Here is a 72,089-nt window from a genome sequence, read left to right as displayed (position 1 = left end):
ATTTCTCTTATCAAATTTTATGTTCATTGTGCCCCCCTACTGTTAGCTGAGATTTACGCCCATGGTTGTCAGAGCATAATCCAGTCCGACTACGGGTGTTAATTTGTCCAAAATCTGCAGCGCTGCTGCGGCTCTACTCCCCCAAGTTTAGCAGCGCTCCGCCAGCCAGCAGAATTTCAGTCGCCTTCTCCACACAACGCTCTGAAGCCGGTGACGTACAGGCAATCTCAACGCTGATAAGCCATCGTGACTCAGCGTCATGCGACTTTCTTGCTTGACTTGAAAGTATTCAACTTTGTATGTAAACACACCGCTTTCAAATGTATTTGTGCAAAAATAATTTGGCATTTTACTCAACTGAATGCTTCCCTTAGTATGATGCATATCTAATGAAGTACAAAACAAACAAAGGTATGAAGGTAATGAAGTACTCTATTGGTATTGGTCCTGGTATTTGTACTGGTATCATAAATTAAGATACCCAGCCCTTATGTTCGCAGATTTTATGTGTATTCATGTGCAGTCGGGGTGTAATGGCATACATGGATATGGGCAAGTGATAAAATGTATGTCACAAGGACCCTGATGGCTATGCACTCGCAAAAAGTATAATTATAATAATGTAATATATGTGGCCAGACCAGGAATGATGAGGCCAAACATAAATTTAAATGGGTTTTTTATGGGTTTTTATTCCCCGACTGGACTCAAATGAGAACATCATTAATGATGTAAAGTCAAGGGTTTAAGGGTTAAACTTTCTTACTCGTCCTTTGCTTATTGCATCTGATCTCAACTATGTGATTTAACCGTAAACCTTAACCATACCACAATATGTTAATAGCTGCCATAAACTAGTTTACACTCACTCTTGTAGACTTCAGTTACTGCTAACAGGAACACTAAACATTAAATTCTTGATAATAAAATCTATAAAACAGTCTAGACAGTAGTGGCCTTTTCTAAATAGAGAAAATAAAAAACAAATATATATAAATGCATTCATTTAGCCACACAATGCAGAAACATAAACTCAAGGTGAAATATTTGAATTTACCATAAAACAGAAACAGAAACTCAGAATTAACATTTTATGAATGAAATCAGCAACTCACTGTTCTAATGTACAATTCTGCACGTGTATCTCCCCTCTAAGTCAGCGGAACAGTATGAAGTAAACATTGTTTATTTACAGCGTCAGTATAAACTAATATAATGTGATTTTATTTGTTAATACACTTTGTTGTCACTCACACTGTCGCCGCTGGTCAGAGTCTCTTCCCCTGGTGGCGAAGTTACACACACACACACACACACACACACACACACACACACACACACACACACACACACACACACACACACTCGGTATCAATCGTCAGGAATCAGCTGGGACACCCAGGTTTTCAGGCATCTTCCTTGGTCCACTAGTTATTTCACTGTTCCGTCTGCCGATCTCAAGGATTATTACTGTACTTTACCATGGGTTATGGAGATATCCTCCGTATCCATAACCCAAAAGTACATCCTGTGCCGTTTCACTACACCGCGGGGCCCGACACTTCCGTTTTTCCCCTTGTCCCGTCGGAAACTCTACCCTCTCCGTCCCATGCAGTACTCTTAAAGTGACAGTGCCGTTAAATAGAGAGGAACATTATCGCTGCTGTAATCCCACTAGTAATTACATAACATTATAACCCAAATAACACTATTGAACTCTGTACCCCTGGTTCACCTGGCTACATATAAATATAATGTAATAATATCATTTGAGCTTTAGTTGCACACTTCATTTCAGGCTCTTGTGGATACAAACAGAAACTAATGGACGTAAATGTAAATGTTCGTGGGTCAGCCTGCCTTGGTGGCCAGTAGAAAACATGGCCACCCACCTTGATGAAGAGCAGAAAGAAGAACAGTCTGTGCACAGTGAGACCTGACACAGATGTGAGCTACAAGTCCTCACTGTTAAATGTTATCTCAGGACCCTCCCGTGTTGTGACAGTGGATAGTGTCTGTCTCCCTAACCTCTGCAGGTATGGGACTTACCACTGCACCCAGAGCGGGGGTGTTTTCACAGAGAGGTCAAGCAAGCTTTTGTGATTGGCGAGCACTCTTGTTTATCTTGTAAATCCGTCTGGTTAATTGTTTCTGAGGAGGTTGTTGTCAGGTTGTGAAAACAGGAATTTTTAGGAGCACACACCAGCTGCTGATGAGGTAATATGATGGGACAAAGTAGTATATTCAGGAGGACTGAGGCTTTTGTTAGGTCTTCTGTTTTAGACACAATTATTTTGCCTCTTGCTGGCTAAGTGTTAAACCAGAGGTCTATTTGTGCTGTGAAACGGAAGTCTAACCTCTAATTTCTTGTCTTTCTTTCTTCTGTGTGTGTGTGTGTGTGTGTGTGTGTGTGTATCAGGATTGTCTCATGATGAATGCTCCCCTTATCCTGATCAGTCTTCCCCCCCTGGACAGCAGATTGATGCCTTCTCTATCGATCCGCTCCTTCTCGTTTGCTTGTCCTCTTTTACACACAAACGCCTCCTTCTTGCATCATCTGTCACCTGTTCCCACTTTCCCACTCTTTCTCACAATTTCTGTTTGTCTTTATCTTCCACTTTTTATCCTTCTTCATTTTATGATTTTCTGCTTTGGCTGTATTTTCCATTATACCCTCTATCACTCCTTTCTTGCCTTCTTTATTCCTTCATGTCTTTGTCTCACTTTATCTTATTCTCACTTACTCTTTCTGCCCATTTTAGTTTTCTCAGTGCAGCCCAAAGTCAGAGAGTTGATGATCTTGCAGGAAAAAATCCATTGCCAACACTGAGGAAATCAATATTGTGACTTAATGCCAGTTAATGTAAGTGGAGGCAGCATTGTATGCAACAGTGCCTTATGCTTAAGATGAAGATACCATCTTCATTTGGGGTTACCTTGTTTTACTATCTCATCAGTTCCTATAATGGTGTAGCTTTATGTGAATTACATTATGAAACAACAGCAGCAGGTTTACACCATGAGCATTAAATGCAATAGCTCTAAAACCCTAATGTTTTACAGCCTTGGCAAAGCTCGGCCTGTTTTAAAGTTGACAATCCATCATTAGTGAAGTCTTTCACAGTTGTCATGAATGAGTGATCATCAGCTGTGTGGCATTAAAAACTGTGGGCACTCCAACTGATAAGTTAACTGAAAGACCAAGGAAGCTGCTTTAAAGTTACATTTTTCAAACTTAACATTTCAGAGTATGGGCCCTTTTCACAATAAGTTATGTTACTCGGTTACAGGTTGAAATAAGACCAACCATGTTGTAACAACATAATGGAAACTGTCCATATTGCTGGGCAATATAAAACCGTGATTAGACCATGTACTACCCCGAGGGTACAAATGGTTTTCCATTGAACAGCACAGCACAGGATTTTACAAGGATTAGTGACCGCAACATGCTTCATTAAAGACCTACAAATAGAATTAATTGTAATATAGCTAGCTTTTGTTGGTTAGGGGCGGCAGTAGCTCAGTCCATAAGGATTAGGCTGGGAACTGGAGGGTTGTGGACTGGTAGCTGGAGAGGTGCCAGTTCACCTCCAGGTGGCCTTGAACCCCCCTGAACCCCCAACTGCTCGGGCGCCGCACTGAGTGGCAGCCCCCTGTGTGTTGCTATGGGTGCATGTGTGTCTTTCGGACCTGTGTGTAAATACTAACATAATAATAACAGAGTGAAAACATAGAGTTTCCCCTCGCGGGATTAATAAAGTGTCTCTACTTCTTAATTGTGAGTTTATGGATACAAACATGACATTTCAAGGAGACCATGAATACAACCATCCAATAAATAAATAAACACACAACGCTACATTTGTTATTTAAAATTTCTTGTTGTAAGATATTTTTCCGAAAACTTTCAAAAAATGCTCTCTAAAAGTTGTAGGTGCATGTCCCCAGCATGACCCTACCTCCCTGCTTGCTTCCTACAGGTTGAGCTACTCCACGCTTCACCTCCACTATCCTCCTGCTCTCTCTGTCCTTCTGCTTCGCTGTCTCACACATCCTCCTCTGCCTGGCAGTGGCCACAGCTCTCCTTTACTCCTTCAAGTGCCTCTGACTGTACAATGTCGGGTACTGCAGCTGATGTTAAAACTACTGCAGCCCCGGTAGCAAACATATCGGTTATTCTGGCACATTTGGTGGCAGACATCTCAAGATAGATATCTAGTGTAGAAATTTTTGCCTAATGGCATGCGGTCCAGTGATGTGAAATCAAAAGTTATTAAATAGTAGTCAGATAAAAAGTGATTCTGTGGGAACTAAACTTGACAAAAACTCAAATTCAGAGTATGGTCCAGGGGCTCGGTACACCATAACAAATAAAATGGGCTGCAAAATTTTCCAGGTTGGGTGTGAGAGACTAAGAACAAGGCTTTCAAATGAATTATAATTAAGTTTAGGTTTACAGCTGATTAGTAGGCTTGAGTCGAAGATAGCTGCAACTCCACCTCCTCGACCGGTGCCTCGAGGAATCTGAGTGTTAATGTGACTGGGGGGAGTGGATTTCATTCAGGCTAACAGAATTGCATGGTGGACAAGTGGATAGCACTGTGGCCTCACATCAAGAAGGTCCTGGGTTCGACAAATACCACACCTGGCAACTGTCATTAAGGAGTTGATGGTGCAGTGGATAAGCTGCATACCTTGGGAGTGAGAGACCTGGGTTCAACTCCCCACTATGACACACCCCTAGTTGATTCAGAGGTGTGTGACCTCTGATATATATAGCAATTGTAAGTCGCTTTGGATAAACGTGTCGGCTAAAAATGTAATGTAACTGCCTCCAGCTAGGTTTTTTCAGAAGATTAGCTGGCATTTCAACATCTTTAGTTTGTTTTATTTGGGTCACTTAACATTTCTGCTCCGCGATGGACTGGCGACCTGTCCAGGGTGTACCCCGCCTTTCGGCCGATGTCAGCTGGGATAGGCTCCAGGCTCCAGGCTGGGATAGGCTTCATTTTAATGCATTATATATATTTTACTTATAAGAAATTTAGCAAAGTACAATACTTTAGATGTACTTAGGTACAAAGAAAATTACAGATTTTAAAAAAATATTCAAATGTACACAAAAATGACTTTGTTAGAGTCCTTGTGCCCGTCTGATAAAAATTTTATTGTAACGCTGCCGTGGGAGTTTACCTCAGTTTCCAGCATTTTGTGTGATGCTGTTAGTTTGAGCATGCACATGAGCATCTACTTGGAAAGGTAGTGGTTGCAATCTGAAACTTCATTGCTAGAGGCCGCTGAAAATTACACATGGCCATTGTTTGACAATGTCCTATGTAATCACACTGAATTGCCATTTTGTTTTCACTTCAGTATTTAGTCTGATATTGCATACTACAGCCATTTGTTGTCTGGGAGGAGTTATTTTTCCTTAACCATTCAGTATATATCACATTTCTGTCCTGCGAATGTTATTTTAATCAACACGATAGCGGCATAAGCGTAGCCAGGCGCAAGGGCAACTTAAATATATCAGTCTAAAAAAAGCCTAGACCTAGTTCTATTCTGTCAAATAAAATAGAGCATAAACATTTAAACATATCTGAGCTATTTTATAGCATATAAATGGTTTATACAAGTTGGACTGTGACGGATTGTATCGCGCAACAGACTGTAAAAAGTAAGTAAATTTTACTTAAATCACTCAGAGAATTGTTCTTTTTGTGACAAGTCAGAAAATCAGTAATAGGATACAGAATAGTAGACTTCATAAACAGAAACAGCAGAACAGCACAAGCCTTAGACAGCTGTATTAACTCATTTACAGCCAGCCAATGGCTATTGACCTAATGGACAGTAAGACCTTTCATTGCAAAATACAGAAATAGATGTCTTGCCATATCAATTACTGACCTAGTAGGAGGGAATGATTTCAGATTGTGCTGACAGGTGGTCTCATTTACCGACAACAGTTCACCTCTAAGATTTGTTCGGCTTTTAGAATGTTCCTTACTTTCTTCTTTCTTCTGAGCTTTGTTTGGGCATGGGGAGTTGGGGAGGAATCAGATTATTTTGCCATCTTACAAAAGTTTGCTAGCTTAACCACCGTCAATTATCTTCGATAGGTTTGACATCATGAGCATTGTTGTTGCTCATTAAGTGCCCTCTACTGGTGCCCTCTCCGCTAACTTCATTTTATTCATATGTTTTATTAAATGGGTGGCACGGGCCCGCCTATCGCTACTGAATGCTCGTAGCAGTTAACTTGACATTTTTCAGGAGTTGTTATTCCTGTAAGTGGACTTCCACAATTCATATAGCTTTGTAACACTTTTCATTCCTACCTCTGACTGGCTCAGTTTATTTCCAACAGTGGAGACAGTTGTCACTGAGCACAACACTAAACCTAGTTCAATCATCATTCAATATGAAAAAGACAGAGATGTGGACAGCAATTGGAATCAGCGAACAGGTCAGATATTTGTGATCCCACGCTAGGTTACAATCTGACTAAAGGCAGTAAATGTAGAGTGTGAGGAACTGAGAAAACTTCCCTGACCTATAAAAATATTTCGCACTAAAGCAAGTTTAAGGGAATATGTTTTGAGATGGTTCTAAAATGATATTGACTCTGACCTCATGCTGACTACATCATCAAAAAATAGTATTTTCCTCTTCAACTTGAAGTCATTGGCTTTTCCCTTTGCAGGGTAGAGACTGTCTCTTTATATCCTGACTCATCTCATCCACTGTGCACAAGGCAGGAGATGAAGCCAAACAAGTCATCGTAAGCAGGTTTCTAACTGTTATCAGGCAATCCTGTCAGAGTGTTAATGAAAGAGTGCTTGTTATCTCCTAATTTAACACCTGTGGAATGTGCCATCTGGGTCAGATAGGGCCTTATCTGCTGTAGGATGTGAGAGTACTGGGAGGTGGACATTCTCCAGAGGCTGAGCAGCTAAGGCAAGTATTATACTTTACGCGTCTGCGAAGGTCCGTGAAGGTCGGCTAGGGTCCGCGTGACGAAAAAGTCATCATCTGAGGGCATACGCTTAGGGTCTGGGTCTGTGGGACGTCCATGTGCCTCCCATTTTTTGTGCGCGGCACCAACTGATCTACTGTGCATGTGTGGAACGTGTCCGCCAAGCTGACTGCAGAAAGTAATATTAACAAAAGCAGTCCGTGTCCCGAGTATTTTCGAGGCTTAAACTGGGACATGAAAGTGGCTGAAGGGGCTAGTGTTGCCCCTAGAGAGCTGCATTGGGATTGGGATCTCGAACACAAATCACACGGGAGCGGGCGGTTTTTACTCTGCTGCGGGCGGTTAAAAAATATACAGGGGGTCCCACAGTAGCGCTGATAAGATGGAGTCAACAAACGTTGGAAAGAAGAGTAACGTGAGTGCATACGGCTGCTCCCGAGAACGTACTGCACGGGCCTGACTCGAAGTGGCAACCTCAGGTACGGGAGACGGACACGGTGACAAGGAGCTAAACCCTGTGGCCACTGGCGTCGGTCGCCAGCACGTCTTTTAAAGTGTCGGGAGTGAGGTTTATAGTCTCGCTGGCTTCCATCACACAGGCTTATACAATACAAGACCACAGCAAGGCAAGTCTGAAATTTGGAACAATTCTCACTTCTTACTGACAAAAAGGAATGCAATGATTTATGTAATTTATTCTGAATGTTTAGCATACCCCAAACATATGTGCGCTTTTTTTACTCTGCATGTCAGAATGTTTGAATATTGCCCAATCAATGCAACATGAATGTGTGTGGATCGCCTTACAGTAGGAAAAGGCTACAACTTGGGAGGGCCCAGCGGGCAAAACAGAGGAAGACGATAGGAGGAAGAGTATACATCATTTGCAGTGGTGAGAAGTCAACAGCAAAGATGGCAGAACAGTCACTTTCTTCACTGTTGGAAATAAAAGAACTTCTCGATGACTTGCTGATTATGAGGCATGGTACAGGAGGGAAAGGAGAGACAGAGACAGCTGCCTGAAGCCTGGCATGCTGTTACCACCTAGCAAGAAGCTATCTCAGGTCACAGAGAAAAGAGAGTGACACAGTCACACACATTCCAGATGGTGAAAGGGTATTTACAGTAGCACCGCCTGGCATTCTGTGTGCCTGTAGAGGTTTGGCTCACTAATTAGATAACTCTGAGCTTGTGTTTGCCAAGAGTATACAACGAGAAGCGGCCAAAGTGGCATGATTGATCAAAGGCAAGGTGCTATATCTGATTTAGGCCCCATCCACACTACTACGTTTTCGTTTCAAATTGGAGACCTGCGTTTGCTCCTCCTGTTCAAACTAAAATGGTGAAAACCAAGACTTAATTTCAAAATGCTACTGACGCCGTTTTGTTTTAAAACTCTGAGTATTGTTTTAGTGTGGATGGGCAAAAAAGGATGACACAGACGCTCAAGTTTGGGTCTGATTGGGTCTTATAAGTCATGCAAAGCTGAAACATGATGCTACTGACAGTTTTTGATTTGGTATTTTTTATTAAAATATTTTGTACCATGAAAATAAACTTATATACTTGTACTGTGTATATCGCCGTTTACTTTGCAATGACTTCCAGTTTGTTTTCAAGCCGCCACAGTCGCTTTTAACTAGCTCGTTATTGGTCCATTCAGTGTACCTGAACGGCCACTAGATTTGCATTTTCAGTTGTTTTAATGTAGACGGAGATCTGCGGCTAAAACGTTGGTGTAGACGGAGATCGTATTCGTTTTAAAACTCTGGAGTATTGTAGATGGGGCCTCGGTCCTAAAGTGATAAATGGCCATATTTGTTGTGGAGTCAATCGGCATTTTTCAAAATTATGTGTTTGTGATTTTCTTAAGGAAAAATCTTATCTAATCTAATCAGATTTTCTGTCACTTCCTCCAAAAACCTTACTAGATAACATTTTGGAGACCGGTGTCCACAACAAATGGATTGATTACCATCTTTATGACCTTATTGGAAACTTCACAGCATCTCAAGATCTATTGGTGAAGCAGCAGTGTGAAACTGACTTTGACTATGTGTTTTGGGAGTGTGACGAGGTCCTGGATAGAATGCACTCCTCCTCCATCTGCGCACGCCATCATCTTAGTCATCTTAAGCACATTCATCCAACATAAAGGACCAAGGCAAGCTCCAGCCACACTTACACAAGTTTTGGCTCTTGCTCAACTTCTGGAAGCCAATTTTTGACTAAATTTCCAAAACATTGAAAACAACCATTGATCCTTCCACTCTCATCGCTCTTCTTGGCCTTCCACCCAAGAATAATCCCCTCTCTAACTCCCAGAAAGACCCTCTGATCTTCTCCACCGTAATTATCAAACAGCTTATTCTCATCAGCTGGAAGTCTACTCAACCACCTTTTTATATTCATTGGATGAGAAACTTGATGAACTGCTTACACCTTGAAAGATTAGAGGGGATTGTTATGTCAAATCTTTGTCAAGTACTGTTATCTTTTGTCTTGTTATTTTCATGAAAACAATAAAAACAAAATTTAAATGTTTGACTGTCAAGAGAAGATTGAACAGTGTGAATGAACCATATATAGAGTTTAGTTGGAGGTTTGGTGATCATTTATTTCTGTGCAAGTGTGTGTGTTTGAGTGCTTATTTAGTGGGATGACAGCACTAAATAGCTCAGAGTCACCCAGGTCATTTCACTGGGTGTCATTAGGCCACTGGGTGTGCCCAAATGAGGCTTGCACACATAAAGAGCCTCTGTTCCGCCACTCATCCTGCTCAATACAGCTGTCAGTCACCACAGCCCCACCTAAAAAAAGGCAAGAGGGAGGGGAGAGGTTGGTTTCTGACATATTTATGTGTATGTGCTGGGAGAAGAGTGCGAGATGAGGTCTTTGGGAAATACTGACTAATCAAATTCCAGCGCCAAGCTCTGGGATCTGGGACCTCGTCCTGTGGGGGTTCCAAATAGGTCAGGGAAGGCAAGGGACTACTGAGGACACAAGGGAAAGGAATGATTAGTGCAAGTGGGAGTGTGTGAGCTGTGGGGTGTGAGGTCTGCAGCACAAGAATGAATTAGTCAGTGGTTCCCAGTCTGTAATAATAAGCCAAGGATACAGTCATTTCAGAAAGCACTGATGACCTGACAGCAATGGATCAGATCATTACTCAGCCTTTACTGAGCTTGAACAACAAAACAATCAATGCACTCTTGTCAATAGTTTTAAATGTGTCTCAAGCACTTTCCAGACATGGATTCTCTAACATTGCTTTTAGCAGTTTTTTATTCAAACATGAAACAAAACATGTTACAGAAAGAGCACAATTCTCACACAATATGTGGCACCTGGTACACGAGAGGGAGCAGCGTTACTGCTGAGTTGGAAAGTTTTGATGGAAGGATGGAAATTAATGTTTAAATGTCCATCATGAGCATGAGGGACTGTCACAAGTGAATCCCCTAATCAATTCCATCTTTCATCTTTCATCAAATTAAGAATTGACCCTGACGCTTACTAAAAAAGTAGCAACATGCATACATTTTAACTGAATTTCCAGAAATTTGGAAAAATGAAATGTGCATTTCCATCCGCCGTTATATTAGGAGTTGTATGCCATCTAAATGTTTGACACATTGTCCAGCATTGGGCATTTAAAGAAGAGCAGAAGAAGAGGGCGCAACGAGATGATAATTAAAAGAGCTTCAGTCAAACCTCAAACAATAGAAAACCATGTAGAATACATGATAGTGTTTTTGTTTGTTTCATGCTCATGTTGAAAATGTGCATATAGACAGGTGGGTGAGAATGGATCTATTGTTCCAAAACAATAAAAATCTCCAAAACTAAGGAAAAAAGTGTGTGCTGACCTGAAGGAGGTCCTTGTTGGATCAAAACAGTAAATATAATGTTCTGGTTGTCAGACAGTGTGCAGCATTTTTTTCTTGTACCTCAAGAGCAACTTTTGCATCTGCCCTCCAAGACTTTTATACAGGTGCGCATGGACAACTTTGAAGCTTTTTTCCAAACACAAGAATTAATTTACTGTCCCCATCATCAACATCTTAGGCTAGCAATTCTCCAGAGTACAATTTTTTTTTTCCAGATCTTCACTTTTCCTTTCCTTCTCCAGTTAACAATCTTTACAAGACCAGGATGGGCCACATATATGACCGGGAATTTAGAAGGTTTTACACTCTGAGTCAAGGGTCAGCTAAGTTTAGCTGCACCCTGGAGAGGGAGTGAGTGTTTCACCAGAGAGTTTGATAAAAGAAGCCACCTCTTGCAGGAGCAGCTAGCTCCATATAGAATGTGAATTAGGGTGGGGGCCCATCCACCTCTATTGTCTGGATAAAAGAATAGGTTGTCTTTCATGTTCTGAAGTTAGCAACCCTCTGGGTCTCCTGGTATCAACCCTGCTGATCTCTCTCCTGCTGCAGGGAGGGATTTTGAAAATGAAAATGCTTTAGCTGCATACTACTGATATGATAATTAAGCTCAAACTGAGATCTGTCCAAAGAAAGGCTTGACAAGAAAACTTTGAGCTACATTTTCATTGTGCATGTTGATTGATTACTACACATACTTAAAGACAACGCCTCTTGTTAATTCTAACAGTGAATTTGCCTTCACGTGTTTTCAGCCTCCTTGAACTCTGTGCTGAGTGCTGACAGTTCTCAAAGGTTGCATAGCTCCTTTTCTCCATTTGTCCCTGTCCTCCTGCACCTCACTCTGCAGTCTTATGGAACTCATTATCAAGCCTTTCTCTCCACCCATGTTCCCCAGACACAGCAGGGTCACATACATGATGATCAAATTATTTTTTAACCTGCTGTGAGTGGCCTACTGGATGAGTGGGGAGAACTGCATTAGGACAATTTGTGTGTGATCACTGAAAAACTGCCAAAATAATTTTCTATTGCTTTCCTGTGATTGTCTCATTTCTTGGCACATACATTTTCTTTTTTCAGAAACCCCACCCATCTGGCACTCCAGACAGGTTAAAACAAACACCCAGAATGCTACAAACACAGCAGACATGATTTGACCCAAGTTTGCTCCCAAGTCTTTCTATATGTTCCTTCCATCTCTCTTTATTCAGTCTCCTCCACTAAATCAGTGGCTGTCACCCACTAACAAATCTTAGTTTGACTTTAGATTTTGTAGAGGTGGAGAAGGAATAACATCAAATCTGACACACAGTTTATATTATTTTCTCCAGGGGAATCCAAGTTTGTCTGTTCACTGCATGGAACACAGTTCACTGACAGTGACAGTACAGTGTTACAGTCTTGAAAAACTAGTCTGAAATTGGTTATAAGATTGCAAATTAGTGGCACATAAAATAAAATAGTACACTTCTTCACCTTAAATAGTCTAAAACCAACTACAATAGCCTATATAGACAAGCATCCAGCAGTGAGAGTGAGGCTGCACATTATATACATGTATTCAGAATTTATATTGGTTTGTACGCTGCCTGGGGGCTTTTTGCCTGTAAATCCAAAAGTTTCTTATTTTGTTGAAACGGAATCTCAGGGTGTCCTTTTGTGCACACAGAGCAGAAACTAACCCACTATCAATTGTGGAGTTGAGATAAAAACAAACGCTGTCCACAGAGGGATTCCTGACAGGTGCTGATTCTAAAGACAGACAGGGTGGATATCTACAGTATGTGAAACATGACGCATCATTAATGCTAATGCTGAATGATGCACCAAAGTGCTACTTTTTCTAGTGCTAGTTTTTTCACTTGTGGGGTTTTGACCAGTCAGCTATAGCAGTGCTTTCTGCAGGTTTAAATATCCTCGATTATTTAGATGATTATTCTGTTGTAATGTTATTTCCATGCAAGTCTCAGATTTGATTATAGAATATGTACATCTTTGAATTGCTTATTCAATTCAATTCAGTTCAATTTTATTTATATAGTGCCAAATCACAACAACAGTTATCTCACAGCGCTTTTCATAAAAGAGCAGGTCTAGATCATACTCTATGATGTTATTTACAGAAGCCCAACAATTCCCACCAAGAGCAAGCACTAGGCGACAGAGACAAGGAAAAACTTCCTTTAAGAGGCATTATTCTATACATTAATTCACACATGCACGGAAGCATTAATGCAACAAAAAATAAATACAAAAAAACAGGATGAATTGTAGACTTTTTGGTGATCTGCTGATTTTCCTTCATACAATGCACATGACACAGCACACCATTAAAAACATACAGAATCTACAGTATACAATATACTAGTGCAAATGGACAGGTACCTGCAGGTAAGTTATACTATGAAAGATTTTACAGGTTGCATATTATTCAAAAAAACATATTTTGGTGTCGATGTACATGTACTTGTACACCATAAAATAACACCTAAATATACGGCATCTATATTGAGTAAAAGAAATACAGTTGTTTGAAAAATATTACTTATTTATACAGTGTATAATGAATGACATTTATATAGCGCTTTATCATTGAAACTCAAAGAGCTTCACAGTGAAGTGGGGGGGACTCACCTTAACCACCACCAATGTGTAGCACCCACCTGGGTGATGCACGGCAGCCATTTAGTGCCAGAACACTCACCACACATCAGCTTGAGGCAGAGAGGGACATTGTGACAACTTGCACAAAGTGACAAATTTCATATTTCATGATTACTTTAACAGCACAAAGGATAGATTTGTGAGCTCCTTTGTATTAGTATCATTTACAGCTCTGAAAAAATGTGAAGGGCCACGAATAGGTGTCAAAATATCCAGTAGAAAAATGGGTTTGGGACCTGGCAGCTCAACTCAGTTCCATATAGAGGTCAACCCAGTGATGGTGGGGTGTCCTCAACAAGTTAACCCGACTGTGAACAGGCTTCTTCCTGTGGACAAGGCCTCCATACATAGCAGGCAGGGCCTCCAACTGTTAGCTGAGGGAGCGCTCGGGGAGGCTACTGTTTCTGCCACTGTCAGTGAGATGGATGAGGGGGGAAACACAGAGCGAGGGAGAGTCTGTTTAGGCCAGATGACATCTCTGACTGTGTTTGACACGTGGACACAAAATCTCACAATCCCCCAACTTCCCTTGCTCTCGCACAATGAACATAAGCTGTCCCCAAACACATATGCATAAGAAATTAGATCACCACCGACGATGATGACCAAATTATATTTGTCACACTATCACATGTGAATAGAGAATGCTTTCCACACACAAGGCTGGGAATACACGTATGCACACACACATACACACGTGTGCCGTACGAAGGTTGGAATTCTAGACAATAGAGTAAAGGGTTGACACCATACTGTGCCACAGACAGGCAGAATGATGGATATGATGGATCAATCACCCTCTCTGTTTAATCAGGACATCAGTCACCAAAATGAATGTGGGTTGATGGGTAACTTGGCAGGGAAGGCGTGGGTGAGAGGAGAGTGCGGGGGAGAGCTAGAAGCTCTTTATGACCACATCTAACCCCTGATGGGAATGTTTATGGGTTGATGGAGTGATAATGCTGTATATTCAAATTGGTAACAAACACATGCTGGTCTTTCAGAGTGCAGTCCTGTCAGCACAGGAAGACATGAAGAAAAACTAAATTCCTGGGGGTCCACAAGAAGGTTAGCTAGTTGTAATAAATATAATTCTGTGTAATTTTGTGTAATTTTGAGTCAGCTGACAACTAACAGTAGTTACCTGTGGTTTAATAAGTAAATCAGTAATAATTAATGAAACAGAAGCTCAACATTAGAGAATTCAGTTTAAGTATTTGCAGACTTAAGCATACAGCACCACAAAAGAGTCCTCATCCAGCCTCTAGCAGCAGGAGAGTTGTGAGTTTCGCTGTCTAGAGCTGGTGTGCTGGCTCTGGGACCATCACGTCCTCTCTGCATATTAGCTTCACAGTAGCAAATGTTTGCTAACCCACAACCTAACTAATGTAAGCTACATTACTTGCACTAGTGCAGTGCCCATTTACAGGGGCCGATGTGACGCCTTTAGGGTGACCAGACGTCCCGAAAAATATGGGACAGTCCCGAATTATGAGCAGTTGTCCCGACTCCTGTCCCGTTTGTCCTGAAAATACGATCTTCGTCCACACCAGCATTTTAGCTGCGTATCATAGTTGATCTCCGTCTACATTAAAACGCAAATTTATTGGCCGTTCAGGTACACTGAGCATGTGCGTGCTGGTGTAAACATGAAGCAGATGGTCTATTCTGTAGTTACAGAAGATTTGCGAAAGGAGGTGGGAGTCGTTGCAAAGTGAACGGCAGCATGCACAGTAGCCCACAAGTGTAGGCAGATAGGCCTAAGTGTTATCTGAACGGTAGAGAATATTTTAATAAAAATACCAATTCTATCAGCAGCATTGTGGTTCTGCTTTGCATGACTATTAAGACCCAATCAGAGAGCTGAGCCTGAGTGTCTTCGTCATCGTCTCTAAAGTCCTCCGTTTTTGCCCGTCTTCACTAAAACGCCCTCTGGAGTTTCAAAACGCAAAACGGGGTCGGCAGCAAGTTCCAAAGTTCTCCGTTTTAGGTCTTCATTTTTGCTGTTTTAATCTGGATGGGAGGTGGAAACGTAGCAAACGGTCTCCGTTTTAATTCGAAAACGCAGTAGTGTGGATGGGGCCTAAGCACAAGTTTTGATTATAGTCTAATACAAACATTAAATCCTTCATTTGTGTGGTTCTCAGGTTACAGCAGGAGCTGCAGGGCATAGTGGACATTGTGTCAACAGCGTTATTATAGCCACAAAGTAACACGCATGCTCTTTTCCCCTTTTTGTTTTCTAGTGAAAATGAAGATGGCAGCCAAGGAGGAGAGATCTGACATGCACATTGCGCAGACAGATGTGACAGGCATCACACTGATAAAATTAATTAAATAAAATAAATTGTATACCAGATCATTGTGACACACACAAAATGTATTGTTACATTTTATGCAATGTTAAGATATTCTGTTTTGAGCCGTTTATTATGTTCTTTGATGAAGTTAAGAGGCTCTGTAATACACTGTGGACATTCCAGTGTTGTCAACAGGGGGCAGTGTGACATTTTGCTTCCCGCATGACTCTCTTTGTTAGCGGACTTGTTGTTTCCTCAATCTTCTGAGCCTTTCTCACGTTTTCTCCTGTTTTACAGGAAAATCTTATCTGTTTATGGGTTCTCCATCTGAGACCTGTAACATCATCATTATTTACCCACTGTTAAATTCCCGCAGTTGTTCTGTTTTTCCTAATGAAAGACAGTTGAAACGTGATTCCCCTGAATGAGAAACGCAGGAATTTCCTCTGCTAGGAGATGCTGGGGAAATGAAAATAAGCGTCCATAGGTTGATGGATGTGGACCTATCGCCAGAACGCACACTCGCATGTGAAATAGTCTCTTCATAGTTAATTTGTTGAAGAGCGAAGAAAATATTTTCACATGTTTGTCTACTACTGACCAAGCTAACCACGAACCCAACAATTTCAAATTTAAATTATCAAACTTATGTGCTGACCTCTGTCCAACAGCATTAATAACACTGAAACAACATGACAATGGTGGAGATACTGCTAGATATTTAGCGCTTCCTTCTTTCCCTTCCTTCTGAAGGTGTTTTGCGTTCATATTGCACCAAACGTGACACTGCACTCCCTTGGGTCCACAGCAACACACCCACCACATTTGAAGTTGATTGGATGAATGGTTACTGACATAATGAAAATACAAACACACACTGGTGCCTGGTGCACACTAGAGGTGATTTTCAAATTTTAATTGATTTGAAAAATGTGGGATACTAATCTTAAGAATGCACACACCAGATGATTTAGTCCAGATGCAGGACCACACAAATGGCGTTTAAACTAAATAATTTCAGAGTGGCGATTCCAGGGACTCTCACAGAAACTCACATGATCAAACATGACTTTAGACACAAACAAACATGGAGGCAGACTGTCGTCATCAGCTAGTGCACTTGTGTTTGCTGTGTTTTGCACAGAAAAACAGAGAAAATAAAAGGGAATAAAACTGCAGATGAACCCATGAGCTCATGGCTGGAAAGAGGGAATCAGCATGCTTTATACATTTTATAGCGCAAGCAAATACACACCACATTTGTGACACTTCCCAGTCAGCTCACTCTTATTGGCTGTTCGGAGGCTACTCAATTTCAGTGTCTCTGATCCAGTCAGCGACCTTAAGAGTATGTAAGTTTTTCTTTGTGTTTTACTGGTGATGTCAGCTTGTAGTGTTTGATTTTGAATCAGTCATTTCAATACCTTTCTGATTAACAACACACTTTTATGCAAACTTTGTCCCTATAATCTACTACACCCAGGCCTGGTGTGGAAATTCCTAAGTGAAGAAAATGAAGAGAAACTAGAGAGATGGAGACAGAGAAGTATTGATTTCTGCAAGCAGTATGTGAGGTGCCCTGGCAAGAGTCTCAGTCAGTCCCTGATCACCACCTCTCAACCGCTCCCTCTCAACAACCAAGCTTGATAAACACACTGTGAAATTAGCCCAACCCCATCCTCCATGGCTTCCAACAGGAGAGCACTAATGGAAGCTAACACAAACAGCCAAAAAGCCAAAAAGCAGCCCTGGCCACACACACAAATCAGCACAGCTGTGACTGAGACTACGTCCACACTAAGTTGGCTAAACCTGAAAATCATGACAGACAAAGTTACAAAAAGATTGTCTTCTTAACTCCACTTACACATCCCCTGAATGTCACTGAGCAGTTATATCATGTTTTTCCAGCTCAGATTTAGACTTTAGCTTTCGTGTTCCAGACCAGTGCTGATGTAGATGAGAGCTAGCCTGACAAAGAGAGGAAAAAACCTGACAAAGCCTGAGGGGCACAACACCTCTTTCACTCTGATACCTGTTGATGCTTTCATCTCAGAATGAATAATTATCCCTCCTTCTAACCTGAGAGTGAACACGATGAAGTGATTCTTGAAATGAAGCCAGACGGTCCATATCTGAGAGGTGAAGCTGTTCCGACCTGTAAATAGATAGAAATCAGTGCTGTGTATTTGTACGGTGCTGATTAAACTGAGTCATGCTGTATTCAGAAGCAGCAAACCAGTGAGTTGCACCTTCCCTTGTAAAATGTTTGCATAATGCTAGGATGATGAGTGTTGAGTGAGGAAACTGTTGATGAATATGAAAACAGTTCTCTTGTTGTGCAGGTCCATTGAGTCATGGTTGGATGTTGAGTAAGACCTTGGCTTCTTCCTATTCACCGGTTCTTGAGCTTTCACATACCGGCTTGTCGCTCACGACGTCACTGTGACCCCGGTCTCCAGGAAACAACCATTGTTACAGTGGGGAACAGTGGCAAGCAAGGAGAGTGAATTGTGAACTGTGTGTGTGTTTGGTGGTAGGAGGAGGTAGGGGTGCATGCTTGTGATGGATGTGTCTACCTTCCTGTTTGTGGTTTCTCAGGAGTGCTCTTTTTCCCATGCTGTGAATTGCACACACCCGCTCACACGCTGCCATGCTTTCTCTGTGCACGCTGTGGGACAAAATCAGGCACAAGAAAAAAGACATGCAGGGGATGAAAGAGTCACAGGAGTAAATCTCTTTCCCCTCAGACCAAAGTATATGCCAAAGACACACTTGGGAGGGCTGGAGAGTCTTTAAAGTCAGATTCTTCATTTCCTCGTTTGGTAGCCTCCACAGTGAACGTGGCGCACCTTCTGTGTTCACTCACAGTTTTTAATTTCAGCTGATAATTGGTCTAATGCCTAACCTTTGCTCATTTTAGTTCTGAATGGCAGGGAAGGGAGGGACCTCCGGGGTGCTGCACCAAGACGAGAAGAGAAGCAGGCCGCTCGTCTCAGATGAAGATAGTGACAAGAGCTTAACCAGATCAGCTTCCCTGCCGGCCAATATTTCAAACCCCACCCTTGATGTCTGCGTTTGCCCTGTCAGAATCACCTGTCCTCTTCTCTCTCTTCTCGTCCAGCCCTCTCGTGAAAGATGATCTTTGGCGCTGACTAGTGTTACTTTTGTCAGACGAAACTAAACGAAATATATTTGTCAACAACCTTTTTTTCCCTGACTAAAACAAGAAGACCAGACGGGGACAATGTCCTTAAACGCTGACTGTGACTATAGTAACATGCAATATTGTTGACGAAAAATGACAACACTAAAATGTAATCCATAAATTAAAAATGTTAATAAAATACATTATATCAGACGGCAAGCAATGTGATTATAAGAAACACTACAAACTTGAAGCGGCATATCAAGGCTAACCACCTGGGAATTGAGATCAGTTAATGTCTCCTTTGCAATAAAATGAGAACAAAGCTAACATTCGAATCATATCTCTATTTTGGTTAGACCAAAATGCTAATCAAAATTTTACTAATGAGTTAGAAGACTAAAATGATGGTTAATGACTAAAACTAGGCTAAAATGCCCAGACTTTTAGTCAAACTAGGTTAAAAAAATAGTATACAGTGGACTAAATATGAAAAAAACTTACAAGGACATTTGACACAGGACTAAGACTAAGACTATATTTTAAAATGGCTGACAAAATTAACACTAGTGCTGACCACTACTTGTCAAGTATATGTGGTGGCGACAGACAAGTTCCCTCACAGTCTTTTGTCACAAAGGTTTTTTCTGAAGCTCTTTTAACACTTAATTACATCTCTCAAGAGGGAGGGGACATAACTGACACATGCGAGATGGACCAAAGCTCTTCCCTGGCCTTGACACAAACAAATTGTCAGGGGGAAGACATTAGGCATATGGTGATTGTAATGAATGGGGTGCACTTTTAAGGTTTTAGTGATTTTGAATTGAGTGAATTGTCGGAAAAGGCGTTCTTGAGTAAGGGTCAGTTAGAGGAGGAGGACATCTGGTTAGTGGTTCATTGGCATTTGTTGGGGTCACATGGTAGCACATAGTGTGTGATGATGATGGAAAACATGCCTTCTTTCTCAGAGCAAATAAGTACTTGAACTTGACATAACAAATCATGCACATAACTTACATTTGCTATTACTTAATTTTATAATTTCACTGTTCAGTATTTGGAAGTTTTGATCATCATCTGAGATTCCTAACCGTTGGACACAATGTAGCTCTTCGAAAAGAGTAAAGACAGTTTGGTGAGCATCTTGGACAGGATGTCGTGACGTGATTGTAACTTATTCTCTGACTGTAGCCAAGCAGAAATATTTTTAGGGAAATCAAAAAAACACAGCTTTAGTCTATACACACCCGAAAGGGACCTTAGGACAGGCAAACTTGATCTGAATGGACCCAAGATAAATAGATTTGCTTCAAAATGTCTCAACCCGGAACAGAGAGAAGAGAGAACACCAACACTGACACTGTTGAAAAGAGCTGCGACGTGTAATTCTTCCTGCACTTCACAATTTTCTGTCTCCCCTCAAAAACTAAGACCCTACCCATCCCAACCAGACTGAATATACAGTAAGTTGCCCACGGCCAGAATCTTGGTAACTAGGAACTATTTAGCCCATAACACATTCCTGTAGCTACACTGCATTTGTCTTGAGAAAGTGTAGCACACACACAGATACGTGCACGTTATTAGCTGTGCAGTGTGATAAGCTCTTAACTTCCAGCATATATGAAACTCCCTACCACTATAAAGTATGTTAATAATTCATGCATAATTACTGTAACTTCAGGCAGTAAATAAATAATTGGTATCCCAGAGACTTGTGCTGCATTTAAATCACACTCTATTGAAATAATGAGGGAAAGTTTTAAAAAGTGATTTATATCATTAGTCTGCAGTACTGAAAGCGAAAGTCAGACTGCCTAGCCCTGTGCTGTCAACTAAGTGACTCAAGGAAAGAAATGAAAAGCAGAGAGGACATGGTGTATGTTTCACTGCTCAGTGCTGCAGACAAGAGAGACTTCCTGCACATCTACACTCCACAGACCTCCTAAACTACGCCCTCTCCTCTCCTCCACATCCTCAATCTCTTTGCTCTCCTAAAAAGTCTCCACCTCCACCATGCTACCCCTTTGTGTCCATCTCCTCCTCACCTCTCCCATACCCAGCCCGAGGTGAAAGAACCTTTCTCATTCAGGGCAGTGTAGAGGGAAAGCTTGCTTTCAGGTCTCCCTCCTCAATAGCTCTTTATGCCAGGACCCCTAGGCTATCAACATGACAATGTGACAATGTGGCGGGGCTTTTTAAAAGAGATCCTGTGTTTGTTAAGTGTTTTTTCCCCTGAAGAGCAATCACGGGGCAGGGTCAGGGGACCTGAAAAGTGCCTGTGAAAGAAAAGGGCCAACTTTGATCACACAATGTGAAAGGGATGGATTTTTTGATTAACTTGAGCTGGGTTCTGTTTTTTTGGGTTTTAGAGTGCAGAGAATCTGAGTTCAAATGATAATTCATCAAAATGATTCAAGGTGAAACTTAAAATAAGAAACCTATAGGCATATCTGTAGCCTTCAAATCAGACGTTCTTTGAGAATCTTGCCACAGTATTCTGAAAGTGCTTTAAAGATTTGGTAATGGGTGGAACTGTAATATTTGTCAGACTTATGAATGCTTTTTGAGTTGCTGTGTGCAGTTTGAAATGATGTTGACTGATGACATTACTGAGGTTTATCTTAATTCATGGATGTCAATGGGATCAGTAGAAGCTCCTCTCAAAAGTAGCAGCATATACATCTTCTTTGTGACCACTGTTTTCACTGTTGTAGAGGTGGATGCGTGGAAACAGGAAGTTGTGTAATCCCATTTAATTGTCTAAAATGAAATTAGTGACTTTATAAATACTTAAATTACAACATGCAGTTTAGACAGACCAGCTTTTAAATTTACCACTCACTGTTCTGCCCTTGGGACACACTCTGAAGAGCAACCTGCGAGGGCTGTGGATTACCTGAACTTTCATCTGCACCATGGAGCTCTATTGTGGTCCAAAAACTATTAAATATCACCCCATGTCACACTATTGCACTGGGTGACAAGGACTTTCATTAACATGAACACACACACGGTAGTTTATTTTGATTCAATCCCACATACACCGTCCTGCTGCTCCAAATACCACATTTTTATTCATTTGCAGCTGAAAGTAGTCCCCAACAAATTTATTTCCTCTTGTATGAGTAACATTTGCTAAAAACTACAGTACCCAGCTGTTTTAGAATTTTAAAGCCTTTTAAAAGAATATATACATTTGCATATCAGTTTGCATAAAAGGCAAAAGGCATTTATTTACATATCAGTAAATGAGGCCATTGTTGATTTCTTTGTTAACAGAAAAAAGAGAAAAGTAGTGAGCCAGACTGAACATGTAGTAAACTGCAATCATTTTGGAATTCAACACCATAGAGGAAAAACTGTAAATGAAGGTCTGCTGGTTTTCTGGCTACGTTTACATTTACTCATTTGGCAGATGCTTTTATCCAAAGCGACTTACATTTGTGACTATTAAACATCAAATATTCAAACTATTAAACATTAAACATCAAGTCACCTGTTAGCTTGTTGCACATTGAGGCATTCGATATGAATAAACAAAATGCTTATATATATATTTTTCAACGTCACAAATTCAGTGTTAGTTCTCATTCATTCAAACCTTCAAAACTGATATTATGTGACCAAGTCAATCAGCTAAAACTTCTCCCACCAAAGGACTAGGTGGTACACTCCTGTGACACGTACACCTTTAACACATGTGACTATTAATGATATATCCAAATTGTTTCTCCTGAGATTACCTCTGCAAGGCACCCTTTCAAATACAGATTAGAGAATACATCTCATCTTCCCAGCTCATATTATTGCATCTCCTTTTTTACCCCAAACCACCCAGGAGCAAAGCAGACAAACTGCAAATTATTTCATTTACACAACCACTGCTTCTTCAATTCAACTTATTTTTTCCCACCAGATCGGCACTGGAACTCTTTTCCTCTCCACCTCATGAAACATTTTCTATTATTCATCAAAAGGGGCTTTAAGCACCTCTCCAACCCTGTTACACAAGCAAAAAACAAGACATCTCTCTTTAATGCTGATTCCTCTCATCTTCTGGGAACAGAATTTGTGGCTCATTAAAATAAAACACAACCACAAGTTCAGAAAAGAAAATCAATTCTTTGGCTTTGAGCAGAGGAATAAGAAAGAGACGGAGGGAGTGAGAGAGGGTGGGCAGTTCCTGGATGGATGAACCTAGACTAGCCCTCAATTTCTGGCACTAAAATCACATCATTTGTCTTCACTTTAATTCTGTGGAAATTTGTATTTGCATGGTGGTGCTCATACTTAATCTGACAATCCAGGCCCACGGATGAACACAAAGGCCCTTTTCATCTGTGTGCACATGAAAGTGACTCATCTGAAAACTGTTATTAGTTTGCAACAACTAAAACTATTCTTGATCTACAATCGAAGCTGCACACAGCATGACTCCATGTGAACAAATTATATCTTTCTACTAAAATTAGACTCCGAGATACTGATATCTGCAGGTAATTAGAAAAAATGAAATGACAAAAAAAATCTTTTTTAAGTTGGAGGACTTTCATTTTTAGCTTGAGTGGTGTGACCTTTTTAAAGCTGAATCACTGGGCTTTTGAGTTATGTGTTTTTAAATATAGTAATGCCAGTTTATTTCGAGCGTAGCACTCCAGGGAGAGTTATCACAATGGCCTCATTTTACCAGAGTGGGATGGCAATCTTTTAGTGCAGGACTGTGTCATTGTCAGTTGTGGTTTTTTTTCTCCCTCTTCGGTTGGTTATCTGATGTTCGTGTCACTATATTTACAAGCTCTGATAAAAGCATCATTTTAGCCCCTGATAGAGTATGAAAACAAAATTTAAAAATGGACACAGGCAAAGTTAAATATAGGTCAAATAGAGACAAAAATTTAAATTAGAGTAAGGTTCTGCTCTGCTCACTGTCAAAAAAGGCAGTAGAGCAATTCATGCAATTAACCATTTCAGTTTCCACTTCTAAGGTTAACTTTACTCCACAGCTTAGGCAGTGTTGAAGTTAAACTGAGCTTTTCTTTCTCTCTCTCTCTCAGTTTTTCATTTTAAGACACATTTCCTCTACATGTTTATCTCTTCATTTTGATGTCAAATTAAATAATCCAGTACATACACATATTATGGACTGGATATGATTTTGGATGATTTGCATGGCAAATAAGATTAGCCTAAGAAGCTCTTTTTGCTGAACTTCTAGTGTGTGTTTTGAGTAAAATCTTTTGAAATCCCTTATTATACTAATATTGGATATATTAAATCTTGAACCTTCTCTGACACACTCGCCACATTTGAGGGACTACTTCAAAAACATTCCCAGCAGTTACTGATTTGGACCGAAGAGGAGGAATACTAAAGAAGACAAGGCTGGCATACAGTTACTATCTAGCTATCTCACGGACTTCAGTAAAAATAAAATTATATATAACTGATTTTGCGCCACTGACCCATGAGCTATGTATTTAAATTTAAGGTGGAAGGAAAAAAAGGGGGTTTAGTGCAATAGGTATAGGAGGAAAAAATAATTGTTTCACACAATTTCTACTTAAACTTACTAATATACACAGCAGTCTAAATCTCAATAATGTAATGGATATCTGTCCAGGTATCATAATGTTTGCATTAAACCCCAAGCAGCTCATTTAGATTACACTATACATGGTCTGACACTGTATACTTTGTACTGAACTGAGATACAGAGTGGTTTATGTGTACTTGGTAGCAGCCAAAGCCAGTATTGCTGAAACAATGTCCAGTGTAGCATCACAACTGTACATGAATCAGAATCAGATTTTTTGCCAGGTACATTTTCACATACGAGGAATTTGCCTTGGTATATATTGGTGCTTTACAGAATATAAATACAGAAATATAAATATTGTCTAGATAAAATAAAGACAGGTATACAAAATAATACAATAATACTATCATACTAATGTAAATAAAAAGAATGCAAAAAATATACAGACCATTAACAAGCAATGTGCAAAAATTTACAATAGAGAGCCTAATGTTGCTTTCAGACCAAACGCAAATTTAATTCTCACGGCGCTTTCCTCGCGTGAGTACATTCGCTGCAAGTGTTCACACACAACGCGAGAAGGCGATTAGAACCCGCGCAAATTCGCTCAAGTTGGAAATTTTCAACTCACGCCGGCACCGCCCCCTTCGCGTCGCTTTGCGCCGCCCGACAGAAAATCGCGGCTCTACGCGTCTTTGTATGTAAACTCATGGCCCCAAACGCTCGCTTCGCTTTTGCTCTGAATGTACAGTAAGTCACTCAAGTCTGCTTCTGGCCCTTGGGACCTTATTTAAGAAAAAATATGTAGGGTAGTCAATGGTGAGAGACAACTTATTTTTTGATCCTGTTTGAACTATGCCCTGAATTAATGATATTGATGTTTGTCAATTAAAAAAATAATAATTTTGTCCGTCAAGAAAGTCACAGTTTGACGTATTTGCATGTCGTTTTGTGTGAAAATAGTTCAATGACCTACATCTCTTGTCTCGCACTATATATGTCACCAACATGTTAACGTGGTAATGCTAGCTAATGTTATTGCTTGGTTGCTGCTAGCTAGGTAATTTAGCTATGTTCTATGCAGAAACATGTCTCACCTGATGTGTTTGATCCAACGACTCTCAGTCCTTTTATCACATCATCGACACATGGAAGTTCTTTGGCGTTAGCTTCAGTAACATTAGCTTCAGTCATTGAGAGAAAAAGTTACAATGTCACATATGCGACTTTTGGGTTTGTGGTCTTTGTAATTATGTCTTATACTTCAACAGTTTTACATCAAACTGTGACTTTCTTTATTTTTAAATTTATATTTTTTTTAAAATAGACCATCATCATATGTGTAATTCAGAGCACAATTCAAACGGGATAAAAAAATTAGTTGTCTCTTGCCATTGACTATCGTACATGTATCGGACACAATTTCTAACCAGTATGCCTTATGTTAAGTCCAGCATGCATCATGTTAAGTGAGCGCTGCGTACCACCGCATGAACGCACCTATTGATGGCGGTGTAGAAGTGCACCATCATTGTCTTTTGCAGGATGAACTTTTTCAGCTGCTGCAGGAAGTACAGCCTCTGCTGGGCATTTTTGGTGAGGGAGGTGATGTTCAGCTCCCACTTGAGGTCCTGGAAGAAGATGGTGCCCTGGAAGCGAAATGAATGCACTACAAAAAAGGTGAATTGCCCTAATGTGGGACATTTTGTGCTTTTCAGACTTCTGTGGCATATTGCGATGTGAAGCCAATGTATTAAATCAACACCCAACACCATTTTAAAAACCAGAGGATATGTCCTAGTCAAATCAAAAGAGAAAATGCAGATACCACATTCATAAAAGAAATGACAGATATATTGGTGCTATAAGAAAATCAGCATCTTCCTAATGTGGGAATATAATATTAATAATATATATATATATTAAAATTTTACTTAAGTTAGTAATTATCTTGGTTCTGGATGAATGAAACATTGATAACTGAACATCAACAAATAATACAATATGATAGTTTTGATGCAGTTATGACAGACATTAAGCAACTGTTATAACAGGCCTGTGTTATGTTATGCAGATAGAAAAGAGTTAAATGCACAATCAGAATTCCTGACTCTAGTTTATTTTACTTCACAACAAACACAAGCAATGCCTTTTATCCTGCCTTTTCTCTCATCCTTTCCCTGATTCTGTTTCTTGCTCGGTGTCTGAAAATCTCTCCGTGTCTTTCTCTGCTTTGCCATTGTGATCTGAAATACATTTAACTGAATTAATCATTAGATGCATAAAATTAAGTGGACTGGCTTTATTGGTTTTTCAATTCAGAGCTATTTTTTTAAGACACCAATCATCCTTCACACACACACACACACACACACACACAGACACAACCACAAAAAGCCTTCAAACCACCACCCCCAAGAATAACAATTTCCCATGACCTTAAACATGTAGTACAGCATTCTAATAGCGCGTAAGTAAAACCATTTTTTCCCCACAAATCATGCCCCACTACACTTTTTTGAGTGACTGAAGTACTTTAGAACTGTCCCACATTAGGTTAAACATACTGTCCCACTTTTCAAAACCACATTTCCTGAAGTGAGACAATTGGAAATTTGAAATAAAATATATAGTTTAAACATACAAAGTTCTACTATTTTTTGATGGACAAACATTTTATAAGCACAATAGGCCAAAAAATAGCAGGATTGTTTTATTTAAAATTAATTTATACTCCTTAATATCAAGTTTGTCAAAACTCTTGTCACTGACAATTGGGTGGTCTTTACACAAGGTGCCTCCTGTTTGATGATTGCCTCACCCTCATACTTGACTGGACATTTGAGAGGTCATGTGATTTTGATCACATGACACCATAGCTTTGTCTAACCAGTTTCACTGGACATTCATGTATTTATGGGGGACATAAAAACACTTAGGTGTCCCACATTAGGGCAATCCACCCAATGTATATAAGAGTTAAGGGGACAAATGTAATGTTGTGATAACTTGCAATATTAATATGAAGGCTGAATATGCAATACCAAAATACAGCTGCTAGTCTGCTGATAACACTCTTGGTGCTCCTCCTCAACATTCTGTAACTTCAGTTCCTACTGCTACAGTTTGCCTGTTAAAACAATGTTACCTTTGACATGACTTCTGATCTGATAAATCTGATAAAATGTCAATTAGCCTATCTTTTACTGTTGTCTTGTTAGTCCCCCAAGTATGCACACATTTATCACAAATTGCTCCAACCCAAGGCGGTGCAGACTCATATTGCCCAGTACATTATTTAATGACTACTTTCCAAATCAATTTCTCTTGAGAAAATAAAGTTTGGGGATGTTTAACTTCATGGACACATTTGACTGGCCGATCCCGAAGACCGCCGGGAAATACCGAAAGCCGCGGAGCCTGCTGGGAAACTACTAACTCGACACATCGCCATCTTTCTTTACAGCGAGTTAGGAAGGCAAAATAACAATCAGTTTTGAATGATTATTTCTCCAAGATACAACCGTTGAAGCAAATCTTCTTGGTCAGCTGTTGTAAATAACACGTTAGAATAGGAGCGGGTGGAACGGAATTCCAGATATTGGCCACATAGCAGCCATAAGACACAGTAGTTTGGTGTGAGCGCTCGATTAGTAGAAGTGGTCAACATGGGCCGCTCTCGGAGCCGTAGCTCGTCCCGGTCCAAACACTCTAAAAGCAGCAAGCACAGTAAGAAACGGAGCCGTTCTCGGTCGCGGTCCAGAGACAGGGAGAGGTCCAAGAAGCGATCCAAGTCCCGAGAATCAAAGAGGAACCGTCGCAGAGAGTCCCGTTCTCGTTCCCGGTCCACCACAGCCTCGTCCCGCAGAGAAAGAGCAGCCTCGCCGCCGGAGCGCATTGACATCTTCGGCAGGACGCTGAGCAAGAGGAATGCCCTGGACGAGAAGCAGAGGAAGGAGGAGGAGGAACGAAGGGCAGAAATGGAAAGACAAAGGAAGATGTAAGTATATGTTAATAAAATTCTCTCCTATAACGTTACATAACGTTACCCGTATTGGACTGCAATATGTGCTAAGCTAAATGCTAGGCTAGCACTCAGTTGTATAGATTTCGTCCGTTCCGTACACTAGCAAGGTAATGCTAACAAGCTAGCCGCCAGAGCATGCTAACGTCAGCTAGGCTCTACAGGCCCTGTCTGTACAGAGAAGGACTTCATCCCTGTCACATGGAAGAGGAGCCAGCTCACTTTTCCAGCTGGCACTTCAAGTTTTAGTTTAATTATGACGGATATATTACAATTCCGAACTTCAATTATTATTTACAACTTGTACAGACTTGTTGTTAAGGTGTGATTAATTTGTTTACAACTATTAAAACCTAAAAGCAACAAAGTAATCATCTTTACAATTCTTTTTAAATTGTAGGAATTCTGTCTTTTACTTCCATCTCACTGGTCTTTATTACATTGTCAGTGCAAAAGATTGCAAGACTGGTCACTGGTCCTTAATGATGCTAGGCTGGGTAGTGCTCACACCATTGGTCAGTTTATCAATCAGTGGTCTGGAAATTATAGCTTAATAATTGTGTACATAATTTATTGAGCAACTAGCTAAAGCATTTGTAAGTGTTTGGGGTTAAGTTCAGCTGCTGCAGCAGTGAAGTGACTGCTTTAGGACGCACTGATAAGAGCTACATGTCACTGCTGTGTCCTGAAGCACTTCAGTGGTTGCCACTCATAATGACCATTGGCAGTTTATTGTCTGCTTGCAGGTTCTGTTGGACAGGGAATCTGCTATTGTTAAAGTGTGTGGTTGCCAGAGGCCCGTGGACACCTGAGATCTGAGATGCTGTCCCATACCTGGCCTCATGAGTGGCTCTTTTTTACTGCTTAATAGCCCCAGGGCCACTTAACCAGGCATACAAATGCAAATATCACGACCCGAAGACTTGGTAGATAAGGAAGGATTTGGGCCTGAGTTGGGTAAGGTCTCCAGTTTCCCTGTGGCTGACAGAATGAAATCAAATCCATGGAGGGTATGCTGTGGGTTAAAAGTTGTGCCAGAAGCGACAAAACACCTCTTACCTTCAAATAGCTTCCTGCTCAGAGTGCAGGTTAGGGGGAAAAAAAGACAATTTAAAAGAATTGTCAATAGGCAAACAGGATGACAGTTGGCCTAGGCTATATCTGCATTAACCCTTCAGTCTGCTGCTGCACGGGACAGACCCATAGTCAGTACATTTTCCACACATTTGATGTACCTGGACTGTGGTAAAAGCAGCCAAACTGTGATTTGGCCATAACATCGTTGGTTTTACACATGCAAGAATGATGTGTACTTCTGAGGATGTGTTGGAGGTTAGAGCTTTTCCCAGTCTGCAATAAGCACCAGTCCCCTGAAGCTCTTCATATAACCAGCTCACCGTGGTTACATCTTTATTTAGCATATTTCCCATTTCAACATGTAACATTGACAAATCTCACAATTCAATCTCACAATTCAGTCCCACAATCCCACATTATTTACTGGACGTATATACTATGCTATAAAAAGTATAGTATGTATTTACTATAAACTAATTGTTATAGTATAGTACCAGTATATATTTTTGAAGGTACAGTGTAATCGTCCTCTAATTGTGAACAAATCTGTCTTTTCCTTAGATTTAATAATTACTTTAAATAGGGTATGTTGGTGCACACCAATGTTAATTAACAATTAATATGAATGTTTTGCATGTTTGAACATACACTCCCAGGGCTCCAGACTAACTGCCACTGATAGCACTCAGTTGGTCACTCCGGCACATGATAGATTTAATGAATGACCACTGACAAGAAGTGTGGAGGTGCTCAGTGTTTCAGGTGATGAATAAGTCCCTGCAAGTTTTGTGTTCCTTACTGTTGTGTAGTTTCAAGCATAAACTGTTTTGACCCGGCAACCAGTTTAGAGTTACCTGCAATTGATGGGCCATATACATAGCATAGCATTCCCCTCGCACTGTAACCACCCGATCCCTGTCCTGGCTCTGGCTAAGTCCACTGCAGAGGCTCTATCCACAACCTGGAGGAGGAACTAGTATAAATGCGTGTATTTGTATAATATTTAAAAAAGTCTAATGTTCATTTAATAATATACTGTGAGTATAATATTAATATATTAATTATATAATGTTACTATATTGATTATAATTTCATATTAGTAGACGATATATCTTACCACAGCTAATCCAGTTACAGCAGTTAACAGCGTTTTTGTAGGTCGTTTTCATTCATTAAATGCTTGTGCAGAAAAACTGCTCTACATGGTGGCTTCAGTCTAATTTGATAATGCTAAGTGATAACTAGTCAATAATCGTAACATTCATGTATGCAGAACAATCAGTTCAATGTTTGAAAAGTTTGGTTTGTTGAAAAAACAGATAAGTGACATTGTCGAGCCCAGCTACTTTATGGAAAGTTGAATGTTTCAACAAAAAGCACCTGATAGAGCTAAATAGACTAACCAAACAAAAACCTTCCTTATCTTTTCTCTGGTCGCAGCCTCCATTTCATTTTTGTTTTGCAGTTGTAATGAGGATGTGATTGAGGGATGTTGTGAGACAGTGTACATCAACAGCACTCACAAGTCAAGCTGATTTAGGCCCCGTCCACACTACTGCGTTTTCGATTTAAAACCGAGACCTTTCGCTACGTTTGCACCTCCCGTCCAGACTACAACGGCAAAAATGAAGACCTGAAACACTGCCGACCCCGTTTCGCATTTCAAAACTCCGGAGGGCCTTTTAGTGAAGACGGGCCAAAATGGAGGACTTTAGAAAAACGATGACGCAGCCGCTCACACTCAGCTCTCTGTTTGGGTCTTATAAGTCATGCAAAGCAGAAACACAATGCTGCTAACCAGGCTTTTGACATGGTATTTTTATTAAAATATTCTGTACCGTGCAAATAACACTTGTACTGTGCATGTCGCCGTTTACTTTGCGACGACTCCCAGTCTGTTTTCCGCCACCTCACTCCCGAGTTACATTCAGTAACAGTCCCAGCTCGTTATTGGTCCATGGAAAAAAATAGTATTTGTTTATTCTTTCGCCAAATCTTCTGTAACTACGGAAGAGACCATCTGCTTCATGCTTACTCTGGCACGCACATGCCCAATGTACCTGAACGGCCAATAGCTGTGCGTTTTCAGTCGTTTTAATGTAGACAATCAACTCTGATATGCAGCTAAAACGCTGCTGTGGACTGAGATCGTATTTGTTTTAATTCTCCGTTTGTAAACTAAAACAGTAATGTGGATGGGGCCTTAGTTGCATACAGACATTTCCAGTGTGAACACACTGCCTGATAATATTTAATCCTTCTCACACATTCATACACTGATGGCAGAGGCTAGGTATCAACTGTTCATCACAAATAGAAAGGATTCATTCAGCTCGTCTAGATGCAGATCATTTTATATTGGACAGGAGTTGGCTAACCTCAGTGGCTAATACTTTGTGCTGACTAGCTGATGTTCGCTCAGTAAATGTCTGATTTTCTGAGCGTAATTTACTCTGACCGTTATCTAATGCACAAAAGCATGTTTTTCCCCATTTCTATAATGACGTTGTTTGACATCACTTTTAATGTGATGTAGTAGTGTGCATTAGCTGTGTCTTAACATAGCAGCAGATTAAACTTTATTCTTGATAGCACAGCAGAGGAGCTACAGAAGTCCTGACAGCTTCATATGGTGAACGTTTTAAAAAATTCTGCTGTTAAGTTTCCTGCCTGACCACACACACATTGAACCAATCAGTTTGTCTGTAGGACAAATCTGTCCTGGGGCCTTCTCTTACAGGCCTCGCTGTGAGCTCTTGCACTCCAGTGACCACAGTGACCCGCAGTATAATGGCAGTGGTCAGCCTTGCTGCGATGGCGCAGTGGGAATACATACAAAGCCATGCCAGTGGAAAAACTACATTACTCGCTATAGACTGAAGTCAAACTTGAACTGCAGTGACACCACATGTGATTTTAGTGCCATGATAGAGCTACATAACGAAGCTGCAGATAAAGCTGTGCCGGAAAGGTGACCGATACTACTTTGTAGTTCTACATTCCTAGTAGGATATATAGTACTAACTGATTTTTAATAAGTCACTGAAGATTAAGTCACTTTCTTGTTTTGTTGTTAGTCTAGTTTCGTGGAATATTTGTGTCTTTAATATGAGAGCAGATCAGCTTTATGATAATTTCCTATAAACGGTCCCTCTGCATGTCTGCTTTCATTCCTCTGTCCTCCAGCCGGCAGCAGGAGATCGAGGAGAAACTGATCGAGGAGGAAACGGCACGGCGAGTGGAGGAGCTGGTGGCCAAGCGGGTGGAGGAGGAGCTGGAGAAGCGGAAGGATGAGATTGAACGGGAGGTGCTGCGGCGCGTCGAGGAGGCAAAGCGCATCATGGAGCGGCAGCTGCTGGAGGAGCTAGAGAGGCAGCGGCAGGCCGAGTTGGCGGCGCAGAAGGCCAGAGAGGTAACGCTCGGTCGTTTGGAACGCAGCCCCACCCTTCCCCGCATACCTCCCCAACCCCTTATTCCCCTGTCCCCGTCTCCCTCCCAGTCACCTGCTCTGACTGGTGCCTTTCTTCGGGACATGGGATGGTGGAGGTTGAGGGACCCCCCCCCCAATTTACTTTTCCGAACGTAATCTAGCCATGGTACAAGTTTCACAGCAGGAAGGGTAGGTGCGGAGCCTGAAGTGGCCGTCCTGCAGGGTAACAATGTATGTAATGGTGACCGAGTATTACCATAAATGTGTCTGCATACGACATACAAAGACATATAGTACCAAACAGAATATATAGAGTGAGAGGAACCATGCCAAAAATCATCTTTGCATCATTCCTAATTAGCATTAAGTATTAATGTAACTGTTAATATGTATATGGTCATTTTTAACAATTTCAAATAACTGTAAATCCAACTTCATGCAGTCACGTCTCCTTAAATCGTGGCTCCGCAAAATATATCCTTTATCTTCTTGCAACCAGTAACAGGTTCTGCACCGAGAAGGTAGAGGTACGCGAGTCTGGGTTTCTAACAACAGGAGTCTTGCTGGAACTGAAGTGGCACTTTAGGCTTTAAGTTTCAGACTTAAAGGTGCAATGTGAATTTTGCCACCGTTAATTTTGCGTCTCAGGGAGTTCCTAACTTGCCAGTGAGAGTTGTGCCATGGCAGGGTTTCAGAAAGTTACTCACTTCATATCATAATTTTTCTCAAGTTTCAGTTTGATCTTTTCCTTTCATATTTGTAAGCATCTCTGTTAACGTCTGTAATAAAACGCTTCTTTATGATTACACAGTTTTACAGTCACCATCTCTGTTCATCAATGGCCATTTAAAAACTTTTCCTAAACTCTTGAACTAGCTTAGATGAAGTCTTTTGACAAATTGAACATATCCATAGTTTTTTTATTTTTATTTTTTTTTAAAGAAAGAAGCCTAGTCTCTGCAGTCTTAGTGTCTATGATGCAGTTCTTAAAGGAACCTTTTCAGGCTTCTTTAAAGTTAGTTGAAGCTCCTTTGCTTCCTTCTTTCCTTTTGAGAGTGGTAGACAGCTGTCTGACAAACACCCCCCCCGCCTCTCCCGGTGTCATTAAGAAAAGGGCTTTGTTGACACTACAGTAATAATGTATTGTGAATGAGAAGGGCAGCTGAAGCGTAGTGACCCTGACTTGCTCAGGGAGAAGCTAGTGGCTCAGCACTAATGGGTTGAGAAATGTATTCTGAGTGTGCCTCCTTTACCTACTTGGACTTTTTCAGTCCCCCCTCTTCTGCGTTCTGCTGTGTCTGTACACTGCCACTCTACTCTTTCTACATCTCCCATTCTCAGTCCTAGACATTGTTTGTCGAAGGGACCGGTAGAACTAGTGAGGCTCGTCTGTAACCAAAAGGTCAGCCTTACAGTATTCAGCTGAGTAAGCTTCAGCTAGATGCAAGGCCCCAGTCCAGTCTTTGATTAGTCTCTCACAGGCGCTTCTGACAGATGAGTGGAGATTTCCTGTCTCTGTTACTCTGACATTTTAAATCAAATTTGATGTGTAGAAATGTTAATCACATTTGTTTAATTCACAGACAGTTTGTCCTGTACAGGTTTTCTTTACCACCCAATTATCTTCTCTTTAACGATCCTTGTTTTGAGAATCTTCTGTTAGACGGAATCTGCTCTGGGATACATAATGATGGACCACTACATTTCCTGTTTCCTGTTCGACGAGGTTAACTATCACTGGTCTAATCTTTGTGTGTTAATATACATATATATTTTCTTATTGATTATTTTATGCAGTTTAAGAGTTTTTTTTCTCCCTAGAAAAACAAATGTACTGTGTTTGTACTCATGACTTGCTTCTCCTATAGGGTTGCTGCTTAATATGTTTATTTGTAAAAACATTTGTGTTGTTTTTTATTTTGGAAACACAACTCACCACCTTCCTAACTAGCCCTGAGCTGGCCTGCAGCCTTTCAGCTCACCCGTGACTTGTGTCCTGTACTGTAAGTGTACCGTGGTCCGGTCCTCCTCAAACACACAGACACCACTTTGTACTGTACTGTCCTTCACTCTGCTATCGTCTCGGGACTGAGCCTCTGTAAAGCAAAGGAAAAACTCAAAAAATTGAATGTGAGCTGTGGCTGCAGGCGCAGGCTAAGCAGTACAGAGATCAGTTATAAAGAGGAATGCCGCGGCGCGGTATGGCAGAATCCCCCATACCTACCCACCCACCCACCCCGGGAGCGCTTCTCTGTCTCTGCAGGGGCCACACAGTCCGGACGAGACAGTAAATATTCAACCGTTTAATGCCGAATGCTTTCACCAGTTGTGTAGGTACACAGGCAAGGAAAATGCGTAGGTATACGTGCATTGGTGAGCCAAAACTATTCCCTCCTTTATTTGTATCCTTTTTTCTCTTGCTTATAATGATGTTAAAAAAACAGCAATTGTATTTTCTTCTAGATTGTATTGTCTGTCATTTATATCTGTCTTCTATTTATGAGTGTGATGAGTGGGTTTCCCCCTTTATATTCTTGTGTTTATATTTCTACTTCTTTCACAATAATACAGTGAGCACCCTAGGTGTGGCTTAGCTTAAAACTTTTGTAGGAGGGTATTAACAGCAGAGGGAGGGAAGGAGGGAGGGGAAAAATAGCGGGTTTATTTTCCCCCCACAATTTGGTTATGCTTTTTGCCCACTCTTTGTATTTTTAAAACAATTCAGGCTGACTACAAAGAATTCCACAGTGTGGTCATGTGCGAGAGGCTAAAGAAACTTCTCTGTGGTGTAATGAGTTTGTGCGTGTGCCCGCGAGTGAGTGTGACAATTAGAGGTGAAGCGTGTGTGCGTATGTCTGTACATAAAGTGTGTTGTGGCTGTAGCCTGTTCGTGCGCTAACATGGAACCGTGTCACCCGTCTAGGAGGAAGAGAAATCTAAGCGGGAGGAGCTGGAAAAAATCCTGGAGGAGAATAACCGCAAGATCGCCGAGGCTCAGGCCAAGCTGGTACGCCCTGCTCTGTGAAGAGCAAAGCTGCTGCTTTTCTGTTTTCTGTTTCTGGAACATTCTTACATGCTGCCTTCATCACACACGAGCTGACCATCATTATTCATCCTCTAGAAAACAAGAATGAGATGTTGTCAAAAACCCTGAATAGCAATTCTATTTGTATACAGGATGGGGTCGTTTTCTTCCCGATTCACTTCTCAGTTTTGCATTATTTATATCCCACAAATTATTTTCGTTAGTCTTGATCACATCCAGCCGTAACTAAAATGAACTTAGAGAAGTAAGAAAAGTGACACACATCATGTCTGGCTTTTGTGCTTTTAATGTCACGTATGTGTCTTTCATTACAAGTCTGTCTTCCACTGATTGAGTCCTCAAGTCTTTCACTGCACCACAACGTGACCGAAGACCTCAGTCCTTGCCAAGAACCACTTTAATTGAGTGGCTTTGAATAGATGGTTATCAGCCATGGTTAACAATCCAGTGGGTTTTTTCCTGTTGGCTATATAAGCGCAAGTGTGACTAATTTGTAAAGCAGTGTTTATTTGATTCAGGCTTGATTTGAACGAGCTGGAACGATAGTAAACAGCTGGACAAAAAAAAGAAAAGCAACAGACTAATGCTGGATCTTGCAGGGAGAGGGAGAATGCCAGCCGTTTGGGGGCACTTGGGTTGAGGGGGATTGTGTCTGTTCTCTAATGTTACTGCTGCAATGTGGCTTGCTGTGTATCTGACAGGCTGAGGAGCAGTTGCGTATTGTGGAGGAGCAGAGAAAGATTCACGAGGAGCGCATGAAGCTGGAGCAGGACCGTCAGAGGCAACAGAAGGAAGAGCAGAAAATCATCCTCGGCAAGGGCAAGTCCAGACCCAAGCTCTCCTTCTCGCTGAAGGCCACCGAATGAGACTGCTCCCCCTTCATCCACATGTCACTCCCTGCCTTCATCCCCATCCAGCTTTCCCTCCTAATCATTCGACCCCACCTCCTCCTCCTCTGTGGAACGCTCGCTTCATTTTGGAAGTGCTGATGGAAGGCCGAGGAAAGGGCTGCAACCCGGCGTGTTAACTAGCTAGTACCTGCGAGGGGCCATGTAGTGCCTACCGGCCTTGAAGAGGAGGCAGCTCTTTGCCCTTGAAGGACCTGACTGCTCCCTCCATCCTTCCTCATCCCAACCGCACAGATGACTCTTGTTTGTGCTTTTTTTCTGTTTTATTTTCACTTTTAGGGAACTTGAACTTTTGATGTAGAATGCTATATATAACATGTCCCTTGCCCTGTAAGTCTTAACTCTGGTTTAACAGCAAGCAACTGTGCACCTGTGCCCTTCTTCCATGTCTTCACAGCCAGCAAAATACAATAGAACGGCAGACCCTATTATAGAAAAGTATGTAGGACTTTGTCTAGTTCAGCTTACTGTAAAAGCTTATGTGCAGCTTGGGAGCTGGCCTGTAGTTTTTCCTTTTTTAAAATAAGATTTGCAAAAGTGGCTGGGGCAATGGTAACAAATCACTGCACAGTTAACTTCCCGTCCAGCTGACAGGTTTGTGTCTTCCACCTTCATTACTTCCTTTGCCCATAGGTTGTGTTCAACATGTAAGTCTTATTTTCTTTCTGCCTTGGCTCTGTCTGCCATGTATATGTTTTTCAATTTTTGTTTTAATTTTTTTTTTTACCTAAATGACACAGCAGCATGTTGTCATGAGGGGAAATGTAAAGCTTGTGTTAGATTAGAAGTTTGTGCGGTGCAGGTGAACTCGGCCTCGACTCCCAAGCTGCCCATGACTGGACCACAAACCTACAACAGGATATGTGTAAACGATACGATAAATGGGGCCTGTGGGTAACAGCGGAGAGAGAGAGGACGTTTCCTGTATGATGTAATGTTATTAGCCTTGCTGTGATTTGCTGACTCCCACTCACCCTCTCTCCCCAGTTCAGATTGTGTTATGAAATTGATCCACGAACAGAAAAGTGACAGTAATGGGTAAATACTTGAGTTTTGTTTTATCAGACTCTTTGGGGAAAACAGTGACTTGTACAGAAACTCGACTACACAGTCCATGTTCTTTTGTTGTAGTTAATGAACTTGGCAAGGCGCTTCACTTGGTAAGTCTTGATTCGTAGAGGATGGACAAGTTCAGGTAAGATAAGGATCGAGGTCAGCAGCAGTGCAAATGTGAGAGTGAATGAACAAGTGTGTGTGTGTGTGTGTGGGTGGGGCTGACGGCTGGCCTTAGGTGGGTATAATGACTATGTTGTGGGATTCTCAATTTGTCATGTAATTTTCCCCATTTGTGAAGGGACTGAACAGATCAATAAATCCATTGAATGCCTCCACAGATGTGTGTGTGATGTTTTTGATCCACCGATTACATTTGTATACCAAGGGTTAAACTAAAATAACTGCAGGAACATTTGAGGAAGTGTAGAATAAACCCAGCTGAACCTGTTTACCAGGCTGAGCTTCACTTCATCTTTGTTGAGAGTTGTAGCTCACATGTAAGTTAAATAGCTTTTTGGCCTGGTCTTAATTCAAACTGAAGTCATTTGGAATAATAGTCGTTTGACCTGGTCTGTGACAAATTTGAGTGGCATTCCTGGAGCCGTTTTGGCTTTTATCAGCGGGTTATTGTACACTACGATCCATTTTCTACCCTGGAACTGTGTGGAACCAATACATCAACGTCAGGTTAACGAAATCCCTGTAATAACAGCGCCTAATTAGTTGGCAGCTCCACTTTAAGACTTGTGCGGCCGTTTCCAGCAAGTGGATCCTGATGTGACAGACTGAGATCACTGCAGTGCTAGCGCGAGATCAGCAGGCACGGCCTCGTGCTCTTGTTCACTGGATGACAGATCTCAGGAGGTAGCCTACACAGGGAATTCAGCGGCCCTCTGCAGCTCCCAGTCTAAAGTCATGAGTCCAGTATTAACTGTTGTCCGGGTCTAGGCTACATTTGAGGGTGCGAGTGAAGCAGTGATGGATGCACACATTAATATAATGAATTAGAGGAGCTACTCCTCTTCACGTGACTTTAAATTATAGCTCCCATGGCAACATCTCCACGTGAAGCCGTCTGTGGTTTAGAAGGAACACCACTGGTCCATCAGCTACATCTTTAGAATTTCGGTGAAGAGTAGCTGGAAGTCCCGGTCCCCCGGACACCCACCCGCCTGTGTGCGCTCTGTCCCGCTGCTGCCGGTCTGTTTCAGCTCCTCTCCCTTCAGCCTGGTCCTGTGATTCTAACAAGGAGGCATTTTACTTGGTAAAAATCCAGCTGACTTCGAAAACTTTTATTTTCACAAACCAATTTTACAGAGGAATATTAGTAAGGCTGGGAATAGTTTGATCAAAGATAGAGAAAGAAAAAAGTGTTGAATAAATAGCATATTGATATTTGGAACTATTATGCATATAATAATGATAATGACAATAAAAACTAGAGCAGGCCTATTATTATTATTATTATTATTATTGTTGTTGTAGCCCATCACTCGTTATTTATTTTCAGCACAACTTGTGAGCTTCTCAGACTTTTTGTAACGGGCCTACTTTTGTGTTTATTTGAATAAAATGAGCAGTCTGTCATCAGGAGGGTTTCCATTTTAGCTTACCAGACTCTTTTAACATTGTATAAACAACAATAGTCCAAACCGCTATCCTGTTTGCAAGTGTCAAGCACAAAGATTCACAGTTAGCCTAAGTGTGTGTGTGTGTGTGTATTCCACAACGCATTTGTCTGGCTCCGCAGATCTGTGCCCGGCCGGCGGGCTGAGAGACCGTTTCAGCCAGGCAGAGACAGGAAGGAGGAGATTTAAAAATAAAGACATTCAAAACTTCCTCTGCGCTGTCATCCAAAGGTGTTCACTAAAGCATACATTTAAGGACACAACCAAATTACTTTACAACGAATTATAGCCTAATATAGTGGCACAGAGTTGCACAATAGTTGAGTAGTCTGAAGCTACCGCCAGAGACGCACTTAAAAGGACTACAAGAACAGACATATGCTGTCTGAATATTTTTTAAAAATTACAAACTGGACTTTTTTCTGCCACGTTTAAACTAATGATTTTACAGATCTGCGTGTGGAAGAAACAAAAACTTAAATTAGGCTGCAAGTCCTGACATCAAGAGGTAAACGACCATTAAACGCATTCCACATAGCTCCATATAAAAATATTTTAGGGTTTTTCCGTTGTCTCCAGTCAGCAAAGAAACCGGAACACCTAAATATTTAGAGAGGGACCTGTGCACGGAGCAGCACACGTCAGTCTTGTTAATCTAATATAGGCCCTTTTATTCTTTCCTTTATTCTTTTCTTTGAATTCAATTAATCTAATGTTCACACTGCCGCAATAAACATCCAGTCTGCCCCTCTTTCTATTTCCTCCAGAGCAGGAAAGGAGAGCTGTGGGATCGGACTCCTCAATTATCTGCCCGGTGTTATATCAGCCTTATTATCAGATAAGCAAACAGGCACAATCCACAGCGGCCGCTTCTGAAAAACCTCCTGATCGAATTAAGTCGTTAAAAAGTGCCAGATCTTCACACCTTACATTCGGCTGTCAGAGGTGTGTGTGTGTGTGTGTGTGTTCGTCAAATTAGAGGCCATTGACTAAATTCAGTGTTTGTAGAAAGTGTGAATGTGTGCCTTTCAATTTGGCTTTGAAGGAACTTGATCTTAGCCGATGTTAAAATAATATTTTAATAGTTCGGAGAATAGGCCTATTATAATTATGCAGCACAATGCAGGCTCTAATTATGTAAAAAATAATAGTTGAGTCATTTTGCTGGTTAGGGGCAGAATCCAGTGAAAAACAGAAAATGCAAAAACTGTTTTAACTTAAAAGTTTAAAGATTTCTATTTTAAACGGTCTCTGTGCCAGAAAGCAATCGTTTTAAATAGACTACTATAATGTTATATTTTATTTGTTCTTATTAATAAATCAATTTCTGTAATTTTCAAGTTTGATTTAGATGTGAAATAAAATAGAATCGGATTGTTTCTGAAGTTCCTCAGCTCTCTCTGAAACGGAATTTCCGCTAGTGGGCGCTCTTGTCTTTCGGAAAAACTTGAAGTGCAGTTCACTGCACAGAGACACTTGCAGCACTGTGGCTTCATTCAGTGCTCTGTATGAGCCTTATGGGAGCAAATATTGTCTGGTTGTTTTCATTATGGGGCTATCCACGGAAACTATTTTATAACGCGCGAGAAGTGCACGTTCTTCGTTGTTTGGGGCTGTAATGCTCTGCGTGAAAACAGGCTCATTTCCTTGTTCAGTTAACCTGCTGTCATCGTTTCAGTGTTAACCCCGACATTTGACTTGTCGTGGAATTCACCGTTATTTTCTTTTTTCTTTTTGGACGAATATGTATTTAATATCATGAGACGTTCATTACGTGATGATTAGACAAAAATAAAATTTAATCTTCATGTTATTCCCCCACCGCGTATTGTCTAAAGTATGACTGTCATTCCTCCCATTTTGCTCACCACTAGTCACCCTACTGAACCAGTTGCCCTCCCTGACTGACAGCAGAGCTCCTATTGACTTCCCCGCCGAGGGACCAATCAGCGTCGGCGGGGGGTGGGGCCTGGGCAAAACCAGCTCCACCAAATATTCCCAGTCGCGGTCCCTTGCAGTTACTTTCCATCCAGGTTTCGGAGCAGCACTGAGGCATCATCCCTGCGCTGTCTGCGGGCGTTCGGGACGGATCTGCAGGAATTAGCTGCAGCGCTTGTTTTGGGGACCTCTAGTATGAGAACTTCCATTCCAGCTCCTTTGATTTCTTTTATTCTCATTTTTGATCATTTTCTTAATTTTGACCATCCGACCTCATTGTCTCGCCCTTCTCATTTTTCTGCTGCTGTCACCCCCAGTTTGTTGCTCACCACCAGCTTCAGCTGAAAGGAGAATATCACCATTTCACCACCAGCCTTCGTTCTCCTTTTCTCTGCTGCTGCTCTGGATTTTGGCGTGCGTTGCTGGACTATAACACAGGGGGATTTATATTTGTATTGATTTCCATCTGCCGCCCGGTCCACAGCGGACACCACCACTTTTTCTCTCTGGGAGATGTATTACAGTGGGTGGAAGTCTGCGTTTTGAGTAGGGGAGAATATTAACGCACTGTCTGCTGAATGAACTACTGCCGTGCGCCTTTGGTGTTTTGGAGCGGGTCTCTCATCTGGAGATGCTCTAGTACGTTTGATCGGGGTTTGTGGTCCGTGCGCATCCTCACTGGATCGGGATATAAGGTGAAGAAATTGTAGCGGGCAGCCCTTTCTGGAGCGCTTGTCCTCTGATTTATTTTTTGTGGACATATTTGGTTATTTTGATAAGGATTGTGCACCCACTCGGAGGAGCGCAGGCTAACCATGGGGGACTCGATGTGGAGATATTATTTTGGAGTTTTGTTTATTGCCTTCAAAGTGGACTTGTGCCGGGCGCTCATCCTGGAGTCCATCTACTGGAACACAACAAATACCAAGTAAGTGCCGCGCTGATTACTGGCCCCGTAGTGCCGTGCGCTCTCCCGTGTGGAGGCGATTCCATGCCAGACTCCGTGGAAAAATCAGTCCATTTAGTGTTGTCTTGCCTGCCGCCCGTAGGCTACTCCATGCATAAAAATAATAGGAGTTAAGTAGTTTTTCAGAAACACCTCGTTCATTCAACATTTGTTGAGCGGAACAAAGAGCTCTCGGAGTAGCGTGATTTAAAAATATAATTTATTTTTGCCTGTTATTCTCACAGTACCTTTCCGCGACAGCACGCTGTGGCGATCTGTTGGAATCGCGTTTGGAAAGTAACATTTTGTCAAAATGCACACATTGTAGCTGGTCATCCGTATGCCGAGTTTCCAAGAGAACCTTAATGATGAGCAAAACTCCTAAACCAACCTCTACCTGCTTTGTAGCTCAGCTGCCACAATTTTTGTACTGAGTTTGGGTGTTTATGACTGAGAAGTACCGGGGTAAACCGCGCAGTAAAATAAGCCTAAAATGATAAAGCCATCATCCAAAACACCTGTCAAGATGAAGAAAGCTGTATTTAGCTCTGCTCGTTGCTTAACTGTTTAACTGATAGATTTAATGTTTGTGTCTTCTTGCAGTTGGGAAATATTTACGCACAGTGGACGGCGAGGCCCGCGCGGCCGTACGTTATTATACCATTCAACAGCTCAAACTCGCCTCAGAAGGAAGCAGCTCGGTAGATTGTGTGATTCATCTATTATGTGTTGTTTATTGGCATATTTCTGCGGATTTAGTAAGATATGTGGCTCATTTTGGTTGTGCGCTGGCTTTTCGAAGTATTTTGAAGGTAACTTTATGCCTCGCTTGCTCGGTCAATACTAACTTCGACCAGGCGGATTGTAATTAATATCTGACTAGCAGGTCCGAATCAGTTAAAATAACAGACAGTTGAAGCTGTATTGAGCTCATTAGCAGGTCCGTTTATTCCCTTGGACTTGTGTTTCCACAGGATCAAATATTGGATGTTATTTGTGTCCCCCATGATGAAGATAATAATAAAGAGAGCTGATGAAGAGAAATCTTTGTTGCGCTAAACATGACGAGGCGGAGGCTTCATGGAGCTGGTGGGACGCTCCACTGGGCCTTAAATGCTATGTTGCGGCTTCCAACACTTTGTGTGGAAAGAATTAAATAATTAACTGAAAAATGAGCCAGATTTTAGGGCAGATTATAAATATGAGACAAAAACTTTTAATTGGCCGTTGTGCGCCTCCAACCCGCCGCTCGCTACTTACAGCAATTTCTTGCTCTTGTCTTAAGCCTGAGTGGAAAAGAAACGTCACAAATGTGGCACTGAGTGCGTTCGGATGTGCCATTTCTGCATGTCCCATACAGTTGTATTTATGTTTAAAAATAGTGCATTAGCTAAGACCTACGGTTTGTGATAATTAGGAAATGTGACGAACACGGGCCCAATTAGACCTAAATTCTCTTTTTCCTGCCTGTTTGGAAATTACATTTAACTCTCCAAAATAATCTGCACCCTCCATTTGCCTCCTAAATATTCCTACAGGACATGAAAGGCGGTTAAACTCTTTTCTGCAAATAAAAACGGTGTCTTTCTCCTCCTCTACACCCCTGGTCTCAGCCCGGTGGGGGGCGCCCCTCTTTGTGGCCGTTTCGTCACGCCAAACTCCGGCTCGCTCAATAATTCAGATTTTGGCTCTGACACAGCCAGAAAGCTCCTCTCCATCTCCTGTTTTTCCTCAGTGAAATACACACAATGGAGACGTTATGATGGTCTAACAGGTGTCTATTGTTGCCTGGCTTATAACTGCTTGAAATGTGCATTAACTGTGGTGCGCGTAACCGTGCGCACTCGGGCCTGGTGTATCTGTTATGCCATTTATTTCAGTATAGGTAGACAGAGGATTTGCAGCGTCGTCTTTGGGACAGAGCTGTGATTGGGACATGCAACACCATCGGCCTTCTAGCCTCTTGACTGCCAGGGCCATCTGTGTCCCAGCGCGTTTGAATCTAGACTGTGCACCGAATGACGCACTAACTTGTACCTCATTTTAAGACAGAACATCATTAAAAACGCATTTTAAAGGTTCATATCGGTTAAGGTTGCCCTTTGCACACCTATATTCCAGCCCAAATGGCACTGTGCTGTGTGTCCGATATAAAGCCGTGATACAGTGAGTATGTAGGTTTAGGCCAGCACATAGGCTAGTGCCATTAGAGGACCTTTTGGCCTCGGTTGTAGATGGTGATGACAAAACACCCCGAAAATGTCTGTAGCAGTATACATTTGCTTGATTGTGATGTGCACATAGATTTTAGTCTGAAGCCATTTCAAAGTGGCAGATCACAGCAAATAGTAACACTGCTAACTATATATTTTAAAATATCGTGGTATGACACACTTCAGTTTGATTTTTGGCAAAGCTTTCTTTCTAAATATGGATCGCCCAACAAATCATTTTGTGCTGTTAAAATTTCTTTCCCATAGAGCCAGAACATGAAACCTCCTCCATTTTGGAACTGCAGCGCTCGCAAATTAGTGTGACATTTCACTTGGCCATCAGTTTTGATTTTGAAAAGGAGGAAAAAACAAAGAAATTAAGTAAAGGCCTTGGGCTGCCACAAATCCAGCGGGCATTCCGCGGAATTAGCGTGTGCATGTGCGCATTCTTTGCGTTCTGTCTGGGTGAGGAGTTCAGAGGTAAAAGGCCAGAGTGATATCATTGTGTGACTGACACCTCTTTCTTTTAAAGTAAATATCCCGTTTAAGAGGGGCTTCTATTTGGAGCACAGCGAGGACAATAACTGCGGTTTGTAGTTCAAGTTCTGGGGCTGGAATAAATCTCAACTCTCACAGGAACTCATGCACTCTGACTTCAGCTGAAATCTTTTTTTACTTATCCATTCTATTTATTACTCTCTACCAAGGAGGAGCTGTTCATGAGGAAGAGCAGACAAATTAGTAGATTTTCTAATATTTGAGATCCGGATGGAAGATGTACCTCTATTTTTCACAGCTAATGTCTGATAAGTTTTGGCTGAATACATGACACTCGGACTTTTGTTATGCCTTTACACAGCTTGTTGAAAGTCTTCATGCCAGGGTGTCAGTTATTTCTTCTGTGTAACAGAGAACCCCAAAGTGTGAATATCTTTATTCAGCAGGTCACCAATATGCTCAACAGCCCAAGTTGTCCCTGCCTCCGTGTCTGTCTTTTAGTTTGTGTGAATCCTCCTCTTTGACTATTCAAGGAAGGATGAATGTTAGAAATGTGAAGGCCGCGGGCCAGTCTAATGCCTTTGTGTGTGTAGGCCGGGGGAGAGGATAAAGAAATAGCTAGGTTCTCTCTCTCTCTCACCCTCTGTGTGTGTATGTATACTGAGTGTGTGTGCGTTTAAAAAAAATCCCTCCACAGAGCCCTCGGCTGTGTCGATTAAATCTCATTGTTGTTTGCGCTTTACTACTTTACTGCCCTTATGCATGAACCTCCTAAGAAAAAAAAACAAGAGAATGACCCCACCATCCCTCCTCCTCCTCCCCCAACATGCACACACATAGACACATCACATCACACCACACACACCTCCTCCTTGTGGTAATCCATTTTGTAGTTGGGAGGGAGAAACAAAAGGGAAGCCTGCTTTACATGGTTTATGTAAAAGGAGCGCTCTCTCTCTTCCACTGCAGTTCATTAAGAGATTACATAGAAGCCCAAAGGCCCTTTGTGACCGGGCAGTGACAGGGGCACCTCTGTGGGTCCTTTTGTGAATATAGGGGGGGCTAGAGAAAGGGGAGGCGGGGGGCATAGAGATGCAGGTCCATCATGAATGACTGACGAGGCCTTGTGCGGAATGTCATTATGATGCCCTCCCTCTTCCTCCAACTATCCCTCCTACCAAACCCCTGCAGTGACTCTAATTTTGCCTTTTTTCTTTTCTTCCCTTTCTTTCTGGAGTTGAGAGAGAGAAAGATCAGTTGTTTTAATTTAGCTACATCAACCGGCAGTGGAAGTGAGGGAAAAATGGAAGAAGGGAAAGTGAAATCCTGCCATGTTTAACGCAGAGTTCACACTGCTGGGGCTGCAGAGGTTGACGTACCTTTTTACGACTACTGCCAAGAGAAAAGTTGATGATTAAGATTGTTTAATGAAAGAACAGGGAGCGAAAGAATAGGAAAAAAGTGTATGAAATGAAACAGAGATGTAGAGAAGAAAGCATCGGTGCCCCTTGGGGCGAGGAGGGTAATTATGTCTAGGCCTTCTCAGATCCCATAGGCCTGGATTACTGGATGAAAGGTAGGGCCGAAGGCTCAGAGTGCAGACAGAACTGGAGAGAGGATGAGGGGGGATAGGGTGACAGTCGGCGTAAAGACCTCTGTCCCCTCGGACGACAGAGGCAGAAAGCTGGGGCACTGCAAAGAATTGTGGGTGGATTAACCCTCACTATGCCCCGGCTTGGCCTCTTTGTCTGCCGCCTTAATGAATCCTTGCATTGCAGCTGGGATCCAGAGTCAAACAGTTGCTCTTGATCTGCAGTAAATATTCACCATCCCCTCATTTCACTTTGTTTTCTCATAACTTCAGGGCCACAGGAAGAGTTTGGAGGGGAGATTCGGACGGGGATTACACCAGGGAGGCCACCGTGGCTCTGTTTTGTCACACACAAATCCAACAATCCAGTGGTTTAAATAGAAAGTCTGACAGAGAGACGGGGGGGGGTTATATGGAGATGTGCAGTCAAAGGGGGACACAGGGAAAAACATCCAGAGAGAAAGAGAAGGCAGAAGGGTTTACACATGAGAGATCTCACTTTGGTTGTTTTTTTACTGGCGACCTCAGGAAGTAGGTCTGCAGTCCACCTCCCCGCTTTTTCCTTTTGCTCCTTTTGCCCCAAACATTTCCTCTCTCCTCCCTAAACCCCTCAACACAGACACACACACTCACACTAAAAAAGATACCAAACTTAAAAGCGGGGAAAGGTAGTTGGTAGATAAACGAGAAAAACAGATGTCACCCAGCAAATTTACTTTCAAGTCCCCAGGAATCACCCATCTGTGTGTCTGGATCACCAGGGTTTGTCACATTTGGGGAAGAGACAGCCTTTTAATTTCACTTTCACTTGGTTAGAAACGTACCCTCAACCTAAAATGTACAACTCATGTTACAACTATCACAAAGGAAGACAAGTATGTCCACTAAAGAGCAATTACAGGCAGAATCTTTGCTTTAAAATCCTTTTCCAAGAAATGCTGTGAGGGCTCTTAGTAAATTAGTAAATTGCTGCTGTCTGATTTTACTGATTCATTATAAAAATCTTCTCAGTATTATAGTATAGTATACAAGTATTTTTTTAATCTAACTCTGAGAACATGGAGATTGTGTGGAGAGAGTTCAGACACCTGTGGCTGTTCTCACCTTCCCACCAAATGGCCTGACAGTGTGGTTAGAGATGAGAGAAATGAGGCCGGCTGATAGAACCGACAGCTCCGTTCAGCTTCTCTGTTAGCTCTGCTCCTGGCTTTGTCAGAGCAGTTGGCGTGTTTGCATGGGGGGGGGTAAACAGTGATGAGAGAAGGATGAAGAAGAGGAGTGCTGTCTCTCTGATGCTTCCTTTCCTTCTCAGGGTTACACTATTTGAACGTGTGTTGCCGTCATTGTGAGGAGGACAAATGGTGTGTGACATTAAAGAAAACTGGAAAACATCAGAGGAATACAGTCAATTCACAATGATTTTTATTGAATTAATATTATATTATCTATAGCAGATTATTTTTCAAAACCAGCAATGTAGTTTGCATTTTTGCTTGATAAATTACTTGATGTATGTTCAAATGTATTTGATCAACTAATTGATTAATCAACTGTTTGAATGTTAAGCTGAAGTACAACTAACATTAAGTTTAAAGCTTTCTTACAACAAAATAATATCCATGTCAGCAGATATGTAAATTTCAATAATCTCTCAACTAATTGACTAGTTTTAATTGTGAGACCCTTGTGATGAATTTGGACTTTTGGTTTTGAAAAATTTATGATATTGTTGGACTGCTTTGAAAGTAGTGAGATGTTATGTTTTGTAAGGTTTCAGTATACTCTGCCATGTAATATTTTTAAGACATAAAAATAGAAGACTTATCAATCAATATATGAAATACATTTTCATATTCATGTAATTTTCCACATTACTAGCGGCAGTCCATAAAGGTCCTACATACTGCTAGAGTCCCGTAGGATTTAAAAGGATAACTGTATTTAATTATGCAATCAATACTGTTAAAATGAGTCTGAGAAAATGAATGGAACTCATATTCATGCCACTTGACATGCTCAAAAGTATGTGTTTCTGTATGCCTTTACATTACCCCACATTCGGATTGAACAGGCTTTAAACGCTTTTAATACAGTCTCCAGTCCTCTGTGATAAAATGCTCTCAGCTCTTTGGTTCAGGAATATTTATGGTGGGGGCAGGCTCACTAAAGAAGGGTTTTTTAGTTTGAGGAAGAGTTGAGGAGGAGGGCTGGGAAACAGGAGGGGTGAAGGGCCAAGTGTGCCTTAAAGCAGGGTGGGGGGCCAGTAGAGGGTGGGGGTCAAATGCATTTACAATCATGAGATGGTGGGGCAAGCTTTTGTTTGTTTTCTGCCCCTCCCCTCCTTTATTTATTCTTGCTATCTAGGCAGTGGCTACCTCAGACTCCTCAGTTTGTGTGTGTGACCTTGTGTACTTGGTGCTGCTATTGGGCCAGGTGTCTGGTATCCGACATACACATTTACCCATCGCAAAACACAGGCAGGGGAGGACAGAGCGCAGGAGGGAGATGTAGAACAAATGAATGATTGTCCAACTCTCTGTCTGTACCTCTTCCCTGTTCCTTTTCCCTCCTTTTGTGTTTTTTTCTAAGAGACAATCAAGAATAGCATCATATTTGCCATTAATCAGCCATTTGGCAGCTTATCTTCAAACCCACATTCAAACAGTTTTATTCTTCTTTGTCAGCATTTATTGAATGGTTTCATTATACAGCACTGTGCTGTAAACCAGCTGGCTAAAATACAAGAGTGTAATAGAGAGGATGGTGTGTTTGTCTTATATTTTTGCCCCTGGCAAAGGCAGATCTCTTTTTTGTAAAGACAGTGACAGAACAGGATATAGCCATTATGACATTGTATATCCTTTTCTGTCAGGAGAAACACACAGAATACAAAACCTTGTTTATATGTGAGAGCAACAGTGACAGAAAGAGATGAGGAAATGTAAGGACGATGTTTCCTTTAGCTCTTCCATATCTGTGTGTGTGCTTGTGTGGGTTATGCAGCTCTCCCTGTGTAGGTTTAGTCATGTTTGATCTCCTGGTAGTCACCCAATTCCGGTAGAGATAGCATTCATGCTAGCAGGGCACGAGTTTCGACGCCCTGGTTGATAGTATTGTCAGTGTGTTGATGAAATTTGTTATCAGAAAAAAGCTGAAAGGCATATGCCTGTGTGTGCTTTTTTTAATACTACACTTAGTTAGGGTTAGAATTAGGTCAATACTTCTAAAGCTGTTTTATATATGTTTATTATTTGTACATGATCAGAAATATAAAAAACAACAAATTATGGTTTTAGGGAATTATGTGTAAAAATAATTTCTTTATGGAAAACAGTTAATCGAGTACTACTCAGCTAACAGCCTCTAACATCAAAAATACATACATTTATACATTTCCGTGTTTGTACGGGGAAACAAACAAGATAATATATTTTATTTAGTCCGGTTTAGAATTGTTTGAAATTGCAGGTGCATTTTCTTACTTTAGACAGAGCCGGGCTAAATGACTTCAGTTAGCTGACTTCAGTTAGCTGACTTTAGCTTCAAACTTAACGCACAGACATGATACTGGTATCGATGTTTAGAGGGCATAAGGACCAAAATATACAAAGTCATCAACCAATTCCTGACTAGCTGAGCATGATGGGAGAAGGTGAGAAGGACGTGGAGCTGTAGGATGGAGAACTGCTGTTCACCTCTTTGTGTTGTCATTTTGCAAGCAGAGCACTAAAGCACTTCTAGATCAACCTCTTTAGAAAAGTAATGGCTACCATGAGCTACGCTACATACAAACTAACGCGCGCACACACACACACACACACACACACACACACAAGCACCCCTGTATAAACACACATGCCCACTTGCATGCATGGATGAATGCTCACACATACACACAAGGTTAATGCATACACATACAGCTCCGCAGTATTTGTGTAGAAGTGAAGCCCCCTAGGCTTTTCTAAGGACCTTTCCTCTCTCTCTCTCTCTCTGTGCTGACCCCCCACCCCCACCCCCTCCTCCAGCCACACACACACACACACACAGATGATACAATGATGCCAGATGGCAATGCATAGACATACATACCCTTCCTCTCTCTCTCTCTCTCTTCCCATGTCCGTCACTGGACACACTGTACCACCGCTGAGTGTGTCCCCAGGAGGCAGAAGAAATATTCGCTCGGCCTAGTTAGCCTTTGCATGCTCGTGTGTGAGCTTGTGCGTGTGCTCATGCTCACGCCAGAAGCGACGAAGATGGTGCATGTCGCAGAGGGAAGGAGAAATAATGTATGTGTCTGTATCTGTATGCTTGAAAGACAGAAATAGGGTGAGAAAAAATGTTTCTCTGCAAACCAGCAGCCAGTATGCTTATATATATAAAACTGAATATGCGTTGAATCCCCCCCCCCCCCCACACACACACACTATTTAATTTTTTTCTTTGTTAATTATGAATCGACTGTGCCTTGCCAACGGTCTCCTGTGTGAAGGCTCCCCTGCTGCCCTGCGGTGGCTGCCTTTGTAGTCAGAAAAAAAACAGTTAAAGGCTTACGCTGGTGTTCAGTCCTCACTGGGAGAGCAGAAGAGTGCAGTGTTTTCAGTCTCATTGCTCTTGTGATATGCCAATCTCAGGCTCTTCTACACTTTATTCAAGGAAAAGTGGTCAAAGGACACTTGATGCTGGGCCTTCCCTCACGTAAAGACATTTGTATATATGATGTTTTTTAAGGAATGGATGGAGGCAGGTTTGTGAGGGAAAGACAAACAGGAAAGGAGAAACAAGAGCCAACTAATCAGAAGCTTATTGATAATGTTGATCATTTATTAATAACAAAAAAATTATAATGTCAAACAATTGCTAGTTCCATCTTCTCTAATGTGAATTGTAAATGTAATATTGGTTTTGAACCAATGAACAATGACTACAACTATGCATTACTTTTGTAGTCTGCACATTTTTTTTTTCAGTTTACTATTACATAAAACAAAGAAAAGCAGCAAACACTCCCAGTTGAGTGCAACTTGGAAATATTTGATATTTGTGCTTGGAAAATACTCGATAATCAAAATAGTTTCAAATGTTCTGTCAACTGACTAATCGCTTAATTGTGAAACAGCACCTGATACCCCTTAATCTTAATGTTAATGTTTCAGCTCTTGGTCATGAGGGTAAATACCCATTGTTTTGGTCCTTCATTGCTAGAAATTAATCTTCATCTTCACCCACAACACAGACCCCCCCCCCCCCCCCCCCCCCCCCACACACACACACACAGTACCGTAAGTGTAAATGATCAACATGTCAAACCTAAACGGTCCTGCTAGATATTCCCATCATTTCCATTTGCCCGTATTTGCAAATCATTCCTGTTTATTTACTTGCACCAGAAAGCCATAAAAAGCCTCCTGGGCATCCATGGTTAACATTTCAAATTGTATTCAAGCATGGGGCAAATTCATTTAGCAGATAAATACAAGGTTTCACCTGGAACCCAAGCTCCAACTGTGAATGTGTGTGTGTGAGAGCGTGTGCAATCACAGGAATGCTGCAGGGGCTTTCAGTACTTGGAGACTAAATGGCAACATTATTTTACTTTTGGGAAGAATTTAGGGAAATTCAACTACACTCCCAGACAAACGCCTCCAGGCTCTCTGTCTATGTGTTTCTGCTGCTCTTCCTGTTGTGGTGATTTTGCCTCACAGATCTGGGCTTTTTTTTTTTTTTAAATGTTCTATTTTGTATGCCAACGCTGTTCTGACATTTCCTTCGCATAAGGGAACCGCGCCGCCTTGTTCTCATTTATCCGGTTAATTATTCTCCCTTTCCATCGCTGCCACAATGCTGAAGTAAAGCTATGTGATTTTATCTTCAGATACGAGGGTCACTTTCCACCACGCACGCGCACGCGCACGCATGCACACACACGTCACACTTTCCACCATTATCCCTCATCATATAAAATTAATGGACACAATCAGTAATTACCAAATCAATTATTAATTTGACTTCTCTTTTTTTGCAAGATACGGAGAGGCTCAATGGCAAAAACTCAAATCCAAAATGCATAATGAATGACCTATCATCAGTTTTTCTGCAGCTAACTAACATCCTTCTTTCTCTGCCCTTGTTCCCTGCCTCCCTGCACCTCCTTTCAGATTTGTGCCAGGCCAAGGCGTGGTACTGTACCCCCAGATCGGGGATAAGTTGGACATTGTGTGCCCCCGCGTAGATGGCGGAGTGGGCGATGGCGTGGAGTATTACAAAGTGTACATGGTGCCCAGGGAGCAGCTGGAGAGCTGCACCATCACCAAGGCCGACACACCACTCCTCAACTGCGTCAAGCCCGATCAGGACGTCAAGTTCACCCTAAAGTTTCAGGAGTTCAGCCCCAATCTATGGGGCCTGGAGTTCTTCAGGGGGAAAGACTACTTCATCATCTGTAAGTACATGTCTCTCCCTGTAGGGACCATAAATTAGGCCTTGTATAATCTAAGGGAAAAACAGCCTTAAACAGTTCTACAAGGTTCAATAACCAGCTGTTGATGACATACCTCATGTTTGTTGTGTGATTGTGCATTTGTCTTTTTCTAATCAATGTCTGGTGAGACAGAGAAAGCATATTGCTATACTGACATTAGTTCGGGGTATGCTCTCAAGACCATCAGTCAGTTGCTCATACTTTGCAGTCTATTTTGTATTCACTGTTGCTCTCTCCACCTACATACATAAAACCACAAGTGAGTTCATACAACTTCCCCAGATATTTTTGATGGACATTGGCAGAAAACTCAGAGAATTCCTTAAACATCACAGATTAAGACTATTGAAAGGATGATTTTTCCCTTGAGATCCTACAGATATAAGTACGTAAGTAAACATTTTAGTCCCGTTTGAAGTTTTGGTAAAAGTCCATTCAAAGGAATCTGCAGTGTTTTCAAAGATTCCCCTTGTGGGATTTGCTTCCTGTATAAGTCAAGCCTCTAGCAGGACCCAGATAAAAAGATGAGTATATTGAAGCCAAACCATGCAAAGTTGCCGGAAAACTTAGCAAGGAGTAGTTCTGATTGTCAGATTGTGAAACAGCACCTGAAACTCCCTCATCTCACACCTTTCTGGCACCATCCAGTCTCATGGAGCAGGTGTAGCCACTCCGCTTTGCTGATTGCCTGTGATGTACTAACGCCATCCTGGGAGGAAGTTCTGATGGGGTTTAGAGACGGCCCCCTGGTTTGAAACATGGGAGGTGGACTGAACCATCTGTGTGGTGCTGATGGGGGGTGCGCCGCAGATAGAACCATCTGTGAGGCTCTGCCACAGCCATCTGTGAGCTGCCACAGTAGGGGAAGGCCATATTTCTGACTGAGTCGAAGGAAGGGGAAGAAAGGAGAGTGAAGAGAGGAGGAAAGATGATCAGGAAATACTGCTTCTTATCCAAACAGTCAAATGTAAAAGAGGAAGTTGAATTTTGCAATACAAATGTGCAAGGTAACAACGTACTGTACTGTATAAATCCCACTTCAAACTGCAGTACACGACTCCTGCGAATTAATATTTTTCTTGTCAGCTCCACAGTACTCTGTGGTCCCATAGAGATATCTGTTAAGCAGCTGTTTCAGAAAAACAGGTTCACCGACACAATCATTCAGTTCTACTTAAGTATTAAACTAAACAGGCAACAGTAGCTGCTCTGTCACTTATGTGTCATAGCTGCAGGATATTTGCATGGTGGGGCATGTCTTGCTGTGTCAGAGCTTAACAGGTTTTGTGATCTCTTCAGGTGAGACATGGCAAATATGTTGGCGCAAATAAAGCAGACTAAATGCTTGACACCAGTGCAAAACAACACTACATATTGGTGACACATGAAGTTTATAGGGCAACCTGATTGGGTGGATGAACACACAAATACACCTGTGCAAGAATGCATGTACATGAGCAGCCACACCCACAGAGCCATCAGATGTGGTTTGTATATGTGTGTGTGTGCTCAAGGACTACAAAGGCTTCTGAATGAAGAGGCGCAGACACAATCCCCCTCCCCTTGTGTCCTCCTCGGCTCCCTCCACCCAAACGCTGAAGTTAATTATTGATGAGCCGATGCTGGTGTTTACTTACCCTGGTTCTCCCAGTGCACTCCTGCTGCTGAATATGATCGGATTGTGGTGGATCAGAATCAGAATAGAAGAAGGGGTTAGGTTCAGGTTATAGCAGCATAGACCATCGCAGGTACATGTAGGAGTACATGTGTGAGGACAAACATGCACACACTGATAATGCACACACACACACACACACACACACACACTCTCTCTCTCTCTCTGTAGTTCTCTATCCCTGCCTGAGCAGACAAGAACTTTAAATATCCCACTGCCTCACGCTAAAAACCTCCTTTTCATCAGCCTGTCGAGTCGACAACTTAGAACAGAAAGAGCAGTGTGAAAGTTCAATTTGGAACTTTTAAAAGAGGGGTTGGAAAATCCAATTTTGCAGTTTTTGCAAATTCCCTTTCCAATGACATCTTCACTCCTCCACCCCTCTCCCCCTGCCACCGTCGCTATCCCGCTTCTCTTCTCAGCTACCCAAAATGCTAATGTGTAGCCTAAAGAGAGGAGAGAGGGAACTGTTTCGCAATTGGAGTGTGTCGCGTTTTGTTGTTAATTGCCTCTTCTTGGCTAGCTCGGGCCCCTGTTCTGCAGCTTTAACAGCCCACTGCAGTTGCATTGTGGCACTATGTTGTGTACTTAGTGCTGTTCCTTTTTATTCCGCTTGGAGAATCTCCAGCTTTGCATGGGTAAACACCAGGAGTAGAGCGCAAACACCCCCCCCCCTCCCCCAAGAGGTGTGCATCAGTGGAGTCAGATTCATGGTTGTTTTTACCTTGCAGTGTTGGAGTGAGCCCATGTGTGAATCTTTGCTTGTGAGCAAAACCGTGTGTGTCTATGTGTCGAGAGACTAACATATGGGAATTAATATATAGGTCTCTTGCCCTGTGTAACTGCGTATGAAAGGATCTCCATCTTGTTATCTGTGCCTGTGTGTGTCTGACCCCCTCCTTCCCTCCAGCAGTGCTGTCCAAGATCCATCGGAGTGTGACACCGCCTCAGAAAGTTCACCGTGAGGATTTCATTAGTCTTTTGGAGTGAGCACTCGATACGTAATTAATTAACCAGCGTTTAATCCTCCATTTCTTCTCACAATTGCCAAGGCCCCCACATCAATGCCACGGATCTGAGTCTCAACCAATTGGATTAGCGCTGCCTTGTGTTGAGTACTGTGCCAAGGCTAGACCTAGATTAGATGGTTATGTACCCCCCCCCCCCCCCCCCCCCAACTCTAAACCACCTCTGTTGATTTGAACTGCTGATCCATCAGTCCTCAGCATTTCACTGTCTCATCCTGTACTATCCTGTAGCAAAGAGTGACACGCAGTCATATCTGTTTCCTGTGCACTAATGAAAAAAAGAATAAGAATGTGTTATATGGTCTGTGTATTTGTGCATTCCATATGTGTACGTGTGTATGTCTTTCTGTGTGCCTTTTCAAAGTGACTGCGCACAATGCTGCTCCAGTTGAGAGCAGATAAGTTTGATGTGATTGTTTGCGGCAGCATGGCCTGCAGCCGAGAGCCTAGTGAGCTAGATGATTACATGAGCTAAAGAGGGAGAGAGAGAGGGGTCGAGAGAGATAGAGAGAAGGCGAGAGAGGAGAAAAAGAGAGATGAACAAGGAGGGAAAGGGGGCAGAAAGAGTGACAAAAGCGAAAGAGAGCTAACGAGAGAGGGAGAGAAGGAGGGAGGAGAGAGAGAGGGGGGGGGGGGGGAGAAATAGAGCTAAAGGGAATGGGGGCATAGCAAGAGACAGAATGAGAGAGATGAGCTAAAGAGGGCAGAAGAAGGACAAGGCTGAATTTAAAGTCAGAGCAGACATGCACAGGGAAATTTCATCAAGCCTTTAATCACCTTTTGCCTCAGTCACAACAGAAAACAGTCCCCTCTCCTCCCTGCTGCTCCAATTGTCATGTGAATCTAAAGAGAGCTCTGAGGGGGAAAATTCCTCTTTTTAAAATCAACTCTCAGTTTATTCATTCCAATACCAGGTTCATAGCATTATTGGTGGTGGCATTATTATCACATTATGAAAAGGGTGGCAGGATTAATCATTAATAGTTAATGCTACTATGTGTGGTGGCAAATATCTAAGTGGGAAGAAACACAAAAACAAATGGATTTTTGCCACATCTCTCAGCTGAACTGTGTTTTTTTAACAATTTTAATTTAGCCACTTATCGCTGCTGCAGGAATTTAATCCGTAAATTAAACTTAAGTGGATTTAAATAATGGATTCGAATGTTTATATATTTTTGAGAGAGAGCAGTGGTGATTGGTAGAGGTGGTTATTAAACGGTATTTGGGGTGACCCAGATTTCAAGAGGCCTGTTTCTGCGGGTCACCGGGGCCCTAAACGTGAAGGCGCCCCCTGTCACAAGCGATTAGGCCAAACGGTGGTGAAGGTATTAACCAAACCATAAAGCCAGCACTGTGATGATGGCTTCGCCCTCCGCTGCAATTTGGCGGATGGCAATTACGCTCTGCCTTTAGACCATAGCTGCCTTCTTCTTCTTCTCTTTCTGTCTTTCTGGGACACATCCTCATTCTGTCCATGCGTTCATTCTCTCGCTGTGTACAATACACTTCCTCTCCCTTCCAATCTGTCTGTCTGAGATGCCTCTTGTTGCCATGCCTTTGCTCTGTTCCACTATTTATGAGAGGCCCAGCATTGTCTTTCGGCAGCACATTGTGTATTAATTACATCCATGGAATTTGGCAATTTTAGCAAAGCATGCTCTTGGTACTGGACAACAGATTCACTTCTCAGAAGTGAGAAGTAAGTAAAGAATTTATAAAAATGTTAGATTTCATTAAAAAAAAGAACGTTAAGTTGTCTTACCTAATATCAAATTAAACTAAAACATTAGCTTACAGTTAATCAAAATGACAAAAATGCTATAAAAAGCTAATACCACTATATGAATGTTATATTAGCTAAACTACTACCTTCTACTAAAACTAGCACTAAATGCTACCACAGTTATGTGTAGTATTGGAAGTTTTTCTTCCTGTTTGCTAGATTCATTAGGAGACAACAGGAAATGGAGTTAAGAGCTCACACTCTTTGTCTGGATTGAAGCTCACAATTGTCTTGTTAAACACAGGGTGATTTTCCACTCTCTTGATTTGATAAACAGGAGAAAATTTAGTTAAGGAGGGTGAGGATGGATGGGAGGTGGGGTGACTAGTGGTGTTTTTATGATGTGGGGGTGGGATTGTGGTCGGTCATTGTATGCTGGTGCTAATTTCACAGGTGGCTCTAACACAGACAGAGTGTTGCAGGCAGACACTCAAAGTGAGGACACTTCTTTGACACACTTCTACCATTTTGTTGAGGCTATGTTTGACTTGTGTGTGGTTGAAGGTGTGTGTGTGTGTGCTGGAACATTTTTTTACAGAGCCACTCAAGCTGTCACTTTGATCTCAAGCTGTAATTTGTCACAGCAGATGCATGGTTTTTGCTGCTGGCCTTTTCCCCTGTTGCAGAACCTGTTTTTTGCATTCTGTATGCATGCGATTACAAGTGTGTATGGGACTCGTCTTTTTCATTCCAAGAAGCACATCGCCAGTTTGAAAGCAATAAGGAAACAGACTCTGTAATTAACAGTCAAGATGAAGAAATCCAGTGTCTCTTTTCTTTTTCTTTTTCCTTTTCCTTCTTATTTCTCACACATTGTTTCTCTCTGGGTCCATGCAGAAGGTCACACACAGTAGTGAGTTAATCTTTCTCCCCTACCTCTCTCCCTTTTCCCCCCTCCCTGTCTGTGAGTCTTGTTTGGGTGCTCTAATGCTAACAGTAGTTTGTGACTAAATCTATTTGTGAGGGTCTTGTATGAACCAGGTCTATCCCACCCTACTCCCCCGTGTTCCCCCGGCATTACGGATTAGCTGGTTAACTCTAGCCAGCTAGCCTGTCAGTCAGTCCAGCCTGGCCTTGTCTGGCTTGGCCATGGAGGGTCAAGTCATTCAGCCAGCCTTCGCCGATTCAACAATCACATTCTGTTTAAATCCAAGTCAGGCTTGCCTGGACTACAGCCGTGGCATAGTGAGTGTGTTTTACTTCACATTTAAAGGGGAAGAAGAATTCAAAGTTTAAAATTACTCCAGTTTGAAGGTTCATGATTTCTTTTAACCGTAAGGAAATGTTGCAAGTTTTAAAAAGGTCAGTGTTTGGAAGCTTAAAAGGAGATTTTTTCAGTTTTTTTTTTCCTTCTTTGTAGATTGTTGTTAATGTGTTAAATGATTTAATAGGGCAAAGGAAGAAAGGAGGTGCCCCAACTGACGATATGTGTGCCGGAAGAGACCTAAATACACAACTTGTGAACTCTAACCTCTCAGGCACAAACAAGTACCTCAAACATAACACACCGTCATCATTCAAAGTAAACAGCTTTAGGATGGTTAATGACATCCTGCAGGATTGTAAAATTCATGTTTGTTTTGGTTTATGAAATGAACACACGCACACATGTACATGTACACTGATACACACACTGGCACAGGAACACAAGCCTTTAAGGAGCTTTGTCTGTACTGTGCTTTAAGTTCTCCTGGAAAGCCATAGGTCAGCTAGAGAAGGAGGCGGGGGAGAGAGGAGGCGAGATGGAGGGTGGGAAGGAGGGAGGGAGGAAGTCCTTGTTAACATGCTCTTTGTGTCCGCTCCCATCACCGTCTTATTAAAGCAAGGCGATTCAGATCAAAATGAATGGTAGCTGGGAGGGCGGAAAGGAAGGGGAAAAAAGGAAAAGGGACAACTGGGAGGAGGAAAAAGAGAAAGTGGCAGACTATGCAGAGCTTAATTTTTCAAAGCTATTTCAATCGAGATCTCACCGAAGCACCTGCCTTTCAATTCCCTTGCAGTTGATGGAATAGCTTTGTGTGCAACAGCACCGAGGTGGCGACGGGGAGGTGCGCTGAGTGTGCTCAGGGGTAAAGGTTTTAGGGAAGAAGCTATCGTGGCTGCAAGGTGGCAGCTCTAGGGAGGGGGAAACTGGGAATGATGGGGTGTTGTTCAAGGGAGGGAAGAGAGGCTGGAGAGGAAGCAGAGGGGAGGGGATATGGGTCAGTGTGGTGGGGGCAGTCGTAGTGAATGCGGGCCACTGCGTGCTGGCGGGAAGCCAAGCTGTTAAGCCTTGGCAGCTCGTTAGCCTCTGTGTTACTGACCTGATAGACCACAAGCCTGACTACCCCCACCTCCCCTTTCCTCCCTGTTCCCTGTCTCACTCATGATCCAAGCTAGCTGCAGTTCTGCCCAGCAGCCTCCAGGGGCAGCGCAGATAAAAGCAGAGAGGCAGAGCAGCAGCTAATGGGCTTGAAAGCATCCAGCTGATTGGGCTTTGGCAGGGCAGCTTGCTTTGGCTTTTGCATTTTGTCTCTGGGCAACATCTGTACAAGTTCAACACAAGTACAGATATCTTTTATCAAAGTGCAGTTTGTTTTTAAAAAGGGCCTTTCAACATCTGCTTACAGGGCCCGTTTTGTTCCTGTCACATGTGGGACGTCTTGCACTGCCTCTCTAGATTCCTCTCCCAACATCTGCTACTCTCTCTGAAACAGTGTTTAGCAGTGCACTTCTATTTTCTCCTGTTTAAATGTTTTTAGATCCTTTAAGCTCTTTTCATCTGAGGGCCATTGAGGTATTTATCACCTCCCTCTGTTTCACTGCCTCTTCTGGAAAAGTGCCCTAATTTTTAAAAACCATTTCCCATCCCCTCCTGTTTACGTCCCTGAATATTTTTTCATGTTGTCAGCAGATCTCTCCTTCTCCTCAAGCCTGGCAGCAAGTTTGGCTTTTAGATCTGAACATTTAAGGGGTTTTTAAAATCCAAAAGTGTGTTCTTTAATAACTGGCTACCACTCTCTGGAGTGTCGTTAGCGCTAATGCACGATAAGCCGCTGAATTTCCTGCGGCATGCCAAGATGGCCACTGTCATTGCAGTCATCGTTGTTTCCCTCTCTCAGTCTCTCCCCTCTCCTCACCTCCCTTAACTGCCTCCTTCATGAGGCCCATCAGCACAGTTAGAGATATTACAGTCACAATTACTCAAGCTAATTGACTTTGGGGATGTGAAATATTTCGCTGGAGCAGAGCGACTGAGGTGATGAACGGGTGAATTGTGATTTTATTAAAGGGCGTATGACTCATATCCTTCCTCAGCGGAAGGCTTTCAGTGCCTTTGTTGTCTTTGGGAACTGGCTGTTTTTCCGAGATAGGCTCAGGGCATATATGGCAACAAAGTTTCCCCAACACATCTTTTCTGTACCAGATGCTGGCAGCGACAGTTAATTCTAACCTTGTTCATCTCTCTCTCTCTGCTGTAGCTACATCTAACGGCACCATGGAGGGCATCGACAACCAGGAGGGGGGAGTGTGCAAGACCAAGTCCATGAAGATAATCATGAAAGTGGGACAAAGTGAGTATTGTATTATTGAATTACAGTCGTGAGCGCCTGCAGGCATGAGCAGGCAGCCACAATGCAGTGTTCGTACAATGTGCAAAACTGTGTGAGTCTCTGAAAATGCCCTAATAAGGTTATAGGACGCTGTGCAGCATACAGCTCGATCGTCTCCATGACACCTGGGGCTGCGAAGGTGCAGGAGATGTAATCTAGCGGAACTCCTAATGCAACATAACATACACACACACAATTGCGTAAGCCTGCACGTGTGTACTGGAAGCATCTGCTGTTATACACTCTTTTAACTAGAAGGCTTACTACACATGCAAATCTATGTTAGAGGCACACATATTGCTAATGACTTATGACCATATATGTGAGACACCTACACACCCACTGTCCCTGAGTTAGCTTTCAACACACTTCATCTGAAGCCCCACACACAGTCACACCAGACCGATAGGACCCTTTTTAGAGATAATTGTTCATAAATCAGTTGCCCATCTGCCACCCAGAGTGGTCATTTCCTGGGGTTGGAGAACAGAACAGAACAGAACAGAGAATCGCTGAAGGTCAGGGAATTAATCGAAGCTGCTGCACTCTAAGGAAGAAAAGAACAGATGCTGAAGAGGCCTGTAAATGGGTTCTGTGCCTTAATAGTACTGAAAATCAGCTCCAGTGTTGAGAAGGGATGCGTACAAATCAGTGGATTTATTCAATGAAATGCACTACAAAGTGTGGTTTCAGTACTGTTGAGCATGATGTTGAACTTGATAGTACTAGTGATTATAACAGCAGATGCTCAAAGAATTAGCCTGTGTTTTGGAGCCTGCTCAGCATTAGATGAAACAAGAGAAATACTGGACCCATTGCAGAACTGAAAACAGCCATTGGCTACTCTTTAGGTCGATTGCAGTAATATCTGGGTCATGAAAAGCCATATCTAGAGAAACGGGTGGCTTTTATGTTGATCGAGTTTGACTGCATGATGAATTACTAGGGTTGAAACATTTAAAGTTTATTTTTCTAAATTTTCTTTTGAGATGCTTTTGGTGCTTGGAGGAAATTACTTTTTAAGATTATATGACATAATCAGTGATCGATTAAAGGATAGCTATCTTAGTGTACTACCCACATGCCCATATGGACATTGGAAGAGTTAACGATCGCTCTAATTGCTCCTACATGCTAGCTGTGAAGACAATTCTGACTATATTAATGTCAATACTAATGATTAATATAGTATATTAAAAAATTTACAATGTTCATATAGTACCCCTTCAATGCAGAATTGCATTCTACAGTTCAGTTGAAGCCAGTATAAGGCTCAAGGAGTTAGACAAACAACGGGTTAGACAAATTAAGTTGGTATCTTCCAAAAATTCAGATTTTCCTACAAATCTTTTTTTGTTTTTTTGTACAAAATTCCCACCTGACTGAATTCCCCATTCATTCCTATGCCTCTTATCTGCTTTTTTTCAGATCCCTCTGACCCTGTTTCACCCAAAGACAACCCCACTAGAGTACCAAACTCTCCTAAGCACACAGATGGACAGAAGGAAACCTACAACCCTAACGATGTGTTGGAGAAACCAGGTGAGATCACCTATTTGCAGCTTAAATCCTGGGAACGTGGTAATTGAGCGGAGGATTTATTGAAACAGTTTGGCATTTGTGCGGACTATTGTTCGGCCATCTAAAAGCAGATAGCGCTAAGTAAGTGTGTATTTGCGAGAGTCACTGAGGTGTGTGTGTGAAAGTGAAGGAAAGAAAGGTCAGCGATTCATCAGCCAGTAATTGAATGTTGCACATAAAACTGATAGGCATCTCTGGCCTCTCAAGGACTTATAAGGTATCTCCAGAGTGGCCCCATTCCAGCCTTAACCTGCAGCTTAAGTGACATTTTCAGGAAAATGATCTGATCACTGTCTGCCATCTTTTTAACGACCTGTTCTTAGTACAGACACACACTTGTTTCTGCACCTAATCACAAGTCAGACATACGTGCGCCTATGTGCAGACCACTCTTATCTCAGCTATTATATTGCAGTTAAAAATCTCCCAAGACGAAAATCAGACCTGCAATTTCCTCAGTGAGCTGTGTTCAGAAAAAAGAAACAGGAAAGGCCCAAGAACAAAAACAAGATGACCTATATAAAGTTAAACCTCCCCGTGTCCTGGTTCATTAAGGGCGCAGCCTCACCTGACACTTTCTGTTTTCACTTCCAAATCTGTCCAACGTCGAGCATGCAAATCTGCCACCCTGTCCGTTAAATCCACGCTGGCACCATTCTCTGCAAACATCAACCCCTTGCTCTCTCCATTTTCCTGGCCTCTCATGCTTTTTATGTCTAATCTCTCCATCCCAGCCGCTAGCAAGAGCATACGGGCGTCAGAGTGCTATGGGCAGAGCGTCTGAGGCAGCATAATCCCCTTGTAAAACAACGAAAGGGTCCTTGCTTTGGGCTGCATGCCATCCTGTATCCACTCCCCTATCACAGCAAAAGCACTTTGAGGCCCTCAGGAGAACAGTGGCAGACAGGGAGACACAGTAATCCTGCCTGCTCAGGGAACATGCTCCTGTCCCGGGGAGAACAGAACACACCGGCCCTGTGTTGGACGTGAACCAGAATGTTCACCGCTGGGATTCAGAGCACAGTTTTGCTTTCATAATTGATGTCTCATGATGACATCAAATATTTCTTTCTTATGTTCCACCCTCTAGGGTTGTTAGTTAGAAAATGAAGTTACTTTTTATGTCTTTCAAAATGCAATTTATCTAAGTGCCTTTTGCCTGTATCTACCCCAGCCATTGTATCTCCTATCAGGCTCCGCTTGCCCTAGTTTCAAGGTTGCAGTCTTCACCGACTGAATTTGAATAGCCACCGATCGAATGTGACTTTTATACAAAAGCCTCTTAGAGGCAGGCTTCAGAAGACACACTGCTCCTACCTCCCTTCCTTTCCTTTAAGGGGATCACTAAGTTGTATGTGTTTTTTGGATAGCATCTGAGACCCCCCCCCAACTTCCTGATGTTAGAACAACATTTTTAACAATCCCTAAATCAAGCCCACTTCACACAGATCGGCCAGGATGTGAGCTTCTCTCTCAAGCTCTTTTTTTATTCTTGACACAACAACTTTACTCACTTTTCATGTGCACAACCAAGTGCAACACCATGAACGTCTTTGAGGAAAGTGTATGCTGTTGTCCCATTTGGATGATTATCACGTCTCACCTCTCTCTGTAATGGTGGGCTTTTCACTCTGCCAGTAAGTGTGGCCATTTGGAATGCTTTTGACTTCAGACGCAGTCGGATGGCGTGTGGTACAAAATAGTTTGTTTTGAGCAGCTGACCTTGTTAACTCAATCGGTCTTTTCTGATGATGGAAGTGACAAGTTTTCACATATAATTACTACTAGATGAAACAAAGCCAGCAAACACAAGGCTCATTTTCTCATTTTACTCACTTCTGCTTCCCTCTATCTCCCAGGTGTAGCGTCTAGAGAAGGCAATGAAAGCGACAACGGTGGAAAGTCGTCCAGCGTCATTGGCTCTGAGGTGGCCATCTTCGTTGGCATCGCTTCAGGCAGCGTCATTTTCATCATCATCATCATCATGCTGGTCCTGCTGCTGCTCAAGTACCGGCGGCGGCATCGCAAGCACTCACCGCAGCATGCAGCCACGCTGTCTCTAAGCACCCTGGCCACGCCCAAACGGAGCGGAGGCGGCGGGAACAATAACGGCTCGGAGCCCAGTGACATCATCATCCCGCTCAGGACTGCTGACAGCGTCTTCTGCCCGCATTATGAGAAGGTCAGCGGCGACTACGGCCACCCGGTCTACATAGTTCAGGAGATGCCGCCTCAGAGCCCGGCCAACATCTATTACAAAGTCTGAGGTGGAACTTTTAAAAGCAAGAGACAAACTAGAACAAACCGGGCAGTGCGGGTTTTTGGTTCCGGCTGGCACCGCTGGCCCACCTGCAAACTCTCTCGCTCTTTCTCTCTCTCTATCTCTCACTCTGTCGACTTCTCCTCTGATGTTTTATTACAGTTTTTTTTCTTTTTCAAAGTTTTGCTGATACCTTGTCGGTCTGGTTTGCGGATGTGTGGATGGAATGGGTGGGGGGCCGGAGAGAAGGCTACTGCTGCCACTGCTGCTGGTCTCTGGGGCTCTTGAGAAAAAGAGAGGACCCCATCTTCCCCCAGTGTTGCTCCCTGTTTTGTTTTGTGCACTGTGGCCATGATTTTGGGGGAGTGTTGTTTGATCAGAAAGTTAGACAGGTGCACAGTGTTTTTTGTTTTTCTCGGATGGGACGGTCAGACGGATGTTCTAACATGAAGGTTTCCTGGCAGGAGAGGAGTGGAAGGAATTTTTGGCCTCAACTATAGAGAGACTACTACTTGGAAAAACAGAGTGAAAGAAACAAAAAAATGAGTGAGGAGGAGAGGTAACGTAAGATATGGGCTGACCAAGAACATTCAAAATGGCTGCCCTCCCTTGATGCTCACTAGCCAGAGAGACTCTGTGGATTTACCAGCCGAAAGAGGAAAAAGGAGAGAGATTCTCACACCGATCCTCTCTATGACTTTCCTGACTGACTCACAGAGATCACCCATTCACCCTGCCACCCACATGCTCACCATCTCATATACACACATTCACCCACACGCACAGACACACTGTCTCACCGGTCAATGTGGGTTTGGGTTTAAATGTGGATTACATTTCTCCTCATTCCCAGATATGTTTTCAGCAAATCACTTCTTTCAGATGTTACTTGAAATGTTTTACAAAACAAAAATACTTTTTTGTTTGTACTGTCAACATTTACTGATCGTTTTTGGTTGTATCTGGTTTTCATATCCTGGTGTAATTCAAATGCAGATAGAGGTTTTCTTTTCCTTTAGTGACATGTCATATCGTATGTGACGTTCAAACACAGCTGACCCAACAGGAGTGGCAAGAGTGTGAAAAAAGGAGGAAGGGTTTTTTCACTTTTGCACCCTCTCACTAAGGAATAGGGTGCATGTCAGGTCAGCCCTAGAGGCTCTTGGGAAGAGTGGAGGACTTTCATATACATAGAGCAGCACTTTGAACCCCTTTTTGGTACCTCCACCCTTCGCAGCAGTCAGAGAGAGACACAGTTGTAGCTAGAGATGGGAGAGTAGCTGTGTCAGATTTAGTTCTGAGGGCTCGTCTCAACTTCTCTAGAGCCGAGGCTTTTCACAAAGTGTTAGGGGCAATAAAAATCCAATTCATCGTACTGCCATTTTTTCCCATCAGGTGAAGAAGAAGGCCAAGATCTAGTTGAGGTTAACATAGCTGTCTGAAACAGCTCTAGGTACTGTAGTGTTTACCCCTAGGGGTCCAATGATGATTAAGGGTGCCCTAAGGGCCCAAAATCAGCATGGCCGGTGCTCTCCTATTCTTGCTCAAAAAAAGCACAGGGACATCGATTTACATTGTCACTGTTTTTCAGTCTTCATTAGCCTTTCCATTGTGTGAGTTTTTGATTTACTTCTTTTTTGTACAAAGTAGATGTACATTTAAAAAAGGACATTAAAATGATGAACAAAATAAAATAAATAAAAAGCAGAATTTATTTATGATAGACACATAGAGCACAGGTGTTGTCAGGTGGTAATGATAAGAAGAAGAAGAAGAAGTAATGTTAATATATTATGGTATAAGTTCACATTATGCAATCTAGGTTTTTGATTATTTGATATCTCTTGGTCCCTTTGAGTCCCATATTTTCAGGAGCGCTCGTCCACTGACACAGGGTCGGTCCTGGGGAGCAGAACCAGTGGAGGGCAGTGGAAGGCAGCCTGGGCCCCGGCCCTGAGGAAAGTGGAGTTATCTGACCCAAAAAAAGCTCACATTGGTGTACAAAAGGACAGAGTACCTGTGTCTCCCACACTCACTCAGTGTACCATCTCCCAAAGGATAATTCCCATGAACACCCAGTGCCCCTATTTTCCTCATACACACCCTTCATGTTCTCTGTGCATGTGTGTGTGCACGCAAGTCTCGATTTCAGTAACTTCACATTCATTAATATATTTGGCTTGAGATCATAATCGTGACTTAAGCCATTCTCCAAGCATGTATCAGCTCATCATCAGCATCGTCATTTGTTCATAAAGAACATTTCAAATTTCACCGAAAAGCCAAGCCTTGTATGATCTGAGGTTTGTGCCTCTAAGAGGCTACAAAATCTGCAAATATGCAATTCTTATTTATTTTTTTAATCAATTCTGAGAAAAAAAACACCTATGGAAAGTGTTCTTAACCACTGAAAGATGTAACAACAAACAAATGACACAAAACTAGCAAAGTACGTCACACAAACCTGCTGTTAGTTTTTATTTCCTGCATTATTTCTAGTCTTATTTTAACCTTTTCTGTTTTAACTATGTGCCGTAGTACAAAGGTAAACTGTGAAAAATGAAACCATTAAAAAGCATATATATCACACCTGAACAGGTATGTAAGAAAAGATGAAAAAAGACACACACATACAACAAAGAAATGGCTGTTTAGTTGCTGTCTGCGGCAGAATATGACAATCTTATTAGTTTCTTTGAATCTGACGTCCTTTTCTTAGCTTCCACTCCACTAACACTCTCCCAACATTGACCAGGTTTGGTTCAACCTGTTATGAAATGTCGTAGTGATGCTGAGAGAGTCTTAGCACAGGGGCTAGGAGAAGCACCTCAGGCTACTGTAAAATGCCTTGCTCGTATGGTCAGCCCTTGGTCACTTGACTCAGTAATTTTGCACCGTACTTCTGTAGGTAAGAATCTGTAAATACATTAATGTTTGTATTGTATATGGATCCTGGGTTGCTACAATAGCCTTATTCACCTTTTTAGAAAGTAAATGAAAAAAAAAGTACAGAAAAAATGGAATACACTTCAGTAAAACAGAGCATACTACTTTTTTGGTAAATAGCTTATGTAAATATTGACCAGAACCCAATAAAACATTTTTTTATAAACTCTTAAAGTAAGATGTTTTGTATAAAATTTGAATTTTTTGCTATGTATTTTAGCTAGCGCTCAATGGAAAGCCCGTGTCCTCCCACTCCTTCCCCTTTTGCACTGTTTCCATGGTAATTTGGTTTTTAAAAAAAAGAGAGAAAAGTTGCCAAACTGACTGCTGCATATTTGTGCCATAAGTGTGTACCATAAATATTTATTGAATTAGTTTCTGTTTTCCTTTTGTTGTTCTGTTTATGATTTAATTTCAGTCCAGTTTGAAAGTAACACAGTATTATATTTGCATTGTTTGTTTGTCTACCCCTGGTTTTCTTTAGTCATGTCATGGTTACCGGGTCGCTGTAGCCCTATTCTCCCTTTCCTTGCAGTAGGAGATGGCCAGGATGTGAAAAATGGTTTTAACGTTCAAAAATTTAAAACAAGTTCAAAGTGAGGATAAATGACACACATTCCACCAGTCTGTTACAAACTGAAAATGTTTTTCAATAAAATGTTTTTCCTATGGACACGCTGTCTGCCTGTGTGGCGTTGTTGTTCTGCTTTCATACTGCATGAATAAACAATGTAACTTGACAGTAAAAGAGTTGGTATGACAGTTCCATTTACTTAGTTTAGATATTAGTTATCTCAGTGTAGAATCACTCCTTATACAATCCACCACCTCGGTCCCAGTGTGGCCATGCTGTCATTTATATTGAAATTTATTATTATTATTTACCTGAAATAAGAAACCAATGATCTTTAATTTTCTAATTTGGGAAAATGTACCGTATGACGTATATAAACATATGTATATGGACACATAAATATTACACAGTAATAATTGAACATCTAATTTTGAATCCATGGACATTTACATTTATTCATTTAGTTGCTATATATGTCAGAGGTTGCATGCCTAAGGTGCAATTAGGGGTTAAGTCTCACAGTGGGGATTGAATCTAGGTCTCTCATACCAAAGGCAGGCGTCTTATCCACTCCATTACCACCCCACATTGAAGCTGGGGTAAGCAATGTTGGAGAAATTAGCAAAAGAAGCAATATTTTTAGGTCTCCCTCCAAAGCCACTCCCACAAACACCATGTTCATAGGCAGTGAGTGCACTGGAGGTGCACGCAGGTAGACAAGTAGGCCAGCCAATCATTTCAGTGCTTATTTACAGTCTGCAGCCACAGATTGGATGGATTTTTTTCATGTTTGAATCAGAGATTTTCATTTATTGATTGCAGTCGGGATGTAAAGAGAATTTCAACAAATATTAAAAAAAGCTTTTGAAATAAATTGCCTACCCCAGCTGTGCTGCAATAACAATTCAATTCAATTTTATTTATATAGCACCATTTCACAACAAAGGTTATCTCATGGCGCTTTTGTCTAGACAGTACTCTGTGATATTATTTACCCAACAAGGGTCAGGGGCTGAGAGGGAGAGAGGGCTGGGGATATAGGGGTGAGCAGCCGACACAATGTCCACACAACACGATATCCACACAGCCTCAACTCGTCTGGTTTCACTCTTTCCACCAGATGTTGGAACCTGGCTGCAATGATTTGCACCCATTCAGCAACAAGAGCATCAGTTAGGTCCACTCTGATGTGGGGTGATAAGGTCTGGCTCCCAGTCAGAGTTCAGTGTTGGATGAAACTGATATTCCAACATATTCTCACTCCCAAGTTATTACATACTGATGCACTGGGTACACCTTTAGTGTCATTTCTGGATGTGCAGGGCTCAGAGGTAAAGTTAACAACAGCGATAAAATTAACAACAACAAATATGTTCCTGTGAAGCCTATGATATAAAAGACGTAACAATGCTGCAGAAATGTAGGGTTTGGGTCTCAATGTCAATGTTAGGACCCTGCAGGGCACCTTTTCCTAACATAGCCTTCCACTGAAAATGCATAGTCCCCGGGTATCCGTTAGCTCCACACACCATGTGCTAGGCCTATGAGTCCTTACTGCAAAGTCCTGGGTTTGAATCTGACCCTCGGCTCATTTGCTGCACATCTTCCCCTCTGTCTCACACGTTTCCTGTCTATCTTCAGCTGTACTATCTTCAATAAAAGCAAAATCACCCCTCAAAAAAAGAAAATGTCTCCAAGTTTTCAAATGCTGAGTAGCACTCCCAATAATGAGTACATTGAAACTGATATTGTAAATCAGTGGAATGACCCTTTTCAATTTAAAACTAAGGAGCCAAAACTATTAAAACAACCTCAGACCATGGAAGTGGATGGTGGTGTCCACATAGTTACAACCATATTGTACAACACAAGGGATTAATGTGGTCTTAAAGTATCGAGGACACTGAGTAGTGAAGGTGTGTCTGCTGGGTGTAGTGTGGCCCACTCATTGTTGATGTAATATGAAAGCAGTGATTAAGGGATCCTGTTTCCTATCAGTGGGATGATGATTGTTCTCTGAAGCAGAACCAGCACAGGGCCACATTGTCGCTAAGCTGGTGAGTCAGTCTTGTTGTTTTGTCGGCCAATATATCCAGGCAACTAGCCTGTATAACCAGCCTTGCTGTCAGTGAGTCAGAAGGAGAGCCTGCCAACATTTAGCCAGGCAAAGACACAGCCATAGCAGGCCAGACGTCCCTTCCACTATAGCTAACTAGTGCCAGTCAGCCAGCCACCAAATCAGCTCTTAGAGCCCATCAGCTCAACACCATAACTCTCTGTTTAGCCAAAGAGTCTGAACGCCAGGGTATCAAGCAACAGGCAAGATTGTAGCTGTGACAGCCAAGCATCCAGCATTCTTGGCCCAGTCTAGATAAGGGCGGTCAGAGTCTTGGCTTTATTTTAGCATCAACATCACTGGGCCTGTATTCACTTTCTGAAATAGATAGAGCCACTGAGTTTGAGATTAAAACTTACCAAACAAGGTTGAAGGAAGGGGCGTTGCTAGACATAAAGTCTACTGGGCACAGGCCCCCATACATTTTTTGAAATATGTTTTACCAGCTTCCCTTGCTCAGCCCATTATTATTGGCACTGCCATGTCAGAAAGGGTGAACAGAGCTGGTCCTGACTTCCCTGGGACCTAAGAAAAATTCTGCTATGGGGCCCTCCTACGTGACTCGAGAGCCATGTAAACAAAAAATCCAGTGCTGGTTTTAATGGACTTCTGCACACTAACTCAGTCATCATAAAGTCTCTTAAGACTGGGGCCAATCTACTGTCCCATTAAGGCTAAAATCCACTGACTCTGGCTGATTGGCATTACGGCTGCGCTGCGGTTGTCGGTGCTAATCGCAGCCATTGTCTGCCAGACGCGTCCCGTAATTTTTGTGACGTTTCACAACAGTAGCAACAGACCAGTAGTTTTATTTGAAACTACATGAAAGTGTAACCGGACGTTGCATTTTTATTATTGCTAACAATAATAAATGCAGATGTTTTCTTGTTAACTTGACTCAAACACGTCCAAAAATGATGCCCTTAGGCCATACCACTCTTCCTATTGCTGCTAATGTGGCTTTGGATGATTAGGATGGGAGCAATCAACACCTGCATTGCCTTGTTGGATTACTGCATTGCAGGTCTGTCTTTTATTGTGGTGACCCCAGTATTTGACATTCAGCGAGGCCATTACCGTAAAAAACTGACTTGTTAGTCCTAAGAGAAGCAGTATGGCTAAAACCAGCAGTTAAAAATGCTTAATGGAGCGCAAAACCTCTGAG

At 42.1% G+C, this 72,089-nt stretch overlaps 2 protein-coding genes across 2 annotated transcripts; both read left to right on the top strand.

Annotated features, from left to right (window-relative positions):
* Positions 1-27,951: 27,951 nt before the first annotated feature.
* arglu1a (arginine and glutamate rich 1a) lies at positions 27,952-38,407 on the top strand. The gene is made up of 4 exons (XM_038719707.1): positions 27,952-28,529; positions 32,817-33,042; positions 35,984-36,067; positions 36,808-38,407. The coding sequence occupies exons 1-4, from the start codon at positions 28,198-28,200 to the stop codon at positions 36,970-36,972; spliced, it is 807 nt and encodes a 268-aa protein (XP_038575635.1). The 5' UTR covers positions 27,952-28,197; the 3' UTR covers positions 36,973-38,407.
* A 3,311-nt stretch (positions 38,408-41,718) lies between these two features.
* Positions 41,719-68,907, top strand: efnb2a (ephrin-B2a). The gene is made up of 5 exons (XM_038719706.1): positions 41,719-42,564; positions 53,043-53,326; positions 61,316-61,408; positions 62,876-62,989; positions 64,888-68,907. Exons 1-5 carry the CDS (start codon positions 42,452-42,454, stop codon positions 65,292-65,294), a joined length of 1,011 nt encoding a protein of 336 aa, XP_038575634.1. The 5' UTR covers positions 41,719-42,451; the 3' UTR covers positions 65,295-68,907.
* The last annotated feature ends 3,182 nt before the right edge of the window (positions 68,908-72,089 follow it).

The sequence above is a fragment of the Micropterus salmoides genome, unplaced genomic scaffold (genome assembly GCF_014851395.1).
Source record: "Micropterus salmoides isolate LMB-PRFRI ecotype aquatic unplaced genomic scaffold, ASM1485139v1 Ms_hic_scaffold_15, whole genome shotgun sequence".
Classification (NCBI taxonomy): Eukaryota; Metazoa; Chordata; class Actinopteri; order Centrarchiformes; family Centrarchidae; genus Micropterus; species Micropterus salmoides.
The sequence above is the reverse complement of the archived record's forward strand: the minus strand, read 5'-3'. Positions and strand labels throughout refer to the sequence as shown.

Bases quoted from the DNA above. Each gene is read 5' to 3' on its own strand.
- arglu1a (XM_038719707.1), top strand. From the start codon at position 28,198: ATGGGCCGCTCTCGGAGCCGTAGCTCGTCCCGGTCCAAACACTCTAAA. The intron at 33,043-35,983 runs GTAACGCTCGGT...TCACCCGTCTAG, and splicing joins CGGCGCAGAAGGCCAGAGAG to GAGGAAGAGAAATCTAAGCG. The intron at 36,068-36,807 runs GTACGCCCTGCT...TGTATCTGACAG, and splicing joins CCGAGGCTCAGGCCAAGCTG to GCTGAGGAGCAGTTGCGTAT.
- efnb2a (XM_038719706.1), top strand. From the start codon at position 42,452: ATGGGGGACTCGATGTGGAGATATTATTTTGGAGTTTTGTTTATTGCC. The intron at 61,409-62,875 runs GTGAGTATTGTA...GCTTTTTTTCAG, and splicing joins AATCATGAAAGTGGGACAAA to ATCCCTCTGACCCTGTTTCA. The intron at 62,990-64,887 runs GTGAGATCACCT...TCTATCTCCCAG, and splicing joins CGATGTGTTGGAGAAACCAG to GTGTAGCGTCTAGAGAAGGC.